Source organism: Platalea leucorodia (genome assembly GCF_965183815.1).
Source record: "Platalea leucorodia genome assembly, chromosome: 5".
NCBI lineage: Eukaryota > Metazoa > Chordata > Aves > Pelecaniformes > Threskiornithidae > Platalea > Platalea leucorodia.
The window spans coordinates 83,341,034-83,413,122 of NC_138827.1; the positions used below are offsets into that span (position 1 = coordinate 83,341,034).

A 72,089-nucleotide genomic window follows, 5' to 3' on the forward strand; every position below is an offset into this window, starting at 1 on the left:
TGTTGCCGTTTATTTTTTTTTTAAATCCCGTAAACAAAATATTGTGAGTGACACACAAAGAGAACACTTCTGCCCAGACAAAAGAATCAAATCAGCCTAAGTACGATCCAACACTTAAAAAACAAACAAACAAACAACCCCAACCTGCCCCTAGCCCAAACCTAAAGTCACTCCCCAAACCCAGTTATTTGGCTTTGCCTGCTGAAAACCAAGCAGCCAACCCACCTGCCTTCCTGGGAGTGTTTCCCTCTCTACTCAGTGGAAATGGTTTTAAATGTCATACTCCAGTTGGGACTCTTTCCATATATTTATATATATGGACAACTCGTGTACGTTCGCTTTCGCAGGAGGGAGGGTTCATATAACCTAGAACAGCCTCTATCACTTTAACGTTTATTCTCAGAATACTGCTATTTATGACACCACTTGTGAGAGTTGTGTGATTCAGTTATCAGCATAACTGAATTCATTTTCTTAAGGTCAGTTGTCTTCTGTGGATATTAGGGTTTGAATAATATTGAAACGGAGCTGGCAGGGGAATTTTCAGCATTTTGGTTTTTGTACATACTCAGAATTCAGTGCTACTACAATTGAATTTTTTTTTTTTTTAATCTCAATGAGAATATCTGGCAATCAAGGGGAGCCAAATTTCATTAGAGGATTTTTGCTGTCCTAGCAATTAATATCTCAGTAGTTTTACAGTGGGTAGAAACGAACCTTTACCAACACTTCTCCTACACCGTTAATTCCCGCCATCCTTTCTCAAAAAAGGCCTTCCAGAACTTAAGACAGGTTTGTAAATGTATTTTTATTATGTTGCAGCAATCAAAATATATATGTACTACTGATTTTTCCCCCAAATATTAAATGAAAACGTAATACACTTTTGCCCACATTGTGTTCTTGAATGCTTTGGAATCTGTAAAGACCCTGACATAAAGAAACTGAAGCAACTGCACAATTAGAGACTGAAAGGTGTTATAGTGCTGCACTTATATTGCAAATGAAGTCAGATGTCTCTGTTTAATCAAATACAGCCTCAACAGTCTCCGTCTTGTGAGTATTAGAAACAATAAACAAATATACACAGAAAGCATCACAAACAGTAAATCGGTTATTTAAATACAACTGTATCCAACATAGCAGCTAAACACTGGACAATGTTTGAGGTCATCAGCACATCCACATGCTCTTCTAAATGACGTTTGGGGTCCTGAAATACAAAGGATGCCATGAGAGAAATGACCGAAACACATCTCTGAAGGATTGCATTTACATCAGGTCTATTTAGGACGATTGTGAGTTAAGGAACACAGGCCAGTAACGCTCCTAAATTTTCCATTCTAACAAGACCTAGGCAAATGACTGAATTTCCATGAATAAGATTGTATTAGTCCATACCGTCACTCAGGTAAGTTGAGGATAGGTTTAGGAAGTAAATTTCTATCCAGCATCTGAAGAGTAACCATGACAGCTGCGAGTTTTAAGGACAACACACAATATGTGGAATTTACTATGGAGCTCACCAAGGCCAATATTTTAATCTTAGTTCTGGAACATTGCAATTTGTTTTCAGATCTTTGTACAAATGTGTGTTCTAATCCTGTAAAGACTCAAGCATGATCTAACACGGTCTTTGAATAGTAAGACCCACAAAAAAATAAAAAAAAAAAAAATGCACAATGCTATGTTCAAATGTTCTGAAAAATTGAATGTTCAGCCTGAGCAGCGTTCTGAAAATACACATCCCCACACACTATTACTCAATTGATGTGGGCATTTGTGGGCATCTGCATAGAACAATAAGATTATTTCTGGTTGAAAACCATACTTCTGCACTTCAGATTCGGAATTGAGATTAAGCAATTAATCTCCAAATGCTGCAAAATTATCAGGCACATTTAAAAAACATCTCTAAGCTTCATTGTAGTATTATTGTAGCATTCTTGTGTGTAAAGAAATTAAAATATGGAAGACAATAATGTGTGGGAATTTTAACTTAAAAAAAAAAATTATTGTCAAAATCTAATGAACCCATCTAAGTTTACATAAAAGTCTACTAGAAAACCCGTGTAAGCTGTCCTTCTTAAATAACTCATTTTCAAATATCATACAGTTCTCCAATATTCTCTCTGTTCCTAGCAAATTATGCAACCTAATAACATAATATCCCTATGGTGAGCAGCTGTTTGTTTACAAAGCTTTTTATGTAAGTTGCATAAAAAGCCCACATGGAAATTACTTAACTGAACCATTTTGTAATTTAAAGAAAACTTAATAATTTTATCAGGAAAAAAATTATTTTATTTTTAAAGAACTGCATCAAAATAGATTTTTTTTTTCACGTATGCGTAATGATTTAAACAACTAGTGAAGCTCAAGTTCTGTTTGAGATGACATCATAACCCTTAAAATACAACCCTTCTTACAGGTTTTGTTTTATATACATATATTTATGTATGTGTAGGTGTGCATAAACTCCATTGTTCTGAATGCTACAGAAATACACGAGTGACTGAACAATAGTGCAGATGTGTTATGACATAGCTGCTAGAAGCTGACACATAAGAGCAATCCAGAATCCTTTAAATTCTTCTACTGCTACTAGCAATACAATAAATACTGGTTCTTTAAGGACACACTGGATATTTTTAAAGCTATTTCTTGTTTCCATTGCCCTTCTTGAATTTGAACACAACCTCTTACAAACTTGTTTTGCTCTCCTCCACACTTCCTCAACCTTTATGTTGAAATCAAATGTAGAAATAGTTTTCTGTCGCATCTTCTACAGAGACATTATATCCTGACATTGCAAAGGGACAGAATGAATTGAGTGGGTGTTTTCAGGTTCAGCTATGGTCCTAAACTGTTTTCCTTCAACAGCAATACAAAGCAACGCAGCTTACTTGCATACGTGTGTATTGGAGCTAAGCACTGACAGTGTGTTCGTGAACTGAGGACAGGGGTGAGCTGGTTCTTTAGCCATTATACTGTATAAACAACACTCCCACCTTTTTTCAAGTATTACTATTTTTTAAAAATCTCCACAGGTTTGGCCTCTCTGACACAGACTTGGATATCTTTATGCTTCTTCTTGGAAAGAAGTTTAAAAAAAAAAAAGAAAATACCAAATCTCAACACTGCTCCTCAGCATGTAATACAAACGCATGTAGAACACGACTTGCAGATATTCTGCTGATTACCTACAGTCAAAAGCCTTATTCCTTACACAACAATCTTCAACAAAAATAAATTCATTATTTGGAGCATTGAGAATATCTTGCACGTAGAACTAAAATCACCTACACACATGTAAAAAAATTAATATTTAGAATGAACGAAGCATATCATTCCACCTCACTCTAATTCATCACACCTCACCTGCTTGCCAACATTTTTTATTGCCAGCTGTTCAGGTGTCATCTTATCTTCTTCTTCAACAGCCTGTGAAAGAAACACAGAAAAGGTCAGTGTTTCAGATTTCATTTACTTTTTCCCCAAGCCACAAGATTCTCAAAATATAATTCTCTTTCTAAAAAAAAAAAAAAAAAAAAAAAAAAAAAAAATCAAACGGCAACACATTTCAGAAAGTCAAAAGGAAAGGTACTTCAGCTTTTCAGCAGACGTGGTTTTAATTACTAAGTGTTAGTGCAAAAGATCAAGGCAAATACTCATGAATGGTTTTATTGTCAGATATTCACAAAACTGTTTTTAAGCAAAAATCTTAAATGAGCGGTATCAATAGTTAAAGATAGTTGAAGATAGCTAAGCTAGTAAAGCAGAACCAAAAATAACATTGCCTACGTTGTTTCAACTACTGGAGGTTTGTTCTCAATAATTTTTTATACTGTTTAAAATCACTTATTTTAATACATTTTTATAATGTTCTGTTGCTTTCAAACACAGTGTCTTTATAAAGTAAATCCACTAACTTAACTAGTGAATGTAATATTGAATTTTGTTTTTAAGGACTTCTGAGAAGTTAAAAAAATAGCACTCGTCAAGAATGACTGACATACTTACTACTCATAGAGTGCTTGTTGAGATACAGTATTTATAAAAAATGTTTCTAAGTGTAAGTCCCAGTATTAAAACAGTACAAATAACTGTGATTCCTCTTTCTTACAACACCAATAATCATTTCTTTATTGAAAAAGAACACTGAATTGGGCTCTAGAATGTGTTCTAAATACTTATTATCTATCTACTGGAATGATACAGATAAATAACCTTTTTTCTGCTATATTGGCCGAGTAGTCCTTGACTGAAGGAATGAAGAATATAATCAACTGCTTATTTTGACCTACAGGAATCTTATACTCTCTTCACTAAGTAAAAATACAAAATTGATGGGATTACTCACATTTCAAAGCAAAACATGTAATGAAACGTTTTCCTAGTTCAGGGCAAAAAGTCAGGTGGCAAAGCCTCAAGAGCTAATAGGCAACTTCACATAGAAATGATACATAGTTGATGAATAAGAAACAGTCTCCACAAGGGCATTAAAGCCACACTTGTGCCTAATTTAACCAAATCCCACAAAGCTCTTTGCTGAAAACAGATTATACAAATCAAATAACCACCACAGTCCAAAAGAGTTCCTGCAACAACTGTTTTGTTCTTACAGTCTAGTCCTTTACAAGTCACTCTCAATAAAGCTTGTGATAATCGACTTCTTACTTCTGAAATTAAGTAATAAATTTCTTCACTTCATAAACACAGCTACAGTTATACTGTCATTATGGGATATTAATACCTTGTTATAATTCTTAGCTAATTCTAACATCTCCTTCACTACTGTTTCATTGAGTTTGCAATGTTCACTGTAGTCCTGAAGTGTCAAACCTTCCATCCAACTCTTCTTATGCAAATTTAGCAACATCTGCAAAACAAAACTTCTTTAGAGCATCCATCGTAAAATACATTCATAATACAATGAAAAACTCTTTGACAAAAAAGCAATTTATAAGAGTATGAATGTAATTAAAAATTATTGAACTTACAACGTTTAAATACAGGAAATACAATAACCAACTACTCTGCTAGAGCAGACAATAGATTTAGCATAAGTTTTTAAAGATCAAACGTCCTGAACCCTAAATATGAAAATGAGGCATGGAAACCAGGGTCGCATTTACTCTGACAGGAATACTTAGGTTTTTCTTTTGCAATTTTGTATTTGTGCTGTAGGTTGAGAACGCACAATTGCATTGTAGGAGAGCTAACAGAAAGGCGGATATTTTAGCTGTCAAATAAGGAATAGTTGAAGCTTCTGGCCTCCGACAAAGTTGAAAAATATTTTAATGCTTGGATTAAATGTATGAAGCAGTTATTTAGGCTTCACTGATTATCCTGAACTGTATGCAAGCGATGGAGTGAACTTCAAAAGCAACCAAAGCATGACTTGTGTGTGTTTGTCCTCCTACAAAGTAAACAGCCCTAAAAACAACATGATAAAGCAATGCAGAGTTTTGATGGTGATAAACTCGGGGACTATTAGAAATACATGAAATATTTTACTTGACATTCTGATGTCATTCTTGAAAGAGTGAAGGAATAGCTACAAAGGCAATTTCCCGATTTTCATGAATAAAGAAAGCGTATTTTGTGGATCTTCTGCACACTTGAGGTCTGTAGGGAAGACCCTTTCAGCAAACAGTTTCAGCTTGCCTTCAATTTGCGAACATTTACTACAGACATCTTTGAGAACCCGTAAGCCCCGTAACTGCTATCACCTGAATAAAACTGCCTGTTTCATCCTATGTACAGCTTCCAAAGAAACCTGGCTTTGGAACATATGAACTGAGTTGAAAGTTTGTGTCATAATTAGTATTAACAAGATCTTAGTTACTGACAGAAGGAGTTGTAGGCAAACTGCATATGGACAGTTTAGCTAGGCTATCTGGATTTTAAAATTATGGTTCGGTGTGATGGGCTCCTCAGCCAATACATGAAGCATGTACTCTTCTTACTACAGATGGAGATAACAGATCACCATCATCACGAGGGGGGTTTGAAATATATATGAAACTGCTTTATGAAAGATGTGTCGGGATAGTTGCTGCCTCATAGATTGAAGTTTCCCTAACTCGGTCAAGATTGTTTTCCTACTTGCAAAGGTAATAACTTATATATGTAAAGCCATTAAAGAAAATACATACTTGGAACTTCAGAAAAGACTGGATTGGCCACACCATTGTATTTGAATGGAAACAATAACCTCCGGAAGCTTCACGGACGTTTCCTGAGAGGGCTGGTTCTGTTGAATCAGTTACTCTTTTCAGTAACAGTGAGGCCTTGAAAGTCTGATACTGTCCTAAAAAGGGTAACGCACTCCACAAGTTCTTTTCAACTCCCTGATTTGCATGCATATTCTGCCATTATTAAAAATTGGGGTTTTTTATTACTTCTAGCCCTCTAAAAGTCAAAGTTAAGTGAGAAAACTATTCTGACTATTTCATCATAAGCTCCAACTCTGAGATCAATTTATAACCCTGACAAGGCCATGAACATACAAAGGCATAACTGAGGACAGAATCTGGCTTTTCAAGAATTAACTTCTGTAGATGATAAATAAGCTTTTTTCTTTTTTCTGTTTGTTTTCCTGGTTGAGACTGTCAAGCTAGATTTTACTTGGAACTGAAGAAGTTTGATACAAAAGTAACTGACAATACTTGTTGTCAGTACCTGTACAGTATTTTTTCTGTTAATGCAGGACATCACTACTTCCTGGTATTCAGTGAAGTCTTGGGGAGCTCCATTCATACCAACTGGAAGCACCTTCTGTCAAAGCGATTATAGCCAATAAAAACGTGAGATTCCTTGGTTATAGAATTCTGTTTTGGAAAATACGGCCTTCTAGCTTCAGGAATTCCAGCCTGTGAAAACCTAAGGCAGCTAGTATGTCTTTCAGCTTCATCACTGAAAACTTGAAACTTTGCACAAACCAAGTGCAGAGAACAGCATGAGGACTTTCCATAAAACATGTAAACAAAAATATTGTCAAACAATTTATATGAATATTAGAATGTGGTTTTGGAAGGTTTCATCATCATGACTACACATCTAAGTGCTTCCTGGAAGAGAAGCCATCTACTCCAGGAGAGTTAAAACAACTACTGAAAGTATCAGCAGTTGAAACCAGAATATTGCCACAAATTTTACATGGTTTGTATAGTGTTCTTTGTCCTCTGAATAAAAGCGTAAACAATTACCTTCTGTTCTAGTTCATTCTTCCTGTAGTTGATGGTGATGGAATAGTAATGTCTGTTTAGTCCATGAATTAGTGCCTGTAAAATTCAGGGAAAAGTTTGCATAAAAATTATCCACCGTTGAAATGAAGAAATATTAGAAGGGAAGAGTCCATTTAAATACAGCCATTTTCAAACATCACTTAAATAAGAGAAAAACCACAAAGAAACAAATACACAGAGACTACAAGTAGGTTTCAAGTAAATATACCTGTCCCTATTTCTCTTTCAGTGTTCGTTAAACTGACAGTTATACATTCTATTTCTAAACCATGGATTTTTTCACACAGTAACAACTATCACAGGAAAAAGCGGTAACTGCCTGCAAACATTTGACCGATACATATGCACAAACATATTTCTCTCAAATCTTTCCTCTCTCAATAAATTCGGTTATCACTTCTATTAAAATATAAGGCCCTTTCTGTGATAAACAGAAGAATGTTGGCTATCTAGTTATTTACAACCACTGCCAACACGCCCAAGTTCATTCTCTAAGGTACAATACAAAGAGAGAGTAGCTGAAGCAGTGATTAAACATGTCAGGTATTGGTTAGACTATGTGCATTGAATTAACCTTGGATATTAAAGCTAATTTTCTTTTTTAACTTTAAATGAAGAAAAGCCTTTCTCACTATAATTATGCCCTTTGCAAGTTTGTCCTTAAACTTATACGTCACAATCTGACCAACTGAGATTAGGTTAAGTGACACCTATATGCACGTATCTTCTATTTTGCTCATGTGCATTATATATTTTTTTTCACATTTATGACTTAAGGGTGAGTCGGATTAATATTTGGGGGGTGGGGGAGGTTAAGAAAATTCTATGATAAATCCTCATCACAACTAAAATTGTCTATTTTTCAAATAAAATTTTACATATGAAGTATACATTTAGAAAGGAGATATGAAAAATCACTCATAAAATATGCAGAATTAGTGGTAAATATTTCTTATGTTTCAATCATTCCACATATTTATGTTTAAATATATTCTTTAGAGCTATACAGAATGAATGTGTATTTGCATCTTATGCAACTTAATATTTCAGCATTCCAAAATTATCTGTATGAAAGCTGAAAATGTTCTCATACATATATTTTAAACAGATTTCTTTTGCAAACACATATACAAAGATACAAAACTACTTGAATGGTTACATTTATGAGAAACAGCAGTTACAGATAACCATTACTTGTGCCACTTATTATAATTAAAATTGTAAAATACAGTTTTTATCATCAATAAAGTAATTTATGGTTGAAGCTATTAGTAATAAGTAGTTTCCACTGCCATTTTCTTATCCCACTCAAAATGACTGCATGAGGTTTTGGGGTCTGTGTTTAAACTCAGTTGTAGGTATTTACGGAGTTTTCTAAAGCTCCTAAAATTTGACAAACATCTTTGTCTTACCCCACTATCTTCTCTCTTTCCTCTCCCCTTCCAAAATCACTCTTTTAAAGAGTGGACAAATGTAAACGGTAAACAACTGTTCCACTTCAAACCTGAACAGTAGTTGTAGTTTAGCCACTGCAACAGGTTAAATTACCCATAAAACACTTGAAAGCAAAGCTTGTTCTTCATGTGTTTTGTTTCAAATGGAAACCTTCATTCCAACAAGCATTACAAATTAGATACACAAACGGCAAGTAAAAAAGCTATTGATAAGGGAACACAAGAAAAAAAACACAAAAAAGGAATGGAGTCAAGCAACGTACTATTCTTATTCCTGAGATATTAAGGAATGTCTTAAAATCGCTGCTTCTAGCCCACATCAAGTCAATATTAAATTTGCTGCGGACCTCAACTGGGTCAGAATTTTATTCACGACCTTAGAATAAAAGCAAAACAACACTGCAAGAGCCCTTGCAGTTTTAAGAACAGAGTATCATTTTAAACTATGATTTTTAGCTTAACAGTGACATTTGCAACAGCTCACTGCCAACTTGCAAAAAACCAACACAAACAAGAAATACCCACTCTAACAGCAGAAACCCAAAACTCCCATGGCCAAAATATGCCATGCTGTAGTGACAGTGATCTTAAAATAATGAAGCTGGACAATACTACGGGGGTTTACAAGGGAGGTCATTACACACGGTCTAGAAAAGCCCTGAAACATGCAAGCATGGGCTTGCCTATATCCGGTCAAGAGTATTAGCTGCTTATTTCGTACTCATTATAGTTTGCAGTTTTTACCAATTCAAAAATCAAAAGTGAAAAACAACCACCTCCTGAAGCAGACACTCTTTAATTGTCTGATTTTTTTGGCTAGCATTTTTATAAATAGTAAAGGGTTTCAATGCATTAGTAATAAAAAACAACTGATCTTTTGAAAAACAGGGGTATGGTGATCTAGTAACTCCCAAAGAACGGCTCTCTTACCGCAGAAGTTTAGCCCTTATTTCAGTTCTACTATGACTACTGTACAGCCTTTTTCTTGGATGTTTATCTAGCAAATATTACTTTCATTGTTCAAGTAACGGATCAAAAGAGCAGGAATTAGGCTTCATGGTTGCAAGTACATATGCCTTTTAGAATGCATAGTAAGGGAAAAAAGTTTTCTGGAGAGAAAAAAGGAAAAAACATTGAGGCAGAAGAAAGACACAGATAAAAGCATTAATCACTCCAGAGGATACTTGTTTCAGGACAGAAGCTATTTCTCAAAATAAAGGTTTGTTTCATTGAAGACCAACATTTTTGTCTTACTAGTGAAAGTCAACTTCAGAAATCAAACTTTGAACATTTACCTTTCACAAATGCTCACAAAGAAATATAAGACAACATACTCAAAAGAAACATTACAGTTGAAGGCAATCAAACATGCTATTTATCCATTGAATCTCCTGCACCACTACTTTTTCAGCAAATTACTGCATGATATAAAAATCGGAGATTAATTATTTAAGACACAATACAAGGTTAAATCGAAATTACGTATTAAGCAAGAACCTATATAAGCATACAGTAGAAAGACAATATTATTAATGAAGAGGAAACTTTGTCCATAATTTGCTTCAGAATAATTTATCTTTAAGAAAGCTGAGATGTTAATAAGCAGGAGTTTTTAAATTGCGGTACTGAAAACAGTACCTATCTTGCATCACATGGCATGACATCAATTGTCACTTTTAAAAGTCTGCATTTCCATAAATCTGTACTTTAACCTTTGCAGTATATACTTACACATGCATTCACACTTAGGTAGGTAATTTACAGCTCAATTTTAAACCCTTCACATATATAACTCCATTGATGAATCATATCAGTTATAAATGAGTGCAGAAAAATGCCATAGAGAGAAAAATAAACAATTTGTGGCTTACTGTTTTTAGGTACCTTTCCCTGAAATTGTTGAATAAATCTTGCAATTTACAGGACTATCAACACTGGGTTTACCTGGATAGATGGCTTGTTTAAGTGACCCAGATTTGAAGTTGTTTGTCTTGGTTCATGTCCCAAGACCATCATATTAGCATTGATCAATCTGAAGGCATCAATAACAACCTGTAAAAACAAGATGTCAAGTCAATTCTTTTTAGAAAATGCAACTAATAGTGCCAAGCAACAGTGGACAAGGCACAACCAACTCTCATCTGTTTTTGGCCTTTATCCAGAAAATCATTTAATTATAATATTAATAAAAAAGAGCCTCCTGCTGGCTATGCTATCAGCACACTACACTACCTTGTATTGTAAGGTGACACCAATTATTACCTTTTCCATGGAGCTGTACATTTTATATACATGATATCATCATATAACATTGAATTTTTATGTACGCTTACTCTAAGCTTCAAAGGTATGCATATGTTTGTCACCTAAATCTTATCCAATCAAAATGAATGACAGAGAGAGACTAAAACTGAAAGTGAGCACAAGCTAAGGGACTGAGTCTAAAGCCCAGTCCTGTCACATCAATTATACTACCACAATACTTGAAATGACAACAAAATTATAGCCAGCAAGGAACTTGCCCCATGTATTCCCTTCTAGTCAGATGCTTTTTACTTCTTGTGACTACGAAAGGGTCTATAAACTGTCTGATGGATTAAAAAGTCCTTGTCAGTGTCATGCTCAGGAGTAAAAAATAGAGTAAAAGAAAACCAAGGTCATTTATGATTTAAAGGTACACGGTAGGTAGTATTCAGTGCTATTTCATTGCAAATAAAGTAAAACCAGCACTGATTTTGATCCTGTCCTGTGCTGAATTTGTCTATGAAAATCTTTGGAAACAGGATTTCATGGCCCCATACAATAAAACCCACACCCCTATCCAACACCCATGTGAGGTGAAACAGAACTGAGGACATACCAACAATACACTCAAACCCACTCTTACTGGCTACTCGCCATTACAGATGCGTAATTGCAAGATAAGATTTCTCATTTAGGCCCCAGTCTTTTAACTGGACCGGTGCACGTACAGCCTCGTACATCCACAGAAACAGTACCAGGCATACTTTGCAGGCACCTTGTCTGCATATGTGTGAAGAGTTATTCTAGTTCATTAAACGAAATAGTTTAAATCTCCTTTTAACAGCTTTCCTACAATCATTTTTATTCTCTTCCTCTCCGTACTATGGGTTGGACAACAACAGATGCAATTATATGGCCGGTTTGATATTTTGAGGAATTAGACCTGAACCAAATCTTTTATGTTGAATAAATAAAAAAATCTACCACTGTCACTGAAAGTCTGCAGAGAAAGCGACACAGTCTCCCACCTTGTTCTAGCATTTTCCTCTCCATTTACACAAATATTATAACTAACTACATATATAATTTATTAGGAGTACAATACAAATATGGAAGTCATTCATGTAGAAATAAAAGTAATTGGCAAGTATTTATAACAAAAAAAAAATCAAAGTGTAAACTGAAAAAGCCTACTAATTTATCACCTGTTGTATTTTCTTTTGAGACCCAACTATTTCAGTCATGTTGAGTGACTCAGTGCCACTAAGGGCTATTGCCTGGACCCTCAGCTGACTGGCCAGATCCAACTGCATATGTCATGTCTTAAAACTGCATGCAGAAAATGTACAAGAAAAATCTTCTTTATTAAAAATGTTAGGTTGTGACCCAATTAAAGTGAGTGAACAGTGACAATTTTTTCTGAACAGTAATAAAGCCAAAACACAATTCAGATTTAACGTGTAGCAGAAGCATGCCATCTGATACTAGTGCTACGAAAAAGGAATTACTTTTAAAAAAACTTAATACTCAAAAAGATGTGAAACAGTTTCTATATATCTAGACATTCTTTGTGGTAACATACAAAATAACTGTATTTTTTCCTTTTTTATCACTATCAGATTTTTCTCTATCTCAAAACACGTGTGACAAGCTTTTGTATATATCTCTCTGTGTTCCATTCTAACCAGATGCTCTAATTTATGAACAGCTGGAAATGCCCAACCATAACAAACAGGCAGTATAAATTAAAAAGTCAAGCAACGCAAAAAAATTCCACACCACAGGTTCTCCAGAGACTAGCTGGATAAGGAGAAAAAAAACCCCAAGCAAGTAAAAATTTACCCTGAGGAGCAAGAAAACATGAACTTGGCAGTATGCTATAATCACAAGGAGCTGCTTTATAAGTTACTAACAGCCATGCTTCTGGATTTGCGTTTAACTGAGAACTTCACTAGACAATGTTGAGCTTATCCAAGAACGAAGGGCATTGTCTAGCATGGATTTGTTTTGGGACCTGAGTTGTGTAAAATAAAAAGAAAACCCAAAATAAAAAAACTGATTAAACTTCATTGTGATAATAAATTCAAAATTTCAGTTGGTGTTCTCAAGGTTATGTTTGGATAAATTTCACATCAAAATATGAGAACTAGCTGCTAAAATATTTCTGAGTGATACTGATTATTACTCTAGCATCTTAATTCTGCCCCAAAGTAATTTTAGTTCTGTTTCAGGTACTACCTGTGTGGGAAAGGACTGCCCACTCTATCTGTCCTCCTGAAGGAATGAAATGCAAGTATTTCCCAAGTAGAACAAATATCAATCTAACAGAAAGTGGTATGAAATATTAAAATCACAAATATTAAGCTTTAAAAAGGGATAAAATTGCAATTTCTACAATCTCAGAGGGGTACAAAAAGTACATGTGTGAATGATATTTCTTGTCTCAGTTGCACTGTGACGACCAATGGTAACTAAATACTTTAACTACACTAAGATTAAAGGAATTTGCTGCTATCACTATAGCAACCATCTTAAAGAAACTAACATGCTCAACAACCTGGAGGCTAAATTTAGACCTAATACGCAATAAAAACATAAATACAACAATAAATCCTACATATTCATTTCTATGAAATGTAATTGCCTTTTTCACAGCGAGCACAAATCAGTCCCATCTTTAGAGGATTATATCAAAATAAATAGACTCATTAATGTCCAGTGTACTAATGAGCAATGGGTGAAGTAGGTGTTAATTATGCCACAGTAAGATTCAAGAAAAAAGCCCCGGTGAGCACTTGGAGGTGTGTACAAGCTGAAGTCTCCCCTCTACGTTTGTGCATTTTGAAGTACAGCATGATGCAATCAGGTGACAGCAACATGGTCACCCCGTATTCTATGATGGAAACTTTAGACACAGTATTTTGAACAAAGAACCTCTAAGGATTAATTAAAAGCAGCACAGAAACCCACTCAGTTACTTAGATTTTTGTTGTAAGCAGTCAGTATTTCTCATCCAAAAAATTTAAGCTTTCATTGTACTTAAATTACCTAATGCAGCGTGCACTGTTTTAGTAAAAACTACAGTTTCCAAGCTTCATGCTAAATTCCCTTTCTGCAAAGACATACAAAAGTTAAACAAAAGTCTATGCCACTGGGATATTTTCCAGAAATATGAAGATAGAATTTTTTTTTTTTTAAATGCACTTCCATAGTGCAACTCTTTCACCACTCTGACCATTTAATTTCCCTAGTACAAGTGTCTTCAGACTTTTCAGAGGTCATTTCAACAGCAGACAGCTTATAACAAAACCATTAGCAGTTTGGCTAGCTTAAGGAAACCTCTTACTTTCCTTTTTTGTTTATTATCACTGCATGAATCTGCAGCATATGAGAGTTTATAATTTCTCAGGCTTGTTAAATTCATGTTAAAGGTCTGTTTTCTTGTTGAATAAATTTTGTTCATATAATGCTGCCTATTTCATATACTGAGTCTTTAATAGCACCTTTGGTCTATGCGCAACTCACAGATCAAAACAGAGGACTAAAATAGGGGTTGATGATGCTATTTACATGTGTGATTCCTGCTGTCTTCTTGTTAGTAGCTTTAATATAATAGAAGACCTTGTCTGTTTTGTAATTAACACATCTTTACTGGAGAGATATTTGGAAGTGATTGCTGTGAATATACTGGTTAGTAAAATAAACACAATCACACACCACTTTCTGTTATCAGACAAATTTGTGAATTGTACACATTATACTCCAGATCAACAAACTGTGATATAACAGCCAAGTAGAAGACACATTTATATAACCCTTTATTTTTCTGAAAATATGTATTCAATCTGACCTTGCAAATATAATTAGCTTGTGGGATGTGTGGATTTCAGTACCATGGATGCTTTACTAATTGCAGCTCTTGGAAATAGATACTAAATATTTGGAAGCTGCCAATACAAAATAAAAACTGCATCTTTTTGTACATCTGTCTTAGCTTCAAAAAGCATAGTAATCTAAAAAACAATAACTATACAGCATTTTTTAAGCATTTCCCTGGGGTCAACAACCCACAGTAGAGCCCACATAATGTATTTTTAGAAAGAAAATTTACAATTATCTTCAGTGTACTTAATAAATTTGAGGATAGCTATAATTAATATGATTCATAGTTATTCACAATTTAAGACAAGCGCCGGACTCCTCAATTGTTAACTAGATAAAAATCTGGCCTTCTATAGTCTGCACAGTTATTAAAAATAATGGCTTGATTAAAATTTAGGATGCTTAGTAGCCAGACTTATTTTAGTCTTCTTCTGAGAGTGTGCATGCCATATACAAATTACCAGTTTTCTAAAACAGTCTTTGTAACTTTGTGGGGTATTTTTTTATCAAAGAAAAAATTTAGAGAATTTCAAGAGTACTTTACACACTTGATTCTATTAAACCCCTCCAATATCAAATCTACAAACAATATTGAAAGAAACAGTTCTGTTTTGCAAGATCCACTATATTTTAATGGTAATCTTCAGTTAGAAGTAAGTCAGCATTTTTTGTTTAAATTAAAAAAACTTCTAACATCAATATTTTTTCCAGTGAAGAATCTATGACATATGGTGACTATCTTTAAAAATGTATTGTGTCCTTGGAATTCAAATAGCGATGTATTGTTTATGCCATCTGTTTATGAACAAACATACCAGTGCTTAAAGACAACTCTGCAAAGGATATAATGTGGTTACGCCAGGTGTGGAAAAAGAAGTAATGTCCCATCTAAAATCTCTTTTATCACCTGCAACTGACCTGTTATCAACTGCTTGCTTTGTTTCTAGATCCTTTAAAAATGAAATGGAACATGTGACCTGAGAAGTGCAGCTCTGGTTTATGACCATCTCGTTATTTATGCTGCCATGCACTGTTAGACAACTACAAGTGAAGAACATCTTCTGTCCCCTGTAAGCCCACAACATAAAAAATTCAAAGAAACCTTACTTTTTATGCCATTTCCAATGAAAAGCACTAAGAACTGAAACTGACTCATGCCAAATGCATATCACTGAATTGCTGTGATTGTGAGTTTGAAGTTTGTAACGTGGAAATTATTTATAAAATGTCAATTTTAGCTCTGGAAAATATATTCCTAGGAGTATGTACATTTTCCTTCTCTGTCCTTAGAGAATTGCTTACTTGTGGTCAAATCCGCAGTACAACTTGAATATCCATACTGGGAGGGGAGAGAACTACAGTATAATACATTTATCTTGACAAGTAAGGGCATGCATCCATAACTCCCAAGTAGCAAAGCCACAAGTTTTAAAGCTATATGCCTTAATGAAGATAAATGGACTATTCTACATCCACCACAGCAAAAGGAAATTAAACATTTAATACTTTTCAACAAAAAGTAATCTTGGAACTTTTTTTGGTTTAAGGAAGGGCATGAACTGAAGTAACCTATGAAAATGGTTGAGTAGGTAAACGCACATCGCTTAATTAAATCACAGCAAGTCCAAAGGATGTTGCATAACAAATTTTAGAACACCAGCATTGATATTAACAGTTTTGGCAGCCCATTAAAAAATTAGGAAGTAAAATATGCAAAATATGTTAGTCCGAATATGTGCAACTACTATAAAAAATGCTGGTTTTCAAACCCAACAGTGGTATACTGGCAGTAATAAAACAGTTCAATACTTTGTAGCTTATGCCTAGGTGTAGAAAAACACATCCTGAACTGAGAACACCAAGTGGCCTACACTGTAGCGCAGATGCAATTCACCTCTTACAAATGCGATTCTTTGGGGAAAAGAGCATCAATCTTTATTGAATCAACAGTAATCAAACCTAGCACAAATGTATCTACTTCTTTATTCTCCAACTCAGACTCCTATCGAAACTAGGTTCTTGCCTACAGCAAATTAGGATGTTTCCGTCTCTGATATGCAGGTTACTGCACCAAATGCTCTGTTCAGTCAACGTTAAGAAATACCACAGTACTGTAAGAGTATCTAAACGTACCAGACATTGTACAAAATGTACAGAAATGTACCCTTGCAATTTCAACCAAAATTACACATTGTAAAGTTATCTTCTTTATTTTAGAATTTTTTCCTTTACATCAGAAAAGTGTGCAAGTCCAGTTCTAATAATGAAAGTTGTTCCAGGTATAAAAGATTCTGACATAAAATTGCAGGTATCACATGTTTTAAAATGTATTTTCTTGTAAAATACTGTCTGTATAATAATTCACAACAAACAGGCATGTCTCCAAAGCAGTAATGACAACATAGTCAATTTACTGGTTTGTTTAGTTGTTTTTAATTAATACTTTCAAGCCATACTCTAATGACTGTTGAATTCACTTGTGTCTAGGGAAGATTTACTAACGTAAAGGTTAAGACAAATGCATGAAGTAGGGAGGGAGAGTTGGGTATATAAAGAAAATCTTGTTAGGTGGCTCCAATCTATTTAAAGTTCTCACAAACTTAATTCTTAATGGGCTATTTTAAATTTCAAAGTTCAGGCATTACACTAGTCTCTCCACACATCTCATTTTAAGGATAGCTTTTTTTTTTTCCTGGCTTCTTAAAAAACAGTCACCATCTCCTCCAATCCCGTGGTTAATTCAAACAAACAAGGGAAAAGGATAGGTTCAAAGGAAAAAGAACAGCCTCTGGTAAAAGGCTGGAGGTCTGAAAACATGCAGTCTTTCAGAAAACTAGTGTAAGACTTACGTTCAGCTGAAGAAAATTCTTGAAGCTAGATGGTAATTCCAACATTCAGAAGAGTAATTGTTAAATCTCTGTCTGCTTTTGGTTTCACTCTTTTAGACTATCAACTAATTACCAAGTTATAAAACCATTCACATACATACTTGTCTTAGTAAGTTGGGAGGATTTGCCACACAAAAACTGTCTCAGAAAAGGAGCTCAGCTGCCTTTCCTCACATATGTCACCAAGCTGAGACAGTGTAGTATATAGAAAATTTAATCTAAACTGAAATGTAAAAGTAGCAGAAGAGATCAACACTATTTGCAAATGGCTATTGTTACGGTCAGCACTCAACAAAATGACCATCTATCACTCTGAAGAGTTAAAAACTGAAATCAGGTATTAACAAAACCATATAGCTCATATACATAACTAATTACATACAGGTTGTCACCTAGATTTAGAAGTACCAATGGGCAAAAAAAGAGGAAGAGGAGTGTTTATGGAAGAGGTCACCAGAATAGGTCATCTAGCAAATGAAAAACAAACCTCTGTTCTACCATATGATCTATTGGTTTCGCGGTGGCATTTTATCCTATGCCTACATAAATTTTGTCCATTTTGAAAAAAATGGATGAAGTCTCATTAGCACAATAAGAACTGAAAACATGCTGGAATACTACAAAATTTCAAAGTATAGTATTTGAGCCACCACACTTTTATGATAGGCGTAGAATGCCATATCATTCTAAACAGAGATTTGAATATTTAAAGATATTATTTTTCTTTGTTAACAGCTCAAAAGGACTTTGCGATCTTCACCTTGATTAAGATGACCTCGGCTTTGGACAGACACAATTTTGCTATGGACCTCCAGTAGCAACTCAGCTAAACTCTCTTCTCCTCAGCTCTTTATTTGTATAAGGATAAACCCAGCATCTTTCTTTCTCTCTCTCTCTCTCTCTCTCTCTCTCCAGAGAATAGCTATTTTAGGACAAATAATACTTTTTTTAAAAAAACCCAACCATACAGAATAACTGTCCCTCTTTGGGACTTCTAGTAGCATGATAAGAATAATTTTTTTTCACACTTTAAAAATGAGTAAAAGAACAAATGATAAAGTTCATCACATTTGTTACTCCTTTTAGAGTAAAATTCTAAAGATCTCATAAATTGAACACAAGAAAGCAATTTACAACTTCCACTGAAAACAAACTGCTTGAACAAAATGGTTTTAGACTACAGCCCACATTCTGGCTACTTTTTGAAGTATTAAACCTTCCAATTCCAGAAGACGTTACTCAGACCACAGAACAAGGTTCTTCAATGATGTATGTGACAGAAGACAGTAAAAAACTGAAATGAGGAGCTGCTGACTGTACACGAGGGAAAAAAAATTGCAAGAATAATAAAGTATTGGAACAGGTTTTCCCATGAGGCTGTTGCATCTCAAGACTCAAGTGGACAAAACCCCAAGCGAGCTGGTCTGAACTCAACGTTGACTCTGTGCTCTGCACAAAGTTGGACTAGATGATCTCCTGAGATCATTTACAACTGGAATTATTTCGATTTATCTGGCTACCCAAAGGTACATGTTTTTTTCTCCTTGTACCCTCTGAATGAGATTACGATAAGGATAAAACACCATAGCAAAAACCTCTTTTGTGAAAGTGGCAGGATATGGTTTAAGCACAAGATTAAGATGCATAGCATACTTGTTTTTATCTGTCAGGAGGTGATTAACATGCAAAGTAGAATTTATAAAAAGTTATCGCAAAGGCAAGTCTTTTCCTCAGCAAACAATTAAAAAAAATATTTTTACCATAAACCAACAGATCTTCCTTACAAATACTTCTGACAGTGCCTTGCTAGGAAAAATTATGCTATAACAGACATGAAATTTTGCTGTATGAATAAAAGGTTTTGCTACATATCCTACTAAACACCAGAAGCACCAGCAAACTTCTCGGACGTATGAAATGGACTTCTGACAATTTTGGATATTTTATCGATCCTTATGCCAGCAATTATTAATCAAGGAAAACCAAGGAACTGCCTCAGAAAAACAAACCATTTTAAATGGTGACTTTTTTCTAATAAAGATTTAAAGTTTAAACTTTAAAACAGTTCAAAAAAGAAAACACCACTTTTGTCTTAATTTAACATATATGAGTGCAACACAGTAAGTTAATGCTTGTGGAGTTAAAGATACTATGTTACAATGGGTTTAATGTAGCTATATTTTCCTTAAGAGGTGAAGAACAGCTGCTAAGTTAAGGCCCAAAAATAAATTTATTTTTAACATTTGGCAAAGGTATATAGTTCTCTGTACAGACATTTCAAAATGTATGTTGGAAATAAATACGAAATGTCAATATTTAGCTTTATTCCAGATCTTTAATGAAATTACACTTCTGTGGAATATTCTAAATACGTATTACAACTTCCATTGCACAGACTGGAAAACTGGAGGGGGTAAAAGAAAGGTTTATTAGTAAGTACAAGATGAAGCAACAGCTAGCCAGGTTGCCCCACTGGCCATATTTCAGCATGTTTACTTTCTGATTTCATTCATAGAAATAATTAAAAAAAAAAAAAAAAGCCAAAACATAAAGCTTTTTCTCTCTGCGTTCCAATAACACTGACCTTCAGTTAAAATTCACTGATCTGTTGTGAGTTTATTTTACAGACAGCTGGAACATTATTAGCTTAAAAATTGCAATATATGGCACACTGTCATGAAAAAGCATACTGCGTGTGCAAGAATATCTATGTAAAGTAATAAGATCAGTATTTAGAATTACTTGTCCTTCATGTGTCCTACTATATTCATGTAATAATATCCCAGTCCTAACATGGTCATTAAAACAGTTGGCATTTAATCCACAGATCTATACGAGGGTGTTATTTTTATATAAATATTCTATATGACTTTTTATTTTTGCTCATTGGGTTTAAGAAGACATAAAATGACTTTTTTTTTTTTTAACTGATGAGAATTATATGTATTCTTATCTTTAAATTGCAATCATACACCCCTGTTCTACTAGGTGTTTGGAACACGTGTATCCCCACGAGGACAGCTAACAAAGAAGTTAACAAGTTTTTGCTTTCTACCAGTGCCAGGGCAAACTGCTTTTTAATGCTTTAGCTAGTCAAGGTGAACCTGAGGCTCCTCATCAGAATTCATTTCAACTTCCTGACACGTGAAAATAACCTCTGCTCCGGTTATTCTTCACCAGCACAACCATGACTGCTTCACTGACTATAAGCCATAGCAATTTATACGGGCACGGGCACGGACCCGCCCTGAGGCAGGTTTAAAATTAGCTAATGTGTTATTTTGAACTTTGTTTTTAAATACATCTAATCTCAGTCAAAACATACCATATTAAAATCTTCTATGCCACATGTTCACTATAATTTTTTTGCCAGACAGTTACGCTAGTGAAAGGTATAATGAGTAATGATCTTGGACTAACATAGCTACATACACGAGCAAAAGCCCACCAGTATAGTGGCTATTACACCAGCAAAATTACCTCTGCAAGCAGTTCTTCTTTTGCTGGCACTGAGAAAAAGTAGGTACTTGCCTGAAACAGGCTTAGCTCAAGTTGTCTAACATACGAAGAGGCACTGGACACCATACTAAGGCAGCCATGCACATGAAGCAGTCAAACCTGACCTAAGAAATCCCCTTGAGCTCTAATATATCTGTTCTTTTCTCAGTTCATCTAAAATCAAAATATATTTTAATATAAGTGATCTTGCCAATCAGGATCATAAAAGTCATACACATTCCATAGCCCAGTCTTGCCCCCAAAATCAAGAAATTAATTAGAAGTGGTATTCATAACTTGGGGGATTCTAAGCTTTTAAGGATGCACTTGCCAGAAACATGACAGATGTAAACTTTTTTTTAATGTGAAACCTGAGAATGTAATTTAATCTGACTGAAGCAGCTAGACATGTACGAAAAACAAACATTACAAGACTTCCAGTGATCTCAAGTACTGGCAGCAATGCCATAAGAAGAGCTATAATTGAGAAATGTTTAGATGGACAAAAATTCAAGAAATGTTTAGATGGACAAAAATTTATTCACATTCAAAATAAATACGCCAAAGATTATTTTCTTGAAGAAAAAAAAGACCCTCAAAGGTGATAACTGTGTCAAACAACAGTGGCAAAAAATTATTTAAAAAAAAAAAACCAAACCATGCACTTAGTGAGCAAGTGTGGTATAATGCTAGTGTGACTTACTGGGAGGCTTTTCTCCTTAACGGATTTAATAGCCAGTGAGGTCTAAATTAATTACTAGTATAGTCCTGAAAATTATATTTTGACAAAATGAAAAGAATCCTATTTCAACATTTCTATTGGAGTGGGGGAAAAAAAAAGCAAAAGGAAAAAGTTCTAGAAAAAATAAGTCGAGAGTAATTAAATATTCTACTGCATCGGGTTTTTTCCCCACAAAAATCACCTAAATTTTCTTCCATTCTTCATGTAATTTAAAAGGGAGCAAAATTGATTCAGATGTCTAATAGCTTCCAAACAACCAGAAGCTATTAATTTTTCAATTGCCTGTTACATAAACAAATTTGCTATAAAAAAATCAGAACTAAAAAAAAACCCAACCAACTGAAAATGCAACTGTAGCTTCAGAATATTCTATTATGAAATTAAGGGAACCCTTAGTGGAATTGTTTGGTAGCTTTAATATGATCTGTCTCACAGGAAATATGATACTACAGCTTTACAGAAGATGAACACTTACTTTTAAAATATTTATAAATTTACATTAATATCATCCATATATACCATGACGCATTTCAATAATTATTCTACAATACAATGGGAGTGCATGCTCAAACAAAACACCTCAGCAGTATTTTAAAGCAGTAAACCACCTAGCCAATTTCTGTACGTTCTGTAGTTTTTCTAATCCACTCTCCCTGTGGTTGAGCAAAATCGAATTGCCTCTCACATTTGCAGACAGCTCTGTGAAGGTGATAATAGAGCTGCTCCCTGCTGTCATGAGGCAGGAAATAGGAAAATGGCATATGGGGCTAGAAAGAAATAAAAAGAGAACTAAACAAGAACAAAAGAGATTTCAACAAAGGACAACTATAACCCAATATGCTTTGCAAGTTAATCTCTTTTCATAATCATTTAACATACTTAATCATTTATCTCCACACTTCTCAAACTCAAATGCTTGATACCAAGTCTTCTGTAAAGTTTTATTGCCCAAAACATTTGGAATAGAAATGATACTAAAAGCCCTCATATGCAACGCCTGTAAATCAATGCCTTCTTAGTATCCACGTTAAGGGGCTGAACCTATTCCAATCTGTTAGTAATTGATCTTAGATTTTGTGGCTAAAATGTAGTATCTGAAACAATGTATACTTGGATTATTAGTTGCAAACATGTTGAGTGACACCTGAACAGCAAAATATTAAGGGAGGATTATGATTGGTTATGTGTACTGACAATATCAAAGACTTCCACCCTGTTTAAAGACTACTGATGTAAGATGCAGAATAAACTAAAAATGATCTTTTCATTTACAATGAGAATTGTTTTTTTATTTTTATTTTTTAATGCAGAATGGGCCTCCAAAAAAATCAAGAACTTAAACATATTTGCAGTGCTTCTATATTAAATCTTACTGAAGTACCTTAAAAAAAAAAAGCAAGCCTACTATACCTTTCCTTTTACACTCTGAATGGGATCCACCACCACAGCAACAGCTCTTTCTGATAAGGCTTCAAAGCTCTGCTGAGTATTGATATCTACACCAGACAGCCAACAGCCAAAGCCAGGGTGACTATGATACCAACCAACTACCATCTCAGGTCTGAAACAAAGAGGACATTGAGATTCTTAAAAATAAAAATACATAACACAAGAAGAAATAGTAATGTGTCAGGGCATAAATTAGGATGAGCTGTGAAAAAAACACCATTAGAAATATTTAAATTACTCACCATAGTATGGTGAAAACATGGACATGAATAAACGCGACAAAAGAGGGCTATCATTAAGGGATGCACATTAGCAGTGGTAGATCATGCTTTCAGTTTTTCACCCTGTTACCACACCTTCCCTGAACCAGTTTTTACCCTTTCAGCACTTGAGTAAATATCTACTCTTTAACTCCTTGGCGTCAAGGGTTGACTTTTCACGGCAGAAAGTCCATTTCAGACATGGACAACGGGAACCAACGGTGGGAAAGGATTAAATATCAATTAAACCAGCAGTAGAACTAGGAACTCAGTCAAAAAGCAATTTGCACTGTTCTGTTCAGCTGCTGAGCCTTTTGCTAACATTAATTTTGAAGTTTTTCCCACAGTAAAAGAATTTGAGCAAGCAGACGACAACTGTTGAGAGGTAGGAGTGAAATAAAAATTGTTTAAATACTAGGATCTTTTACAAAATTATTTTCCCTTTCTTTTCATTAAAATTGCGCATAAATAAGCTACAACTTTGTAATTTTTTATCTTAATTAAAAGAAATTAAAAAAATCAATCTTTTAAGCAGGTACCATCTAGTAACTGCCTATACTAAATTGAGCAGCATTCTAATCTTTCTGTGCAATAATCAAAGCTATAGGTTTAACATGAGTGACAATCTCCCAACAATTGAAATGCATGAGGTGGACTGAATTACATGCTATGCTACTCACCTGATTTCTGGGCCAATTATTTCTTTTTAAACATTATTAATAGCCCCTCGATCACTAGTTTTGCAGAAAGCCAGTTGTTTCTTTAAACGACATGCAGGAAGAACTTGCTACTGTCAGCCCTCTTTAGGGTGACTTACCTTCCCGTCTGTTTCAGCATATCCAACATTTTTGCTTGAAATACAGGATCAACTGCCTCCACACTGACACCCTGATGTAGAAGACAGGTAAAAATCATAGTCGTCGTACATAAAGCAATATTATCTTTTAACCTGTTACTTTCCACAAACAAAAATTTAAACACCATTCACAAGCATCTGTTTAAAAGAGCAACCCGACTACTTCGGAACTGCTTGATAGAACACCCTTAAATGTAAAATACAATTTTGTAAACGTATTTCAATGTGATTTTTAAAATGCTGAAAGAAGATTTTGAATTGCTATTTAAGTCATCTCTACTATGAGTAAACATGATTAAATAGGCATAGGAATTAATCTTCCTCCTCTTTTTGTTTTGCAAACTCTGGCCTGTTTCTCACAAGTTCAGCTAGCTCTACAGGTTTTATTCCAGATAAATATCACATACTGGCTTTTTGTAGATTCTACTTAAACTACACATAGAATAAACTCAGGACAAAAGAATTAAAAAATTTAATTGATGTGCAGCTCTGAGTTACAAAGGGATTCGTGCTTCTTTTAAGAAGAGTATTTCATTCAAGTTACACAAAAAAAGCATAAAAAATTCCAATTATACCCATTTGGCTCATCATCTCTTTAAAATATCTCTTTATAACATGAATATTCTTACTCAAAATTAAAATACATCATTTTTTTCACATCACAAAGATATCATTTAAGAGACATGCCACTGTAAGATCTGTCAAAGAGAGCAAGTTTGAAGTATATGTATAGCACCATCCCAATTAAGGGCATGATACACTTCTAATCAAACGTTTTACATTTTGAATCCTTCCCCTGGCTCATATACTATGAGTTCTTAAGTTATCTATTTATAAATCTTATAAGTGATGTTATACCAATATATTTATACATACATAAAGACATAACATCTCCATATATTAATACACACACTTATGTACTAGTCTTTCCTAAAAAAAACTGTTTTAACTAATTTTTTTTTTTACTGAAACCCTTAAATCCATTAGACATGTTTGAATTATACCTAATAGGTTATACCTTAAGATTGCATAAATGAGGTAAAGCAGGAAAAGCTTTTAAAAATATTTACCATAAGGAAAAAACAAACAAAATTATCAAGGTCTAGCTGCAAAGAACTCACCGTTCCCGACTGTGGCATTGCAAAAACATCAATCACTCTCACAGTGTAATCATCAACAAATTCCCCGAGCATCAGACCCATAACTTCCATAGGGACACCAGCACGACCATGCTTCAACATCTGGAATTAAGACCAAATGACACTGTATGTTTAACAGGAGGTTCAAGTTTGACTTGGGATAGTTCTTTCAGTCTTTGTTGATCTATAGATAATTTGCAACTTGTAGCACTTTTGGAAACTGTAGGGAACTATAAAATAGTAAAAATGAAGCCAACAAAAGAGAAGTAATTAAAATAAATTTCTTACTCTGAGTGTTCCAAACAGTATTAATTTATTTTAAAAATTAGTCTGACCAGCACCTAAGGAGCACAAGTCCATAAATTCTGGAGAGGTGCCAGATGCTCTATCTCCAGCACTATACACAGATGCAGTACACACAGAACACTTACTTTCAGCAGTGCAAGGGAAGAGATATAAACCTGTTCCGCTGTATCGACCGCAGGAGCATCTGTTGGTGGCCCCTATGAAAAGAATAAATAATTTTCTCCATCATTGTTATTCTGCAGCTTCTAAACATTTTCTCTTGTTTTCCATATTACAAAACTTACAGAAAAATGCATGTATAATTGTGACTCTGTGTGTTAGATGCAGTTCTTACAAACAAGACAAAACAAAAAAAGCACACCCAGACCCCAAACACTTCTTTACAGCACCTTCCTTCACTAACCTATTTTGTAATACAAGTCACCTAGCCATCATCCCCTGTCTCCCCTACCCCAAAACAATACCAATCTAAAGAGCAATCTTACCAGAATCGGTCAAATAAAAAACCTGGCAAGTATTGCACTGGGTACAAACCTGTTACAAGACATACAGGCTAAGAGTCAGATAAGTTTCCATTAGTCAGCCTTGCTGCAATGCTAACCTTCGTCAGCTGTAAAATACGGCCAGTTCTCCAATTAACTATGTGTTTCTTACAGTGGTGTGAATGTAAATGCTGCTGGGCTAGCATGATTAACTGGCACCAACACAAACAGCAATTTCCCTTTGCTTCATCAGCTTTCAGCTAAAGAGGACTTGCAGATAAAGGCTGTGGGAGTACTTTGCAGATACACCGGTACAGTGAGAGAAAAAACGGACCTCCGATCCCTAGGTGGAAAAGCTGTGAACAAAATACTTTGCTCTTTGCCTTATGAGTAGTTATTCAAAAATTAGCACAACTGTCCCAGGTGTGAATGATTGGTTGAAACAGGTTCTGTGTACTGTTGAAAATGAAAAACACAGGAGGCAGCAGTTTAAGTGTCCCTTTCTCAAGGAGCAAGAGACATATTGCTCTTATATACAGAATTGCGTATCAGCGTACCTCATTACAGCCAATTAACAGTACATTCATTGCTTTATTACCAAATTGTGCACAACAAATTTCCACTGAAAAGACAAAAGGTTACTTCTGCACCAAGTGATGGAAAATCAGAAGGGCAACAAAGCAACGATGGAGTACAGTAAAAAAAAGAGACTCCACAATAAGTTAAAGGAGGAAAAAAATGGTGCCTTTACACAAACATTTTATAGATTTAGAACTTTGATTCCACATTTATAAGCAAAATTTGGCAAAAAAAGAAAAATTTTGAGTAAATTATTGGTTTTTCAGTTAAAGGGGAAAAATTCAGTACAACATGCATCCACATGACACCAAACAAGAGACACAGTGATCGACACAAGCCATCACCTGCTGAAGATAAAACCAGGAACTTAAGTAATCAGCATATTAAATTCATATAGTAATTGTCCTTTCTGCATACTTTCACTGTTACACACACAGAAAAACATCACCCAGTCTTCAGAATGCTTTAAAGACAGTAAGAAAATTCAGGGTGGTTGTTTTTTTTTTCCCCCAATGTCAATGAATTCCTTCTCTATTAGCTCCAGATCCAATCTTCGTATTTTGAATCCAATCTTTGTATTTTGAAACTCACATACATGCATGGATTTGTGTCAACCACAACTGCTTCCTAGCACCTTCAAACCCTTATTTCCAACTTTGATACTGCTGACCATCACCTCTTGATATTTGGTCTCCCTCACTTCTTATTACTCATTGCTAATCCTTCCGTCACTTTGGCCTTTCCATCAGCAATCTTCCAGCAGGTTTAACTTCTCACCTTCTAAAATATTCTCGCCAAAGGTCCATTTTTAATCAATTCCACCTCTTCATCAAGTATTTCCCTGACTAGCCATAGCCCAACAGTGAGATGCTCCAGTGGAGAACTGTCCCGCTAACACTTACAATGAAAAACTCTATGAGCAGTTCTTCAGAACATTTCACAGAACCAGATGGACAGAGCACCTGAATCGCTTATTCCAAATTTACAACTACATTGTTTGACTGATGAAGCTTCAAATGGCCAATCATTTTCTGATACTGGTACTGTGTTTTTTTTTCTCCATTAACATGTAAGTTTACTTTCTTAACTGTATCTCTCCTGCTTTAAGTCTATTCTAAAGGATCTTCTTTTCACTTAGACATCTTAATACTTCAGAAAGCACAAAGACTCATATTTCCACTTAATCACTGCTAAGAATAAAGCACAGATGAGTTGGGCTTTAATTAAAAAAGACTTATTAGTTTGATGACAACCTCTTTCTTCATATGTAAAGCTCTCATTGCTCTCATAAGCAACTCATTACACCATTCACTATTTTTTAAAATAAAGAACGGCATTGAAAAAAATCTCCCCCAAACTAGCATAAATAGTTCTGTGATTTCTGGAAGGCTAATGTTGATGTTTGATTGAGACTAGCTTCTCCAAAATCAGGAGCTTGCACTGAAGTTTATTCCACAGACTATGGCTCTTGAATAGGCTCTCCTATACGGAATCTCTAACGTCTGTTAAGATGGCAGATCACACCGACACCCTTCCTGCAGCTGAGGCATTAATCTTGTCTCTGTCCCCTACGTAGACACTCATATTCACAACTTGTAAGAGTTTAATTATTCTTCATAACTTTTCCCATTTTAAAATCTGTTTAAAATCAGTCAGTAGATTCAACACTTATAAGGAGGAGACAAACATTATCACGTTTTGTTCCTGTAACATGGCAACTAAATTACCTTTAGTTTAAGCAAAGGCAGGAACTAAAGCAGGGTGATATCCTACTGTGCTAATTCCTAATCTTTCCTTCTTTTATTATTTCTATACTCCTTGGAACTTTCACATGCTTGTTTACCTTGGTGATGGGCCAGAAGAGGGGATATTTAATATACTTTATCAATCCTTTAGGCATTCTATGAGACAAAGTAGCTACCGCTTTCAAAACTTAGGTTAAAGTTCTCCTGCCAGCTGCCGGCACCCATAGCCAACAATTCATTTTCAGCATAGGAAACGTTGCTAATTCATGAAGGAATGCTTCATTGGTGTAAATCAATTTGCTTAGCATCTTTTTTTTTTTAAGTCATAGTATTCACTGTGAATGATTTTGCACACTAAATATGAGTTTAAATATATATATAAAAATAAAAATACTAAGCATTAGGAGATATTAACTGCAAACTCCACCTTTTCCCTTTAAGCACCTGCCTGCGATAGTACGAAATATCAAAGATTAGCTTCCACTCTCACCACGCAGTTCAACCAATTTACTCGAAATCTTCGAAATTAGCTAATGGTAGTATACAATGCAAATATAATGTAGGTTTATTAGTTCTCAGTCTTCTTATAAAATATAGCACATACTAAGCGTTTCCTTGGTCACAGATGCTTCATTTCTGACGACCTCACTATCTCCTTTCAGTCTGCTCTGTTCTCCTTATAGACTGTAATTACTAGCTAAATTATGAGAAAAGGAAACAACTCATTGCACTGTACCAATTATTTGTATTAACCTTCGTGTTAATATTCCTTCCTTTGTTTCGAATATAGATTAGAATGAACTGCTCAAAAGAGTTCTGAAATGATTCTGATGTACCAATTCAGGAATTTTGAGGAAGAGAGGATCCATAGGTCAAAACCTGTCCAGAATCTACCTTCACAACAGATTTAGTTTCCTGTTATTCTTCTACCAAAGAAAAATTGGCACATAAACTACTATAGGCACACACCTGTCTTTCTACAGAAAATTACAGATGCAAAGTTCATCAAATTCTTAACCTAAAATTTTTAAAGATTTAACAGATAAAACCAACAGACTAGATCTTGGGTCTTCCAAGTAGTTTAGTTGGCTTCAGACACCACTATTTGAAAAAACAGACATTTGGAAACTGGAACCAATTTACCTCCATCTCTGACCACATCCTTTCCCATAAATGGCTGATAATCTAACACAGCCTTGGAGTGACAGCCGCAGCTCCTGCGTGCTAGTTACACAGTATGTGGGAGCTAACTATGGGTTACGTGTTTTGAGATTTCTTTGGCCTGTTTCTGCTAGTCTTCCACAGAAGTTTATGCATTTCTTTCATGAAGCAAAGAGGAAGAAAGACTTTATTAGCTAATCTCTACATGGAGGCAAAATATTTTACACTGACCCTCCACAGCATGTGCTATTATCACTGTTCATAAACTTCACTGCCTGCCAACTTTCACAAAAGAGCACCATCCTTATGAAGCAGAGTACCAAATTAAATTAACTGGTGTCAGAAACGCAAACAAGAAAGCATTTCTATCTGCAATGCAAAAGATCTGCTGGTATTTTTGGTTACATTATGGTATTCAAAGAAGGTCAGACAGTTCACCCACTGCACGGAGTTTTGTAAGACAGTCCACCTCACTGCAAAACAGCAAATACTGCCTTCATTCTGCCTGCCCACAGCTTTATTGAATACTTTCTTGGGGAACTGGAGAAAAATGGGATTTGGAATCTGCAAGGAATATTGAACATTCTTTTTCCTAAGCATTCCTGTATAAGCTGGACACAGTCATTATTAAAATTGAAAAACTGTTCGAAAAAATACTGTTATTGTGTTGCTTACTAAAAATGGATGTTTCTTCTGAATCAACTACACATGCTGTCAGTCAGTGAAATGAGCTGCCTGACGGCCAGCCATCTCGTAAAACCCAACCAAACTCTGGGTTTGTTTTTGTTTAGAATGGCAGAATCCCAATTTCAATAATAATTGATAAAATTAAGTTACCGCTATTAAAATACTTTTTTTTTTTCTTAATTTTTTTCAGTAAGACTTGTAACGGAAAAAGAGGCATGTTCAAGTTATGAACAGAAGATTACATTGTAATATTAAATTATGCATGATACTATTTTTGTTTCAAACAGTTAAGGAGATGATCCAATATAAAAAGCAGCCCTTTACTTGGGCAGCCCTTGTTGACGAAGTGTTAAAGGCATTTGCCATTCTAACAGGATAAAAACTAACGCCTTGAAGTGTTATCTACTCAGGCCTTTTAGCAAATTTGTTAACACTTTTAGGTATATTACTCCACCTTTCTCTTAGTGTGAACTGGTATCAATTATTTAGCCAATTTTATTATGTTATTAAAATACCTGCTGATTAAATGTGAACTAAAGTGTCATTTTAGAGCACTGCTCTTTATTTGTACTATTTTACATTTATTCAAATAGGTATAGAAAGTGGATTTGATTAATTACACGAGAAACTGAGAAATATTCCACAAATGGAGACACTTTCTATTGTTTAAATGGATCTTAAACACTGCTCTGGTGTCATGCTAATAGCACAAAAGATGGTTTTGAAATACATTATAGCTGTTTCAACAAAGAAACTCAGTTTTGCAGGGGCAACTGTAATAAAAAAAGGCAATGAACTAAAGTGCTGTAGAGCAAATCTTAGCTTTATTGCACCAAACAACGTATTTCTGTGTAAAATATAAGAACTGCTATAATCATTACTACTTTTTTATTTTTGCAACTGGAACAATTTAAACGTGAACATAGGACACACAAGCAAACACTGACCACTATAGTGTTTATTTCTTTCCCAGTAAGGTAAGAAAGAACCTTTTAATAGTTTAATTTTCTGAGTATTAAACAACTAGTGTGAAAAACAAGCTGCATGTAAACTATTTCTACTGCCTCTGCTTCAATGACTAGCTGAGGCAACCTGTTATAGGAGGTGTTAATTGGCAATAGGAGTACAAGTCAGAAGCATGTTCCCCATCGTCCTAACCCAGCAAGGCTAGGTCATTAAAGTGGAAATGAATTCTTTCATGCCGACTTAACCCTTTCAGTACATATTTTCAGCTGTTATATCTAAAGACAATTGAGAAAGATTAACTAAAAAAAAAAACAAGACAGAAAAAACTTGGATTACTTTTGAATTTTAAAAAGTATTCACCCCCCACTTTTTCTTCACTTCCCTTCTCTACCTCCTCCAAAACAAGTGTTTCAGATAATTATGACATTTATTATGCAGGTAGGGGGAAGAAGGGCAACTGGAGTATAAATGCAATGACAATCATTGTAAAATAACGATTTATCATGTTAAAGGACGGGTGGAAAGATGAGGCACTTAAAGTGAGCTTAAAACTACTGTTTTGTGGAAGTAAATCCACATGGTATATATGGTGGGCATATAGCTTGGTACGAGGGGAAAAAACATTACAGAATACTACCTGCAGAGAGGACGCAAACTTGAGCAAGCGCGCAGGGGAGGCAGAGGTATTAGTGATAATAAAAAGACCTTAAAAGTTCACCAGAGTACCACTGCTCTCCTCTACTTACCCTTTGTCAGCAAGTGGTATAAACTGATGATATGGTGACATAAAGAATAAAAGATTTCTTAGATCAGCATAGTGCTTTTTACACATTCCTAAGCCTAAAAATCTAAACAAAATTGTGACTGTGGAACAATTTTTCCTGCACTAAGACTATACACTTACAGAAAATACCAACTTGTATTCCATCAGTGGATGTGGCGAAGGGAGTAAGCCATATTCCCGGATCTCAATGGTTCTAGCAACATTGTCATGACAAGCACCAGAAGCCATGTATTGCATTTTCCACAGCACAGGAAGTTAACATGATCAGTCATGACAGAGAAAATGATCCAGTTCATTAAAAAAATTGAAAAAATCATAAAGTTCATAAAAAGGGAAAAATACATTACTTCGCACTGTGAATCACACACTAATTAGTAGCAATTTGAAATTTTATTGCAGTTTTCAAGCTAGTACACACACAATTTTACAGTTAGTTCCACATCAACAGGATTATATTTTGAAGCTAGCATTATGTCTAAACAGTTTGTATGTTTAGGCCCATTTTTATACCAATTATAATCAAGCATACATAACAGACCACAAAATAACATAAGTCTCAACAAACAGCCTAGATTTCTGAAAGGATCACATTGTCTTGTTACACCATATGTCAGATGAAATAAAAATTGTAGTAATATGTTTAGTCTCATAGACAGTCTCATAGACTCCAAAATGGAGTAGGGATACTAGGGAAATATTATGGCATCAATTGCTACTTTAAATTAAAAATATCTGCAAAAAAAAAAAAACAACCTTAACAGGCTAGACAAAAAAAACTGCCTCAGTATGTTTTACAAAATCCTGTCTCCTAAAAAAAGGTTTATCCAGGTTCACATTTACAACAGAGTTCCATAAACAGCAATATAGATGGACTTGAAATATATAACGTTTCCCATCTCCCCTCCTCTTCAAAAATCAAAATTACAGAACACAGAACTTTGTATAGCTTTGAGCAGTTGGTTAAATGGGTTGGGATCACCGGTTTGCAAACACCTCTTCAGTGCAGAGCCAAAACTTTACTACTTACGTTTTCTGTTTGTTTGGGATTTTTGTTTCTGTGGTTTTTGTTTGTTTGTTTTTAAATTAAGCAGAACTTCAAACAAAAATAATGCCTAGTTCACCAGGACACTCCACAGAGAACCTGGCCAGAATTTTACTTAAAGAAAGAAAAAAGAAAGAAAGGAAGCCACCAAAGTTTAGCTTATGTTTTTCTTCTGTCTGTCTACCAGTAATCTCTCTTGCACTAACAATTTCATGGAAGAAGTATAGTAATCCACCAACATGGGCACATGCAGGATTTCCCATATACCTGTAGAATGTAATATGTTTTGCTCATCTAATTGCCCCAAATTGTCAAAATTTTAAAAGGTCTTTTACAAAAAACAGCACTTCTATTTTCCAACACTACCATTGAAAATATTCTCAAAGACTGAGGCTTAAAGCTTACCGAGAAAAAAAATTATTTACCAAGATTTGGCATGAAATGATGCTAGTTGAATTTATTTTGAGGTCAGATAAGCTTAATTTTACTACAAAGAAAGTTATTCTACTTAGTCTTATTATTATTAGAAATAAATATTTATTACCTAATATTAACATGTGTTCATGATATAAAGTTATTTACATATATCATCTTGATGCCATCTGCAATAGTCAGACTTTCTGCAATGTTCCCAACACAACTGTTGCATGAATTGGCCGCTTAAGTGTAATCTTTCCTGGTTCTAGTGTTTCTGCTCTCTTTACTCCATACAATCTACAAATTCATTGAGACATGCAAAAAAGCAAGGGAAGGTATGCTGTATCACTGCAGTTAATATTCCTTATTATCAAGCATAAGGACAATTTGGACCCGATGACCTTTAAAGGTCCCTTCCAACCCAAACCATTCTACGACAATGTTACGGTTAGCAAAAAGCCGTAAGATGATCAGGGACACAGAACAAATCCTCAGTAATGTTGTACACTTTTTTGAAAAGAACTACTATTTTTCACAACCTCAAGCTATCGGGAAAAAAAATAAAAGCCAGAAAACACAAAGGTCAGTTTCACTCCAGAATAAAACCAGGACTAACCTGTTATCTATTCCTGTCACCGTTACAGAAGGTATTGGGATTTAGAAATGAGAGCCTCAAGGCAGATAATGAGTCAGCATTTGTAGATTTTGTCTGCCTCCAGAAGTCTTACTCTAATACAGATTTTTAATTGCCTTATTCTAGACACAGTTCTGCCAAGAAGGCAAGGTAGCCCTCAGCAGGTGCTGTCTGAGGTCACCCTAAAGTACATTTTGTGCAGCAGAGCAGTTAAAAGGGATTTACTCAATACGTAAAAGAACGCACCGGGTTTTATATGCCTACAGGCTCTCTGTCGTGAAGAGCTGGTCCTCTGGACACAAGCAGGCAAACTAGGAGATTGAGTGGCAATATGTAGGAAGGTTAGTTGTTTGTAACACTTTAAAAAAAAAAACACCAAACAAAACACCACACACACCACTATTAATACAAGAAGACAACTTCAAACTTCCAAGAAAAACTGAAGAGGACTCCTCTACACTGCAGGAAGAAAACAGAAGCCCTTGTTCAAAGGTGCTGCATAGTAGCATTGCAACTTAATATTCAATAGCATGGAATTTCAGAAAGAAGAAACAATTTCTGAAAGAAATAAATTAAATCGATCACTGTAAGGGGGCTGTCTCCTGCTTACAGAAAGGAACGTTACAAGTGAACAGGTGTAATGCAAAAGGCACAAAGATGTCTGCTCTTGTTTAGTCTTTTTTCCCCCGTTCTTTCTCATTATGGCTACACTCATTTCCTTGTCCAAGCTCCTTTGTCTCTTCTGGGGAAAGTCGGCTGGACTACACTGGCAATTAAATTGAGGAGAGAGAGAGAAGCTAATTGCCTAATTATTAGACATAAGGAAGTTTAAGATCTGAGGCCAAGAGGAGGCAGCTAAAAATGGTCTCCAGAGTTTACAGGAAAATAGTAGATCAGAGAAAACTGATAATGCTCAGGCACAACCCACTAGCTTTGTTATTTTTAGTTTTATGTTTGTTTGTGATTAGTATGTAAGGTATGACTATAGTGCAGCCCATCATACTTTAAGGCAGCTTTTATGACACAAAGTGGGCACTGTGTTGTAAGTACAATCATATGCCTGTCCCTAAACCAATACTGGCATGTTTCTCTCTCCCTCTCCCATTAGCACTTTTGGATGTAAATCACATTACAATCACTCAACCGTGTTTCAGATGTAGGAAAACTATATCCAGCCTTTAGCACTCCCCAAGAATTTTCAAATAAGCCTACACTACCCATGGAGCTATCACCATCTCCAGTGTAAGCAGACCCAGGACACACTGGTACCCTAAATTTGATATGAAGCTTTTGGCTGAACAGCCCTGTATTAAAACACTAATCAATGCAGTAAAATACTCATCCCAGTCAACGAAAGTAAACCAGCACAGTTTACTATATCTGAGGTGGTTTTTCTCCTTCAAACAAAATCATATATATTGGAGATATAAACTGACGCTGAGACTTTCTACAAGAGATAACACAGGCAATCAACTAAGTCTTTTGAACTTTTTATGGAAGTTGATGTTGGATGTTTTTAATGGATGAAAAATGTTTGTCACCGAGAAAATTCTTCTACTCTTTAAATGGGTTGATAGCTTCTAGGGAAAAAACATAGAACTGGAATAACCAACTGTCCTGGTTTCAGCTGGGATAGAGTTAATTTTCTTCTTAGTAGCTGGCATAGTGCTGTGTTTTAGATTTAGTGGGAGAATAATGTTGATAACACACTGATGTATTGGTTGTTGCTGAGTAGAGTTTACACCAGTCAAGGACTTTTCAGCTTCCCCTGCTCTGCCAGGTGCACAAGAAGCTGGGAGGGAGCACAGCCAGGACAGCTATACCAGACTGGCCAAAGGGCTATTCCATACCATATGATGTCATGCCCAGTATATAAACTGGGGGAAGAAGAAGGAAGGGGGGGATGTTCAGAGCTATTGCATTTGTCTTCCCAAGTAACTGTTACGCATGATGGAGCTCTGCTTTCCTGGGGATGGCTGAACACCTGCCTGCCGATGGGGAGCAGTGAATGAATTCCTTGCTTTGCTTTGCTTGTGCGCACAGCTTTTGCTTTCCCTATTAAACTGTCTTTATCTCAACCCATGAGTTTTCTCCCTTTAACTCTTCTGATTCTCTCCCCCATCCCACTGGGAGGGAGTGAGCGAGCGGCTGTGTGGTGCTTAGCTGCTGGCTGGGCTAAACCACGACACCCACCCAAACTGCGCACCGTCTCCTCTACTGGGAGGTATATTGGAATTCTAGAAATACTAATATTCTTAGTACTTGAGAACTTTGCTGCAAAATATCTTGGAAGCAATGGCACAGAAATTAAGCACAATTTTAAGAGCTATAATTCAGATTTATTCCCCCAGCAGAGTAATCTCAAAAGCAGTATCCCAGGAGACACAGGAAAGAAAGAGTCGTGCAGGTGCAAGAGATACCAAGATACCAAAACACTCCATACCTTTCCAAAGGAAAAAGCACTTCATTACATTAAAGACAACACATTTGCACCCTTCAAACTAAAACCCAATCTGTTTCAAGAATCAATTAACCAAAAAAAATTTCAATAAGATGCTAAGGTCTTGGGGGTTTTTTCTGGTTGTTTTTTCTTTTTTTTCTTTTTTTTTTTGGGGGGGGGTGTGAATCGGGGGGTTTGTTTGGGTTTGTTTTGGTTTTGAGTTTTTTGTTGTCATGGTGGGGGTTTTTTTTGTTTCTTTTTTTTTTTTTTAACATAGGGAATCTTAGGATGCAGATTAGCCAGTTAGAACATGTCATTTACTTCAAGAGACACATCAGCTTAATGAAGTAACTCAGAGAAACTTACATTTAATTGTTAATTGGGAATGATCTACACTGAGTCTGACCCTCCTTTGCCTGCCAGATCACCAACTCTTATTCTGAAGCCCTGCAGAATACAGAGCCAGTAGTGCTCTTTTCTAATAACCATCCTGGCTAGATCAGCAGATGAAACAGAACTTTAGATCAGTGGCAGGTCTCCCAAGTTCCCACGGTGCCATGGATTTACTAAATGGGATCAGCATGTTCTAAAAAGCCATGATAATATGAGGGAGAAAGGTTCCACAGCACCAAGCAGTGCAATGCTTGAAACCTCATAATCAAAGTGACAGTTTTCAAGTGCCATTTACAATGCCCTAATCTGGAAACATCCCAGCTAACCCATCTGATCAACTATTTCACAGATGGAAGCACTTGATGGCTAATTGGCAAGTCCATTATTCAAATAAAATAGCTATCTGCACTTCTATTTTCTATATTCCAAGTCAAGGTGTAAACACTGCTCATAAGACACAGGTCACTTTTCTGTCTCTCCTTACCTTCCCATTTGGAATTTTTCCCCTCCCCTCTGCCATCAAATATGTTAATTCAGAAATACAGAATCAGTTTTACTTTCCATTTATTGCACTAGAACAGTTGTCTGCACCAACAGAGCAATGTAAATGAATATTTTCAAAAATCCATCAAGTAATGAAAAATTATTTCAATGGCATTTTTAAAAAGTGTCATTAATTATTTCACTGCTTCCTATCACATCTGGATTCAGAAAAATAGACAGCATGTGTTAGCACGGACAAGAACTTGTATAGCTTGGATTATTGTTCTGAAAGCATTGGGGAGAGCACTCTGCTAAAAATGCACTTAATTTGTGCACACTTTTAAACAGTATCCAGTAGGATTGCCTAAGAGAGGCATATGTGGAACTGATTTCACTAGCAAACAATAGTTCAGCATACAAAATGAAGAGGAGTGTTGCTCCAAATTCCTGCCTGCTACATAAGTAGAATGCTTTTACGTACCCCACAAAGCCTGTTAATTTGTCTGCAGCAAATGTACAATGCAAAGTGGAGTATTAAATCACTAGTGAAATTCTGTGGTAGGCAGTATTCCAGGGGGATGAACAGGGAGAGACGGAAAAGAATGAAGGAGGAAAAGGAAGATAACAACTAAAAAAATCCAACATGACAAGGGGCAGGAGGAGGAAGAGAGGAGACCATACGAGAGAATGAAAACAATGGCACTGCCAAAATCTGAACTCTCATGAACTACAGAAGGGAAATTAAAGTAATAAGCATTTTGTTTGGGACATCACAACACTTTCAAACTTTAACTGTTCCCCCACATCTTTTTTTAAAATACTTCAGTCACTCATTCTTCTTATGCGTATATCGTGAGAGCAGAAATTCAAATGCCTACAATACCAGACTTGTAAGACAAACAATTCCTGCGTGAAGCAGTGTTGCAAAGAAGGTCTTATTTATGCAATCAAGTTCAAAACTAAACACAGGTATCTTCCCATACAAAGAACACAAAGTTAATGACCAAGTTCACTGCCAGAAAATAATGTGGATGGCGTACATCATGCTAAAAGCTATCAGATTCTCTTTCCTCTTCTCTTGTCCACCTGCTGCCCTATGAAGACAGTCCTTTGTCCATCTAAGACTACAAGAGAGGAAATGGCTCAAAATTTCCAAGCCACTGGGGGGAAAATTTAGTGTTGAACTATCACTTTAAGATCACTTCCTTAAAGATTTGCTTATTAGCAATACAAAGACAGGCTTAGGGTCAATGGAATTTAGCACCGACCACCTCTGTACAATTCAACATTGAAGGCCAATCAGCCACTCAATTGCATGCTGAAGGAGCAAGTAGTAAGAAAAGAGACCATGAACTCACTGAAAGTAGTTTTTCAAGTGGAATACAAGACATCAAAAGACTTGAAAGTTTTAAAAACATGAATCCAAAGAGCACCTGGGACAACATATTTGAGTTTGGAAATGAAGAAAAACAAACAAACATAAAAACCCAAAGATAATAATCAGAAGAGGTGGTTTTACCAAGGGGAAAGAGCTGAGTAACTGCTGTTGAAGAAGGTAAGGCAAGTCATTGAGAAAGAATTCCTCGGCAGACATCAAACAGAAACTGTGTAGACCAAGCATTTGCTGTTACTTGAACATTAGTTACAAAGCAAATCAAACAGACTGTTAGTAGACCTTATGTGATTGCAGTCCTCTTGCTAAGCAAACCTCTAGCTACAAGGAAAAAAAAAATCCCCAAATTGTGTTATAAAATTACTTTGAAAATGCTTCTCTTTCTACAAGACTATATACACAGATGATTCTTATGTTAGCAAGAATGACTCACTCAACAGATGTTTTTACTATGTTCAACCTTAAAAGCAAAGCCTCCAAAGACAGAACAACAGTGACACAGCAATAAGAAAAACAAAAAGCTTTGTACAGTTGTTTAAAACACTCTAGTGCAAACAAATGGTAATAATTTTGTTTACTTTCTAGCAGGACAAAGAAATACCTGACTTCTCTCTTCCACCTCAAAACCATCTGATTCACTCTGGATTATCTCAGTCTCAATTATCAATCAATCAATATTCAGAACAGAAGTGATCTTTGAAAGTCCACTGAAACACCATATTTTAAGGCCATAAAATTATTTTTTGAAAAGCCTTCCTGCTGATTCAATAAACCAAAAGACTACAAAAGTAGTCAGGATATCCAGTGCAAGCAGCAACTTGCATAAAGAGCAATTCAGTTTTCTGCTTTTTTTTTAATCCAACACATACTCATCAATTCATTTAAGAGACAATTCCATATTTAAACAAACACAGAGCAGCTTTGCAGGCCAAAGCTGCCAGAGGAGTTCAGCGAGCTTCTTCTGAATGTTATGTTCTATTGTCTGCCACAGTTTTCTAGCAAGCTTTAAGTTAAAGCTGAGGAATTCAGAAAGCAGCAGACAGAGTTAACTGTAAATTTGAAAAACAGCTTTGATATGCGTCAAGTTCAGAGAGGACTAAGAAGTGAAAGCTTGAGTGATTAGACTGCGCAGATGTTAAAAAAATGAAGAGTCATGAAGCAGGCTGGCAGCTCAGAGGAACAAGAGAAATAACTGTTTAAGAAAGTGAAACTAAAAATAACTGAGGGCTGCTTGAAGATTCACTAAGAGAGTGTGAATAGAATTTTAGCTATAAAAAGGAAAAAAATTATGCACCAAAAGTTACAGCTTATTTGGCAAAACACCGAGAGGCTGTAAATCAGCTTAGAATATTTCACCAAATGCTTCAGTATTAAATCATTCCTTTCCTAGTTATACTGGACACAAACACACTACACACAATGAAAAGAAGCTGTGGCTTTAGCAATTTCCGTCATCCCAGAAGCAAACTCACACACGCATCATGAAGCCTAAGACAAACAGAACTGATTACTCCCAAAGAACAAGAGTCTGGATTCTTGATTTAGAACAGAGCCCTGGAGGCAGATGCAGAAAGCAGAGAAAGGCCAACTACTGCAGCCAGCCAAGACTATGAAGGAAATTACACTGGAGCCCTTTCCTTAAGGAAATAATTCTTCCTACAAGCCTCAGACAAAGAAGTTCCTAATCATTTTTTTTTCCTGTATCCACAGTAGTCAGCACAATGTAATAAGATCAGCTTGGTTTTATTTTTGAAGACTGCTGGCCACACCCGTTGGCCAAGGAAAAAAGCATCAAGACTTGCTTTAGCAGTAGGAGAAGCCATTTAACACATATAGGTCTCCCACTGGAACAGGACAGCTGCCAGGGAGGCCTCTTTGCTGTGAGTAGAGTTACAGAAGTCAGGACAACAGCGAACAAGAGAAGACACAGTAACACACACACATATAGCTGGCTACAACTACCTGCAAGTGATAAATTCAACTCAAATTATCTCCTGAAATTTACATACACTTCAGTATCTTATAATGCCCATCACAATGTGATCCAAGGACTGAAATATATCATTTACGAAGGAGCAAGTGGGTAAGTTCAGCCATTTAGAACAATCTTCATGTTCTGAAAAATCTGTATTATTGGAAATTGTTTTTTTAATTTTATTCTGTGTTTCCAATGCTTTTCAATCCAAACTTTAAAATGTTCAGACACCAAATGAACAGTTTAAAAACATTCTGTAAACTCAGTGCCAACACAAGAGTTCATACTGACAAAAAAACCCCAGTCAGGCTGTAACAATGATTTGCATACATTTATATAGCATCTCTAGAGTCAGATATTATTACTGTGAACTCTTTTTTTTTTTACGCTGTTTTTAAATATAATAAAAGGAATATTCCACAATTGATTAATATTAAAGAGAGGATAATGACAAGCTATATACTAACCTGTCCCAGCCCAGGCATACCTCCTCCAAGTCGCAGAAGTCTATCCATATTTCTAGAAAAACAGAAACAAAGGAAAAATGTTCCCAAGCTCTGAAGTGTTTACTAAATTGCTATCTATTAATTCACCTTCAGTCACTCAGTATGTCAAAAATATTGGTGGTAATTACAACACAACATCAGACTTCCTGTTAATTAACACCACATATTAATTCAAGAAGCTGTCTTCCATGCTAATTAACAGACCTTGTTTTATTGCTTTGGTTTTGGGTTATCCCCATTTCTGAAGTCAAGCACTCTTGTCAAACTTTTCAAAACTTTCCTATCATTCAATTAATTGGGGGATTTTTGTTGCTTAAGAACAGCACCTACATCCAGGAAGTGCCTAAAACTTATTAGATATACAATCAAGTTTACTCCAATTTGTTCAGAAAGCATCAATAAAAATGTGAAAGTAAGGATTTTAGCATCCTCATTAGTAAGTTCTGTGCTAATTAACTTACAGCTTGTCAGTTATCATCAAAACTACATGTGAAAGACACTGAGCAGATTATGAATCTCTGAATTAGCATCAAAAGCTTTTTTTTAATGAACTCATTATACTAAAAGAAATACTGTAAAGTAAACATTTAATGTGTATATAGTTAGAACACTAGTGACAGTACAGTCATTTAATACGTTTCCAGTGTTGCATGTGCCATTGCTTTAGTGCAAGATTATTCCAATCAATGCAACTAACTTGTTACTTAAAAAAAAGGCAACAAAAAAAGAACAAAAAAAAAGCCTTTTCTATTTTGCAACTTTCAAAGGAGTGATCTCCAGGAATATGAATTGTTAAGGTGCTCAACTAAAAAAAAAAATTACACTGATGTTTATTTCTCTGCCGTTTATTCACTTTCTATTGTTGAAAAGCAATCTACTATTTAATTGTGGATATCTAAGTAAGGGTTCTGTCCCAGCTGTAACAGATCTTTATCTTGCTTACTTGGCCTTTTCAACTTCTTAGCTTTATACAACAAAACTCTGTTATAAAATAATAAAAAACTACTGAATATTACTTTTTAAACAGCTGCTTTCCGCAAATCAAGCCATTTCCAAGGCTTATAGAAATTAGTAAATTTTACTGGCTTATTTTATTTGTGAAATAGAAGATATAAAGTAAAGCATCAGAAACTATGATCTTAATTATACAAGTTTTAGTACAACACATCAAAGCCTGTTCAGGTAACATAAGAGCAGTTGAGAACAGCAAGTAATGACATTTCCAAAATACATTCATCCTCTAAATGAATATTACATTACACATAAAAGAATTATATACATTATTTCAACAGACTGCATTAACAAGACCAATTCAAGAACCTTCTTTTAAAATTAATTATGCAAAAGAACTTTGAATTTATAATGAAAAATAAATTTGCTTTGTATATAAAAATAAAAGTCTTTATGAAGGAGAATGTCATCTCATTATTCCTTCTGAAATTTGCTAATATTTTTATTGGCTAGATACTAAAATGCTTTATTTCAGTTTAAGTTCAAAACAAATATTTTAAGCTTCTTGTTAACACACAAGGAGGCAGCATTTGAACCTACCACTAGAGAAGATTACCTAACTCCTACTTTAATCATGCATGGAATTTCACCCATTTCAAACAACAATATTTAAAACACATGGATCAATAACACTTGCTAGTGCGTCAAACTAGGAAAGTGAAATTAGCAAATAAAGCAAGCTACTAGCTTCATTTGATTCACTCCCTTGATTTTGTAAAACATGCAAACCCAACAACTGCAGCCTCAACTAACAGTAAGTACTTTCTTAAAGCTACCTTGGCACTACACGAATTAAAAAGGAGTTTATTAAAGGGTCAACGGTTATGCTTTTCTTTTCAGACAGTCATTGAAACCAAGCTTCTTTATTGCAGGCACAAGCTGCACACAAAGTGTATATACTTTTCTATCCTGAACTACAATAAATTCCAAATCAAGTTGTAGGATTTCCATGGAAAGGTTAAGTTGCTGTTTAAAGCTATTATGTAAGCACATGGTAAATGGCTTCAATAAAACAGTCACGAGTACAAATTAACGCCAACTACATTTCATTTTACCCCTCCGTGGTAGAGACTCCTCCATTGAAACCCACAATGATTCATCTTTCATGACACTAATGAGGGCTGAAGAGTAACTGAGAAGTAGATTTAAATTACTAAACTTATGATTTTAATCAATCATGGTTGTACATTTAAGAAACTCTTAGTCTCTGCAACTAGTAACATAAAAAACTGGTCTTTCCTACAACTACAGTAACTTCCATAAGGTGATGAGGTATATTACCTAGGTAGATTTAAGAAACAATATTGAATAACAAATCTTATACCTATTTACATTTCACTTTAGCAAGTGAAAAGCAATAATTATTTCTAGTTCATTAATATTTTATTTACTTAATTTATTCCAGTTTCGAACACAACAGAATAGTACATCATTTATAGAAGCATATTTTGCTGAATTAAAGTTGGATTAGACTACTTATACAAACTGATTATTTATCAGCATAACTTTCCAGGTTTTGGAACAACAAAATCTCATTGTCTTACAGAACTGGAGGGATGTAACATTTCCCACTAATTATCACAGACTAGCCACTGAACTGAAGATGTTCGGATTCTCAAGACAGTAGCACAGGTAGAAAATCTCCACAAACCAGTTCTAGACCCACTGCAAATTATTTCACTATCTCCGCGGCTTGACTCAGGTTAGAGTTTTGGCAACTAATATTTTACTTTCTTGTTTGTAACTGAAGGTGTTTCAGTAGGTTATAGTATATTTAGACCTAAACATATTTGTTTATTCTGTATAAATATCTGAAGAATTTAGGTTAGCGATCCAAATTAAAACCAATTTTCATTTTTGTTAATCCACTGTGCCCAAATATTAGTTCAGCCATAAATTCTGTTTATGAAATAATGCTTTCATAAACCTTAAAACAGCTTGAGCAAAATTCTTAGACCTTAATTAAGATAACTTTAGCATTTGCAAATAAAGCAAATATGCATTTCTAACCTGGTGCTCAGCAAGAGGTGACCGCAGAACAAACTCAGCAGCAGCTCCCACTTTTTGACTATAAAGATGACGCCAGTAGGTCTCTTTCCTATAGAAGGAAATAGAAAGGAAGGGCAGAAAACCAGTAAAATTTAGAAACAGTAGCACATGTAAAAAGAAACGTTACATTGATGACCTACAAAAGGATAAAGCACCATTGAAGAATAACTCAAAGAATGCATTTTTTTTTTTGCTTGTACCATATAATCCCTGGAAGCGGTACATGCCAAGTCTTGCCCAAGTATCCATAACACTGAAAGAAGCTTCCAAGTTTCTCAAAATTACATGGAAGAGTAAAGTATTTTAATAACTCATTTAAGCAATTTAAAGTTAATCAATAATTTAAAATGCTGTTAGAAATGGAAACTACGGTCCTTTATTACTATTTTAGAAAAATCTTTCCATAGCTAAGATGACCTAAGCACAGAGGTAGAGAGCAGCCTGCAGGTATGGATGGCTTTCTTGTTAATTTCTGCAAGAGCAGTTGGTGTGACTGGGGAAGTCACAGAGGCCTTTCGGTTCGCCTGAATTCAGGTTGAGACAGGCTGCTTTGCATTCAGTTTAGGGGGTATAAATCATGTTATCCTCCTCGCAGAGAACGCTGCCCGCTAATTGCATCCACTCAATCATTTGTAGTGCAGTGTTTTAAAACAGATCTGTGGCCATGATTTGATAGACGTTTTTTTCAATGTCAATGTTAACATAAGGAGCAGTGGGGAAGCTGCTGCTGCTGCTTACCAACTTGATGCTGCCTTCTCAGTACTGCCAGGACAGCCATTTGTGCAGCCTTGCAGTAAACTGATAGGCTAACAAAAATGTTGTTTTTAACCCTGTTCGCTTCTCTGAGAGGATTCACACTGCATCCCAGAAACAGTTGTCTTGGCATAACAGAAAAAGAGGTCTTGGAAGAGCTGATTGCTTCTAACACTAATCCAGACTCCAAAAGACATTTATGTCAAATCATTCTTTAAGCTAAAGCTGCCCAAAGAATGTCTGGGGGTTGGGGTAGTTTTTTTGTTTTGGTTTGGTTTTTTGTTTGTTTGTTTGGGGTTTTTTTGTTGTTGTTATTGGGTTTTTTCCAGTAACTGAGGTAATTTAACAGAGACCATTCTGAACCTTATCTCAAAGAAGTACAAGAGCAAAGGAAGATGTGTTAATCTTCCTGGAAAGTTAGAGGAGAAAGAAAAAGTCAGAGTTTCTCCATGCTGACAGGCTGGGGTAGAATTCCACTAACAAGTCAAAAGAAAGGCTGCTACATTTCTGCCAGCTTCACACAAGGAAATGATCCAGGTGAGATCAGATGAGGCAGGATCACAACAGCCAGCAGTGACATTAGCACAAGCTGCAACAGAACTGCAACCAGTTCAGAAGTGGGCTTCAGAGTTACAACCCAATTCACTTTTAGCCAGCTGGCCACCCAGAGGTCTTGTATTCCCTTCCCCATTTCGTACGAGGATATTAAAGAAAGATCTCTGTGAGCTTGATTGGTTCCCTGGGAGAGGCACACAACATGGTAAGCTATAGTTGAGATTTTTTCCCCATTCTGCTGCAAAGTGCAAAAGGCTAGTTTTGATTACACACTTACCTGTTCTTTTTTCCCCTATATAGACACACACATATACACTTACAGATATTTATAAAAAACACAGAAAAGTAAACAAACACTTCACAGTAAATCTCGCCTCCTTTCCTTCCAAAGTCAGCAAAAGGTGTTTTGATAATACTTCCTTCTGTTTGCAAGGAAGAGTTAACGGCCTCTGTTTAAAGTGAAACTTTAAGGAAGTGGGTACACCTATGAAATAGTTCCATATCAGAAAATTGCCAAAGGCCAGTTATAATCATAATAAACTTGCATTTTGGTGCACTGCAGGATTTGGATGACATGCATTCATCATTGAGATCAATGTGGTCAATGATGGCTGAAAAAAAAGTTAAGCAGCTTCTCTGCTTGTGCATGTCCATGATTGAAACATCTCATCTAAAAAATCTTGGTCATACAATGGTACTTAAAAAACTCAAACCTCCATTATTGCAATTTTCTTTTAACTGTCCTGGCCTCAAAAGGGAATTCTGTTGTTATTAATAATGCAGTGGAAGTATACACAGAGCATCTCAAAACTGATCTGAAAACAGAATTTTTTTTTTTAAAAAACCATATCTAATATTTGTTCATAATACCAGTTAGGTAACTGTAATAATGGGCAAGAGTTGTCCGTTTGGAGAGCTCTGGTTCACCACTCAGTTGTTGGTTACTACTTTCAAGTCACTTAAATGTTGACTTAAATGTTGACTTTTAATAATGAAAACGCTTTTCCTTAAGTAACTTAGGCATGAAATAATATAAATGCATTATGCACAAATGTATATATACATATAAGTATAAACAAATAGCTACTGTGCTTATATTTGGCATGTTTCAACAAGTATTTTGAAATGGACCTGAAACAGTCTTAAATTACTGTATCTCTTTGCATGAGACACACAAGTTTCACACTACAGTATACTATTTTTAGCTAGCATTAACACTGCATGATGCGATCCCTCAACAAAAGAGGGTTCTCCTGGGTTGACAACTTTTGAGTTAGAAAAAAAAAATATCAAAATTAGCTTCAATATACATGGAAGAGAAAATACTGGCTACTAAACTGCCCTATCAGTGGAGAGAGTATCAGGCTAGACTCAGGTGACAGCAATTTACTCCACACTTTGCAATTTGTACACTGACTTCATGCAAATCATTTCATCTTTGCTAACTCAGTTTCTCCACCTGAGACTACATACTAAGCTTTGTATAAGCACTTCCAAATCTCCTGTTGAGAAGTTCCACATAGCAGACAGATTAACAATTTGTATTAACAGCAACTAAAAAAGTGGTTTAAGGTTTTTTGCTGCAACGATAACAATTTCAGCTTCACTAGGAATGATAAACAGCTACAAAGGTAGATCAGTTGAGGAATTGCATCTTGCAGAGAAACATCATTTCACTGATAAAAGAACAAAAACTAACTGCAGGTAAAGTCACCAAACACTGAATGAAAGAAACCTGACTCAGAATAGAGACTTCACATGTGACAATGGGGGCGGGAACGGGGGAGTCTTATCTTCCTATATATTTTGTATGAAAAGGGGGGGGGGGGGGGGGGGGGGAACCAAACCATCAATTCTCAGTAATCTGTTCATTAAAGCTAAAGATTAACCATGCCATGAATGAATACAGTCCCAGTAGTGCAAGTCCAGAGCTACATGACTATTTTGCTTCCATAATGTGCTCAGCTCTGTAAACCTGATGCTCCTGGGCCATATAGACCTGAATCTCAATAGACCTGAGCTGGACTATAAGGTAGGCAGGTTAGCTTCTTGGACTCTGCTTTCTGATTTCCAGAAGCACAGCAAACCTAGTTCTCCTACATTCGTTGGTGAGCTGGAGTTACTGAAGTAACCCAGACCCAAGCAGACTACTCTAAAGCTACTTAAGTACATCCACACCAAACTTACAGGTCAGGTCAGATTTATTAACAAATCAGACCACCACAGAAACCCATAAAATTAATTTTAATTTTATGCTATACATAAAGTAATGAGCTTCTCTGAAATCTGCGGTGGCGGGGGTAGACATACAGGTGTTGTGGAACTGTCCCCCGCCACCAACTCCAGCAAGTACGCATAACACCCGTTTTCTGTTATTCAAGGTATCCTAACTACCTGTCTTTTCCCATCATCCTAGATGTTAGGAGATAATTGGAGCTACTATTAGTATGTACTCCATAATGCCTGTCAAGATTTAATCACTTCCAAGAAAGTTTACAAACTAATTTATATTTTGGTATTATTTAATGTTAATTTTGAAGTATGCTCTAACTTCTCATTTTCTTAACCATAGATATCAAATGAATATTCCTGATGTGGCACGTTATAACAGCTAATGGATCACAAATTTCCCATTAAGCTATGGGCACAACCTAGTTGCTCAAAGTCGCACTAAGTGATTCAGAAGCAATTCATTCGCAAGCCAATTTCTGGATTTCTTCACAAACACAAATTTTGTTTCCATAAAACAAGCTCACAAACAGTGCTCTTCTCAGCAGACTCTTCTTCCAAGTGTACTCCCTATATCCGAGGCATACAGTACTCCTTGGACTCACAGGGGCTGAAAGCTTTAAGATTAATACAAACCTGTCAGACTTTTCAGCTTGCCTAGTACCTTTTCAGCAATATACAGCTTTCAAATACATTTGCATAAAACCTTTTAAAAAAAGTCAATCTCAATCCTTGTTGTTTTTCTGGTTTTCTACAGTGCACCGGAAGCAAGTACAACTTTAAGAGATGACATCAGCACACAGTCAGATTTGTCAACTGTTTACAAGTATGCAATTACATCACATAAATTTGTTCTGAAAATGACACTTAAGTCTGCTGCATACTAGAAAAAGCACTGTTAATTTTGGTTATTGCTCCTTTTCTACCTAATTCTGCTTCCTCTTTCCTGACAGGGATTAAAGATTTCTTCTCCTTCGCGCACCCCAGCCGGCGCTTTGCCCTCGCTTCCCCCTCCCTCCGCGCCTCCAGCCGGGCGCTGCTGGGGACGGTCGCAACGCTTCGCTCCAGCAGCAGCAGCGTTTCAGCCCGTCACGTCCCTCTGACGGGAGACGGGCCGCTGCTGCCCGCAGAAGGAGCCCTCCCTGCCTCCCTGCCGCTCTCGGCCCCCCGAGGCACCCGCCAGCGGCCCGTGCGAAACCCGACGGCTGCTCTCGGCCAGGAAGGCGGCAGGGCCGCCCCGGGCCCGTGAGGCGCCGAGGCCCAGGCGGCCCGCTCCAGCGGCGGGGCCCCCCCGGCGCCGCTCCCCAGGGCCCGGCCGCCTCCTGCCGCCTCGCTCCGCCCGCCTACAGCCACGCCGCCCCGGCACCGCCGCTGCCCGAAAGCGCCCAAACTTTCTTCGGGCGCAACCGGCACAAACGGGAGCAGGCACCGCCGACCCCACGGGGCCCAGCGCGCTCCCCGCCCGGGCCCGTGCCCCCCGGGGAGAAAACCGCCCCCCGGGGCTACCGGAGCCGCCCCGTCCCCACCACCCGCTCCCCTGCCCGGCGCTCGGGCCCGCTCGCCGCGGGCCCCGCTCCCGCCGCCGCCACGCAGAGGCCGCCCCACGCCGCAGCGCGGCCGCCACGGGCGGCGGCGCCGGGCCCCCGGGGATCCCTGTGACTCGGGCGCCCGTCCCGCCGGGCACTCACCTCCGCCCGGACCCCTCCCCGGCCGCGCCGCCTCGGCCCGGGCCGCCGTGAATCAGCCGGATTTCATTCAAACCGAGTCCGCCCAGGCCTCCGCAAGGACTTCCCGGTTCAAAGGGCACGCGGCGGGGGCTTCCGGTCCCGCCGCCCGGGAAGGGGGGGCTGGGAGCCATGGCAACGCGGCCCGCCTGGCAACGGCGCGTGCTGCCGCTGCGTCCGCGCTTGGCGCTCGCGCCCGGGAACAGCTGCGGCCGTTTAACCGTCCTCTGCCGCGGCCGTTAAACCGTCCGCCTTCCTCTGGGGGACGGAGCAAGAGAGGAGGCCTCTTTCGGGTGTTGTGGGGGCGCGTAGGCCGCAGGTAGCCGCGGCGGACCCCGGCACTGCCGTGCAGGCCCGCGCCAGGGACGGCGAGACTAGAGGGCGAGTTGTGGCCGGCCTGGGCCTGAGGCCACTGAGAGCCTGGCAGCAGTAGTGAGAAGGGGCCTGAGAAGCCCCTGAGGCAGCGGGATGCTACGGTCATACCCGCGTTGTCCATTGTGCTTGCTGTGTACTAACAGATCTGTAGCTGTCACGGTTACTTGGAGCTTTTGGGAGCAGAGACCTTCAGAGGGCAGTGGTCTCTAAGTGACACTGAGTGGAAAATGGCACATGCTGAACTGAAGCACTTCAAACTGCTCTGCTGTAAAGCACTGTGGGTTAACTTTGTAGCTCAGAATCAAATTGCAGCCAAATGGCACCTGCGCTCAAATTTAACAGACAATAGGATGACAGAAGAACCAATGAATGCGTCATCAAATCAATAAAAGAAAGATTACTGTAATAGGAACAGTACCACATGTACTCCTCGCAAAACAGTATTACAGAAAATAAGAGGATTTAGAGAGGAGTGATAGGAATGGTCATATGTATAAAACCAGCGTAAGCAGAAATGGAAGAGAGTGAGAATTTTTGCCATACAAAGACGGCAAATAGGAGATAATCAGATAAAAGCATGCATGACGATGAATGATGCAGAGAAGCAAACTGGAATTTCTACTATCCTTATGTTAAAACAGGAGCACAAACTCTAGTAAATTAAAAGAGGAAAATATAAGGCAGAGGAAATACTTTTTCAGACAATATGTGAATATGTTGTGGAACTCAATGCCTCAGGAACTTATTATGGCTACAACAGTACAATTTTTTAGAAGTTTGTTTATAACTAGTTACTGAAATATTACAAATATTTTATAAAGTATTGGACAATTTAAGAACCTCTCAAAGCAATTTATTAGGACTATGCATAAAGTTTCTGCCATGAATGACCAAGAAGAGCATTACGGTTTGTTTTTGAAAGCTCCTTGAAGGATTGAGAATGTAATATTAGAAGATGGTCAGTATTTTCTGCTCACAGACAATCACATGGAAGCAGGTTAAAAGGTACTGTGTTATAAATTATACTGAAATAACCTCATACAGATATAGTCACCCCTTCCATGACACTTAAGCAGACTCAGAAGTCTTAGGGTTTTATACTGTGATGTGTAAAACGAATCAAAAGAAAGTGAATTACCATGATACCTGCTACTCTGCTTATTAAGAGGGGCAATCTTTTTGAAAAACAATATTTCTGTAATTGTTTCTTCCATCCCTTTTCAGATCTTTACAAGGCTGAGGGAATCAGAAGAGTTAAAATTTCCAAAAGATTCTTAAAAAGCTAAAGGCTTAAAATGTTTATATTGTGGGTCAGTCATTTCTTTTTCATGTTACTAATGCAAAACCTATTAGTGCAGTTTATTGCTGCACCCACAGCCAAATTATTCAGGAAAAAGAGTAAAGACGTCTGTGTGTGTATGTTTATCTATGTATATTTGTCTCATACAAAAGAAAGCTTGCACCCTGCTTCAAACAGGCGTTTACGTTCTTTCCTGTTTTAACCTGGCAAAACTTAGCTCCTACAGTCTTGAGACTGTATTTTGACACTTTTGCATATTTTAATGTTCTCAAAAGTCTTTAAAATAATTACGTGGTCAAAGGTTCTTTTTTTTTTTTTTGAGGTTACATTAATGAGGTAAAGTATTAATTCAGTGAACTGAAATGCATTATATATTTTCGTGATATGTACCAGGTATTTGAGAACAATCCTTTTATTCCTCCATGTTCACTACAATTCTGATACCTTAATGAGAAATACTCATTATATTTCGATTCTCACTCTGCAGTCATGTGTCTTTAAGGAACTCTGCACTTCTGAAAAAACAAAAAACCAAAAATATTTATAAATAGTGAGCATTCCTCTGGGTTAATGTGTATAATAAGGAAAAGCAAGGTAGATAGATCTTTGTAATTTACCTATACCCACTGACTGAAATGAGCTATGTCATTTCAAACCATGTGAAGATTTGGCCCTTCTCCTTTGAAATACAAAGTGAAACAGACTTTCATTGTTATTCCTAATTACATTTCAAGTCACAGTATTGACTTTTTTAATATATACATTTATTGAAATTTTATAAATAAATATAGTTACAGAAGAAGAAAAAAGGAGAAAATAGGAGAAATATTTACATTAGAAAGTATAGTGAATTAATTGGATATATAGAGGCAGTATCATAGTTGGTACGTATGACAGATGGTATTTTATATTTTGATAGAAAAAAGATATATTCTTAATCGTATATGTCAAAGAAAAGAGACCATATGTTGTTAAACACTTCCAAATTGTCATTTAATCTGAAGGGCACTCTCTTGCATGCTACTGAATCCCTCATTGTTTTGGTCTAACCGGCACTAATCCATAGACGATTTTTATTTATTGTTTTGCTGTAATGCAGTGCTGAATGAAAATGTTCAAGATTTGTTCCCTTTTTTATTACTTGGATGGCTGTCGTAAGTGATAAAAACTTCTTTTGATTGGACCCTTACATTCTTCCAGTTTTCCCCATGCTAACCTGTCCTTGCTTGTAGTAAAGCGATCAACAAGGATCAGACTTGCTAAGAGATCACACCATTTTTTCCTAACTCCTGGCTTATCCGGTATATGATTTTCCCCCAAGTCTGTTTGTGATTGTGTTAAAGCAGTAATATTCCTGCAGCTCTATAATTAATGAGTTTAATTTTACAGAGCTGAGTGACGAAATGTAGAATGACGTTCTATGTAGAGTGACGTTCTATGTAGAACACGAGGAATACACTAAGAGATTGACCACAATTTTCTTGCAAATGATAGATATAGACGAACAGAATGCTGTTTGTGCTAGGACAGGAGGAAGTCTCCAGGGCTTTGTTATAATATTAAAAATATCAAAAAAAACAACGGAAGATGCAATTTTAGAAAGCCTGTGGTTAGAATACACGATGCACTGTGGATTGGACAAAACATTATAGAGTTGTGCTCAATTATATTTTCTATGTTTAAGCATGTAGAACAGAGCATAGGGAGTGAATATACTTTGGGGAGTACAAGATCTGATGTCATCCTTGTGAGGGGATAATAGAGTCAGAAGCAGCACACTATTGATTTTGTTGTGGGTTTGTTTGGTGTTTTTTTTTTTTTTTCTTATAACTATGGTAGTCAAATGCTGAAAAAGTAATAGAGGAATAGTAGTTTCTTAAACTGCAGCCTTTTACCCTGGGAATGGACTGTCGCTCTGTCTTGGCAAACCTGTATATGGGAAAATGGTTTCTTCTGTCATACTTGGCAAGCACTCAAAACAGTTAGAAGTGCTTACGATGACCTCTGTGACATCCCCAACAGCTTGTAAAATGCCTGATCAACTCTGTGCTGCATACAGACTAATAACAGGTCTTGTCACAGACAATGAATAAAATTTTACAAGATTAGTTAAAGATAGTATATAAGATTGAGATTACTTTTTTTAGTCTTCTCAACAATTCTACAATCAGCTGCAGAAGGCTGTTAGAGGTTTGAAAGAGGCTTCATTAATCATGAAGCATATGATTATTGAAAACCTGCAAACAAAACTATTTTCATCTCTTCCAGAACATAGACCTGCCCATTAAAGTATGACAAGTATAAACCCAGATTCGTTTGGGTGAGAAGAATGGTAACAATGTATTTGGATATAATCCATCCCAGTTTAGAAGGGAGAGAGTATTAAGAAAGCAAACATTCACTACAATGAGCCATAATACCCACCCCCCAACTGAGCCAAAAGATCTTATTTATATTGAAAGTTTCAGTATTTGCCAGCCAATACAAGTTTCATATACAGCCCTAAAGGAAACTGGACTTTTGTCTTTTTATGTCTATTTAGAGTGATGGCTGAGTTGTGAGAACTATCTACAAACCATCTGGAGAATATAAGGCCAAGAAAAAATCAGTCTTGCTGGAAATGCTTGTGTTGGGGGTGTCTATGGAAAATTTTTATGAGGAAACAGAGAAGTGGGTTTGTGTCCCTGGCAATTGCAAAGGTGCTACTCTGTGAGAGACAGATTATTTAAATAACTGTGTAGAAGACTGTAAATTGAAGACTGTAAATTAAGAGAAAGGTGGTATGTAAAGTGGACATACTGTGGATTTTTTCTGGATTACCGTGGGATGGAACGATGTTCCACCTAATCCTTATTTTTTTCTTCATTCAGTGGGAGTTTTTCCCCTTATTTGTGACACAATAAAAATAAATTTTACACTTCCTTTAGTACTTAAGATATTCCTGTTGTTGGACTGCAACATTCCTTTACAAAAGTGCTGTGTAACTGGTATAATGCTTTTCATCAATATCAGGTAGTGAGAGCCAAGAAATAAAGACAATTTCAATCACTTCTGTGTCTGTTAGGAAGTAGTACAGAGTGGTAGGAACAAATCTGTAGGGCTAAACAGGCAACCACACTATATTTCTTACAGCATTTTTTACTTCGGATAGCTCTAATTGAGTCCCATAGAGTGAATGCCCATTTGCATTCACAGTGTATTAAGCATGTTCCTGGTCTGCAGTTTTTCATATGAAAGAATCCACTTCCAGTGCTCGCAGGCAGCTTCATGCGGCAAACCAAAGCACCAAAGTGCACCAAAACAGAGAGTTTTACTTTAAAGGCACACTCGGGATCCAAACTTAATCATTCATGTAGATGCACGATATGTGTCATCATTTTTTTGTGGCAAGAATTAACGCACAGTATGGAAAGAAAACATGGCAGAAAGCTTCAGAAGAGTGAAATAAAATTGAAGAAGGTGAAGTTCTCCACATTGCTACACATGGCATGCCCAAAGCACTGGGTATATACAATATGTTCTATGGAGAGCCTGAGGGACCTGTAAACTGCTAGATAAAACCCATTCAGTGAATATTTTGATCCTCACAAGAATGTCACTTGGGAAAGGCACATTTTTTGCAAGAAACCAGCTGCCAGATGAGACCATTGACCATTGTTAAGATCTTTAAAATAAAGCCAAGTAATGTGAATTGGAGCAGTTAACAGATGGATGAATTACTTGTGATATAAGTGATAACCAAGTCAAAGCAAGGTGAGAAAAGGACTTGACATTGCAAAGAACAGCGGATATTTGCAGGGCTAGTAAAGACTGCTTCCCAAATAAAAGTGTTAGCTAGTGGTGAAAGAACTGGAGTGTATCTAATTAAAAATGCATACCAAAGCATAAAGAGAGAATACAAGGGTAAACAAATGGCAGAGACCAGACTTGTTTTCAATAGATGTAAAATCAATCACAACATGGTGAAAAGGTCCCACACAAGAGGTTCAGTGTCCTGTATACAATGAAAGCAGCCATTTTGCAGAAAATAGATTGCTTTCAACTCAACTTGTAAAGATATGCTAAAGAAAAGCTATCCACGATTGTGCTGCTGGAGTACATGATGATGGTGACAACAGGGAAAGTAATTATAATGAATTATTAAAGGGACGGTTGGGATGATACTATTCTATAAAAACAGATTTTCTGCTCAGCCAGGATTTTTTCCTTTGAAATTGCCTCACAAACAGGGATGAAATTTGTAGATTTTGGAAATTCTCTGATGACAAAAAAGTGATGAAGAATTGCTACATAACTTCATTCCAGAATGCTCTCCATAAATGAATCAAATCTGTGGAGATTACATTACTCTAATTATCACAGTGATATAGCAGAGAATAAGGTGTTTGCAGTCTTGGTACCTCTACAGAACAAGGTTCTGTTCATCATTTGTGATCTACGCTGGAAGTGAAAGAACCTGTACTTTCTATTTAAATAGAAACTGGAGCTAAATACAAAATAATGTATCTGACTTACACATGAAATTTGTGACTTCCACATCGTCTTCCTCTTCAGAGTTATGCAAGCTATTGATCAGATCATGTTGATTCTTCTCTTTAGGATGGTTTCAGTTCTTGCAGTCCACCAAGATACACCCCATGATATTTTTCCCCTTCATTGCCCTGACTCTTTCTTCCATGTCCTCCTTAGTAGAATTTTCTGCTATGCTTATAAACCTTAAAGCATGATGGATCCTTATTGTGTTCAGAAATTTTCTGAGATAATAAAAATTATAAACAGCTAGTTAGATAAACTTAGATATTTCTCCTTCTCAGTTGGTTTAGAAAACAGCTATTTTATTGACTAAACGTATACCTCATACTTCAGTCAGTTCAGCTTTCTGTAATATGAGGCACTGGTAGAAGGAAAAGGAAAATAAAATATAATTGTTTCTTGACTATACACAATTTGTAGAGTTGTGATCATGTCTTGTTCTCTGTGTTATCGCAGTAAAAATACTAGAAGTATGTAGAAAAGGTTGTTTCATTCTTGTAGTACCTGAATTGTCAGAAATATGATTTTTCAGGATTTTATTCTACTGAATAGGCAAGCTTCTTACAAACATTGATAGAAATGTAATTTGGATAGGCAGAGTACTTGCAATTGGCAATAAACTATTCAGGTTAGGCAAGATCCTTATTTTAGTTATATTGGCTATGTGCCATAAATAAATACACTAGCAATTTATCTCATCTCACTAGCTATCTTGATTCAGTTGATTAAAGGCTATAAACTGACTTTAATTATATGTTGTAACAGTTGGTATTTGGAGACCTAAATATTTGGGACCATGTGGTGGCAGTTTGAATCTCCATTGTAGAAATGATCTGAAGAAACTCTTAATACTGCCCAGATTTCTAATTTCAGCCTTTTTTTTTTTTAAATTCATATGCCTCCCTCTTCATTTAGGGAGTCCTGGTTCTTTTAGCTTGAACTACTAAACACTTTTTTTTTTCCTATCTTATTCCAGATCCAGAGTTCAGTCCAAGCACCAATTGGACCTAAGCCTTTTCTCTGCAAAGGTAGGATTTGGAAAATGTGATCCATTTCAGATATTTTTTGCTAAGGTAATCAAACAGTAAGACATTTTTATCCCTTGCAGAGAAGGTAGATGCAAATATTACACTTGCACATACTATTTCTTATAAAAAAAATCTGCATATTTGTCTTTTGAGTTCCTGAGAACTGATGAGGCAACTCTCAGTATCAGGTACTTAAGGCATCATTGATCTGTTCTGTGAATAGTTTATGTTTAAATTAAATTCAATTAAACTAAATTAAATTAAAATTAATTAAATTTAAGCTTTATTTTATGATTTTATTTCAGATTTAGTTACTCTGCTAAAATGAGTAAATAGGACTCCCTTGTTTATTCTTGCTGTTGAAGTGTTAGTCGTCACAGCATTGTCTGAATGATTATATTTTGTTTCACTGATAAAAATAAGTCTAAATCCAGATAAGCAGAATATCACACAGATAAGCAGAATGTTTGAGGCAAAAGTAAATACAAAAGCTTGTTGTAATTAAATAAAGATATTGAAACCAGATCATGAAAAATGGATATTCATTAAGTTTTTAAAAATATTGTGTTACTGGTATCTAAGTTGCTGGGTTGTTAAAATGTGATACAATACACAATCTATAATTGTGGTTTGGAGTCTTTTTAAGGCAATGGGTTTGAACTAATATAGTAGAGAAACATCTTAACTTGTGTTGAGACCGCAGATTTTTCTATCTATCTACCTGATTAAACCAATGTAACTGGTTTAATAGCCCAGACAACTTCCTGCACAGATGTAAATGGCCAGTTATTGAAGTCCAAGAAAAGACTTCAGTATCTGCTACCTAGTTTTGTTAATATTCAAACTTTGTTGATACTAGCCCAAACCTTAAAGTCTGCTTTGGCTCCTGTTTTATTTCAACAAACTATTTATGTCGGTATATGGCAGTAGTTTTCAATTTCTTTTGACTAGTGAAGCCATAAAAAAATACAGTGGTCTCCTTTAGATACGTCATGCGTGTTGATTATACTGACATATGTAAACTTGGTTTTCTTAATCACCTTTCACAGATTGCTTTAGAAGCAGAGTTTGAGGACTAAGAATTAGTCCACAGACACTTTTTTTCCATAGTCCACAAATCACAAAGTTAACATCAGTGCTTTAAAAATGCTTTAGAGTCTTTGAGTAGTTTTCATATATAGGTCATGAAATTACAATGTTTAAAATATCTGAAATATAGTATGATGATTCATATGGCATGTGTGCAGTAGGGAATTTTGGGTGGAATAAATGGAATTGTTAGTCTCAAGAATCTTTTTCTTACAGTAATTATACTCCCTAGAAACTACCTCATGGCATCAGAGCCTTATAATAGTAGTTTTGTGGATTTTAGGAGCTTGGGGTTTTTGACAAGTGTTTGTATACTTAAAACTCCCACTGCGTTGGCCTTTCTGTAGTACCCTTCTCAGCATTTGTCCAACAAGCTAACATAATTATTTACTCCTTTCAGCTTAGCTTTATGTTCAGTATTGGGAAGAAGTTTCCCTTCTCCACAAAACTCAGGTATAGAAAATAATTAAATGGCATATTTCCAAGTTACCTTAAAAAAAAGTTTAAGCAACAGCGATAATCTCATCTAGCTAACAATTACCTTTTGTATTCAACATCCTTCACTTGCTGTTTTCAGCAACTGTGGATAGCCTCTAAAAAAATCATCAATCCTTTGTCGCATATTTCTTTATGAGCACAGATGCTTACAACTTCTATTGAGTGACTGTAAATAACATCATTTTTAATTAGAAATGCGCTGATTTAAAACTGCCTGCTCATCTTAGCTCCATCTTTCAGGTAACTGGAGCTGCTAATTACTTTCAAAAACCCAGGTCAAATGGTCACTCTCTGAATTCATTAACCACTCAGCAAAATATGTCTCTTTCTCTAAAAAAAAAAAAAAAACTTTACAAATATTTTTAAAGGTCAAATTTTGTGCTCTACTTTACCCGTTGACTTTGTTCTTGGTAATAGATCGAGGATTTTCTAATAGTAGTAATACACAAATATTCTTTAAATGAGTGGTAGGTAAACTAGCTCTCTTCTTTTGTAATGGAAGACAGCAAAATGTATTCTTAATGGTGTACATAAACAGTAACCTTAAGGATCTCCATCCCACTGAAAAACTTTCAAAACCAGTTCATTCAGATTTTCTCCATACAATCTTTTTTGGTTTTGTTTCTCAAGTAAGTAACAGAAAAATAATCCCCAGTAGCGATCAACACATGTAGACCACTAAATAATCTGTTCAAATAATCATCAAAATTGGGTATAGAGCCCAGGTCTTTTAAACCATGTCTTCTGACCCTCTGCATGGGGCACAATTTTTAAAGAAATGTTTTCTAGTTTTAATTTTTGAGAAAACAATTTGAAGCTATTGTAACTTTTTATCTTTATGGATGTTGTCCAGTCTAGATCTGTACTTTTGTGTGACTGATATTGTTATACACACGAATACTTAGGTAACAAAGAATTTTGTGAATGCAAACCACCCTTACTGTCTTGAAACATAAGAATAGGCTGCCCTCTATGTGAAAAGTGATCATGCTTCTAATTACTTGAAAATACCTTTGATATTGCAGTTAGTTTTCAAACAACCATTAGACTTAAAGTTGGTGAGCTATTTACAATATTAACATGGTGTAGGCCTTTTAATTTTATGGTACTTCTTTCAGCTCTTCTTCATTTCCTGAACATTTGTTAAATTTCCTTCACTGCTTACCAGTAAAATTCTAGCTAGTTTTGATGCTTCCCTTGTTATTTAAAATTGGCTTCAGATATACTTGACTGATGTGGATGATATTCATGTCATGAATGAAGTCGAGTAAGGTCTTTTTTGCTCTACTTATGTGTTGTTATAATTATGTGCTGTTATAATGTAGGTAAGTCTTGTTCCTTGTTGCTCCTAGCATTATGTTTCACTATGCAAATAGAAAAACCCCTTAAATAATATCAAGTCATTCTTTTTACAGAGGAAGGAGCTATCGCTTATATATTTTAAATGAAGTTGTATTTTTAAGGAGGAAGAATCCACTCTGCCTAAATTTGGGCGTACAGATCTATTGTCTCTTGAGGTCTTTGTCATATTGCCAGTTGAATAAACAGAGTGCTTTTTTTGTAGAAGCAGCTAAAAGTGCTAAATATGCTGTTTCATAAAGCTTGCTAAAGAATGATGGTTTTATTTTATTTTACATTGACTGATGCCAGTAGGAGGGGAAGGCATGTATTATTATGTAGTATTGCCCACAATTTTATTTCATGTTTGCATGGAGTATATATTTGTATTTCTTTAGAAAAAATGGTTAAGATAGATCTTCAAACACAAGAGAATACTGTGAATAATGCTGTCTTTCCCTTTTAAGAGTTACAAACATGTTCTATGTGACTCAAGCCATCCTGCCATAAACTGTTTTACAATGCCCAAGGAATAAGACCAGTATTTGGTCTTATTGGTCTATATTTGGTCAATATTGGTCTTTGAAGCTCAGAAATTCCAGAGTGGCATTATCAGCTCTGTTGGCAGTCCTCTTATTTTAAACCAGAATCTTTAAGAACAGCATATAGTAAAGGTCCTGACTACAAATGGTCATCAGAATTCTAGGGTATTTTGTGTAATAGCTGAATGCTAAATTCTCCTTTAGTTAATTCTTCATCTAATTCGTGATATTGCAGTCAATGGGAATGCTATTCCTAGTATCAACTACCGGCAAGAAGATCTTTTTGGATACATTTTCCTTTTCCTACATTAAACTCCTGGAGATAATGGCTATTGAACAGCTGTGCCTCAGTATAGACAAAACCATTCCTCTATAGTGCAGTATGTAAAAAAATGAAGAACTTTATCTTTGATTTGGATGAAAAAAAAGTTAGATCACAAGATCACTAGTATTTATTACCATTGATATTAAATACCTATGTTAGCTGCATGCGTTTGTTCTGCAAATGTTGGTGGAAAATAAGGCCATGCATATTCCTACAACAAAGCTGTTCATTGTATAATTTAGTTTTCAGCTGAGTCTGAACTTACTGCAGGTGAAAATATGATGATCCAGATCTGTCAGCACTGATATACATGTAGGTGGTTCCATTATTATAATTTGTGAAATGCTCACAAGCTGTCTTTGTGAGGGTGCTTATATAGAGTAATGTATTAAAAAGAAGCAAGATGTTCTACCTTATGATGGCATTGCAGTTGTGCAATTTGTGTAAAGTGATCAAATGTTTCTAAAATACACATGAAAAGTTTTGAAGAGGAAAATAGAGCGTTATTATTGTATGATTTTGTGTGTAAGGTCATACTACATACTTTAAGAAAGAATTTCCTACTTTTAATGTGACATATATGTTTCAATCAAATGGAACTGATAAGTATTTATAAACCAGATGCTCTTTTCATGAGCTGTGAGTTACTGTAAGAATAACACTGTTGTTCTATGGAACACTGGTATTAGTTGCAGAACTGTCCCTCTTACTTGAATAAGGAGTCGTTGAGTTAATGCCAATAGAATTTCTGGACTTTTTTCATTGTTTTGTGAAGACCACTCTGCTTTTTTCAATATTTTCTTAAATTGTACTTTCAACTGTTGTTTAAATTTGCAGTGATGAGCATGTATAGTATGTGTAATAGGTGTTAGAACCAGTCTGCAACTCTGATTAAAATAAGTGATTGAAAAAAATAAAATACCTTACTTCAAATATCTACTTTTGATAAGCTTATTAAAAAAAAACTTTAAATTATAATATGATAATATAACTGGACATAATCCGGTACTTTATAAGCTGAATTTCAGTCTTCTCCCCTCCTCCCCTCCATGTTCAGAACAGTAGAAAAACGATGCTTATATTAAGAGGTTTTATTAAGACTGGCTGATATACTTAGAAAAAAACAGTTAAGGTTTTGGACTCATGGTCTTTTCATAGAGTCATTCTGCTTCACTTACTTCCAGTGTAGGAAAAAGAAAAAAATTATTTCTGAAATGACACCGATTTAACCTTACGCTCTTGTAACGGTATGGTTATGCCATTTCAGAGCTCTGCTTGGGATGTTTGGTTCACATATGAATCCATGTTTGAGCTTGAATAAGGAAAATGGCCAGCTCCGTGATCCAGTAAATTCTTTATGAAAACAGAATGAGCTGTAGTCACCTAAAATGAGCTAATCCTGTGAATGCTTAACCATATTTCCTACTTCAGTCACATGATTACAGACACCTTTTGATGAATAGAGCATTCCTAATCTGTAAAAAATTGCTCGATGGGCGCCTAAACAAGCAGGGTATTCCTCATTATGTGAAATTAAGGGCAAAGTATATTTTGTCTATCCCTGAAAACGAAATTCCTGCACTGAAGTGTAGTCGACTATGTAAAAAATGAAGTGTTGAAAAATAGCTTTCCATTGTGTAGCCCTTTTTATCTACCTGAAATGTGAATATTGGAACCACCAAATTTTCATACAAATAGCAGCTCTGCTTTTCTCCTCTTTAGTTCTGGCCAGTGTGCCATTTTTGAAATATTCAAACAAAGAAACCACAAACCGCTAGTCACACCACAATACCAGCTTGTGTTTACATTTTCAGCTCTCCAGATCATGATCCTATTGAGTGCACATAGAGCGAGTGCGTGTACACGCGCCCATCCACCATCAGGAGAAACGAAACTGTAAACACAAGCTGGTATTTTGGTGGGGGCACACTAATATGGCGGTTGGTGGGGTCGGAAGGTGGAGGGTGAATTATGGATCCAGAATTTCCGTGTCTTTTTCTCTTTAAGTCAGGCTGCTTGCACAGTAGCTGCTTTTCAAACTGAAATGTTTAGTTGTTTTAAAAGAGTAGGGCCTAGTTTCATTAATTTTAAACTATGTATTCAAACTTGAAAGAAGATGGATGAAAGCACTAATACTTGACATACTTAAACTAGGCAATGAATGATAAACTATATTATAAACTATATTACATGGAGTTCTGCTTGTATGAGTGGAGGGTGGGCAAGAATGATCTCATAGTTTTTACCACTTATGGAATTCTTTGCTGAACTATCTAGCGAATCATCTTGCTTAAAATTAAACTAAACACTAAAGAAATCATTAAAAATAATATGGTGAGAGAAAAGTGACTGTCTTTACATTTGGAGAATCTAAGATATATATTTGAATATAAACTCTTAAGGTATAGGGCACTTGATAAGTAGACTGAAGAGATGAAATGAATTTAATTAGATATCTCATAAATATATCATAAAGAACTTCTTTATGTTATCTATTGCTTAATTTAAATATGCCTGCAAGTCTCTATTCTTTTTTAATCAATGAAATAATATTATTTAGCTAAAGCTAGAGTGCCTGAACAAAGCTTTTATCTGGAGAAGACTTGGGTTTTGCTGCTTACAGATCAGCTGTTGCCATTAATCTTTATGGAAATCTCATATTTGCAGCTATCTGAAGTTGATAAGTCTTCCTTAGTGGCCATTTGTAGCCATTTTATCCTGCCTTCTCCAAGAAGAAGGAGGAGTATTGCTGAAAGAAGAGGTATATTGCTATTTTGAGAGAACAGAACACTGGAATGCATGATCAAGCCATGGCTTTAAGGAACAGAACAGAGGCATGAACAAAAGGAGGAAGGAAAATAGTCTCCCTCTAAAATCTAACTAGTCTGATAGCTTCTCCTAGGGTGAGAGCAGCATGTCCTAATTTTCAGTCCTGCTGTCATATTAGCATCTTGTGTGAACAACAGCATTTCCGAGCGCACTCCTCTAAATGCTATATGTTGTTCTTAGTTCCATAGTAGACATTTTAAAGTACTGTGAAATAAATCAGATTATAGATACTAAAATAGCTACTTTATAAATTAATTAAAAAATAAATAACCTTAAAAATAATAAAATGCAGACATAATCTTTTTTTCTCAGATACTGTAAATGCATTTTATTAATTGCAAGTTTGATTACTTAGCACACAATGCCCGTATTTATCTGACCCTTTTTAAAAAAAATTTATGTGTTAGAGGGAGCACAGAACTAAAAAAAAAAAAAAAAAAAAAGCTTCATTGTGAACAGTCTACACTTTATGGAAATTACATAACATCTTAGTACATGTCTGGTTAAATAGAGTGAAGAAGGCTGTTTACCTGCACTGAAAGGACTTGTGAAATTTGATATGTATATATTTTAAGCATTTGGAATTACTAACTGGAAGAGACTAAATATAATAATTGCTTATGCTTGTAGTTATTGTGATCCTTTTGGAACAATAATATTCAGAAGACTGTAATTCAGCCACAAGATCTGAAGAGATACCACAAAGCTTTAAAAAAAATCAAGATCAGGCTGCTTAATGCAATTAAGTAAGTCTGAAACCAAGATATTTTCATCTGCACCTTTAGATAGTTCATAGAATATCAGAGAGAGATTAGAGAAAGCGCCAAAAAGGGATACATTTTCCTTCTTACTGCTGTCACATTTGTGCTATTAAATCACTGATATTTTTTACAGGTAAGCTTGAAGTTATTTGTGTGAAAAATCATGTTTTGATTTGATTTAATGGAAGCTGAGATTCTCAGTGTAATCCATCACACAATATTGGGAAATTTTCAGTAAAATCATGAGAGTTAGCAAACTGCTGAAAGCTTAGTGAACTAAAGCTGTAGTAGAATGAGTTGGTAGTTGGTGGGAGGTCCCATCTCACACTCTCATCTAAACAAATGATTGATAATCTTTTGTTTTAGCAAGTTCCTTGTCTGTCTTTTTTTTTTTTTTTTTTTTTTTTAAATTTAGATCCCCTTTCTTTCACGCTGATAGGCAACAAGATGTGTCCCATTTTAGGGTGACTTCTATCCATCTAGACTTGCTACTTGTTTCTGTGGACCTTTCGTCTCACTCTGATCTCTATTCCTGGCCAAGGAACCCATCCAACAGCAAGAAAGAACTAATCTTTCAAAGACCTACCTAACCTTAAGATAAAAAGTTTCTTCTCTGGTAGGGCAGAGCAATACAGATCCACCAGGCCACCCATCAGTACTGCAAAGAGATGTAGTTGTAAGAGACCTGCTTATTGATTTTCCCAGACCTTAAGAGAAAATTAGTTAGCAAGAAGTGATGAATGCGAATCTTGCTAATGTTTCTGCCATATGCCTGTTTTCTACTGGTAGCATTTTTACTACATTTTACTCTAAAATGTTGTGTTTCTATGAAATCTTGTCCATCCAATCCATAATCTTCTGATTTATGGCTTCATAATTTTTTCTTACAGAATTCTTACAGAATTATTATGGTGTCATAGGAATGAACATTAGAAAAACCAGTGAAAATAGTATAGCTGCAGTAGTAACTATAGCTGTGTAGCTATTAGTAATATAAAGCTACAGCCCTGTTTTTTAATATAAATACCTTCTTTAATACAAAGCAGAAGAAAATGAAATTGGGAAGATTGTATTTCTGAATGCCACGGCTGAGGGAATTGGCAGAGATCTGTCACGCTTTCATTCCAATTTAAAATGCACCAAAGATTAAAAAAACTAATAGTAAACTAGTAAGAAGAAAATTCCTGGAGCTGGAATGTGATTGAATGCTTGGTATGAATAGGAACCATGTAGCCAAATCCCACCTGTACACACTTTTGCCATCTGCCAACACACTGCTATGACAATTTTGCTTGATTTATTAGTAGACATAATTATTAGCATAGTTTTTAACTGTCAAACTGTGGATCGTCTTTCATATTTACTATGTATATATTCCATATGTTTTAATGGAGTACATACAAGAAAACTGTTTTGAAGTTGTATCTCTTTAAATAATTTCAGATTTTATATTCAAATTTAGATGTAGTACTGAAAATATTCACAAAGTATATAGATAGTATATAGTAAATAGTTTCATAATGTATAAATGGATTTTAACAGCATAGCACCTGGTAGAGGATTACTTTCAGAATTATTTAACTGGAAAATTTCTTCCATGAGAGCTTTTTTATTCTTTTAAAAGGCTTTTACTGACATTTCAAAATAATGTGATATTACTGATATTGCTGACTAAGCAAAGTATATTTGCATAGAGTAAACAGTAAAACACTTTAAAAAATGCACTGCATTACATTTACAATTAAATGTTTTTAAAATATTCTTTGAAGGGTCAGATTAAATCTTGCGTAGGTAAAACTCAGTTCAGCATCAAGTATAATCAACTGGTAGACTCACATGTGGTATGCCGAGTGGCTGAAAATACATTAGATGAAGTAAGTTACTATTACTATTACTATCACTGTAATTGATGTGCTTCTTGTTTTTTTTTTCTTGGGGGAGGAGTATGGAATTACTTGCCTTATGTTTGTTTTGAGGAAGTTCCTTCAGAATTAGATCTTATTTACAGTAAATCCAAGGCTGTGGTTCCACTGAAGCTGAAGCCAATCTAAATGTTGATTGCTACAAACCCTACTTTTGGCCATATGTTACCACTGCTTTCCCTTGAGCTCTCTTTGCTGTGCTCTTCTCCAGCATTTTCACTGGCACCTTCATTCATCTGACTTTAAACTGAATCTCTTGTAGCTCAATGGCCTGCTACTAACCCAGAGAAGTATATTTTATGAGATTAGTTTTCTGTCTCTTTGGCTTCCCTATGGGGGCAGATCAATACCTATGCCAGGGAGGCATGCAACTGGGTTCGGGAACAAAAAGGAAGCAGGATAATCTCTTTTCATAGGGGCTTGTTTTCAGACCAGCCTAGCTGTATTGTTAGGCTGCACCCTGAATAGTATTCTGCCATGAAACCACTCACCTCTGTGGGAAGGCGACAGGGGGACAGCGTCATCCAAACGCTACTGCTGATGCAAGGGAGTAGGCAGAAACACTTGGCAGAAAGCACACTAGCAGCTCTGATGTAGAGCCGTTCAAAGTGTCATGAAACTGCATTTTTATTGAAAATATATTAACAAAATATACTAATATAATTGGATAGTTGGCTATGTGTTGCTTAGGAATTGTCAGAATAGGTTAGCTTTTAATTTAAAACAATGTCATGTTTATATATAAACAGAAATAGTGTAGTAATGGGTTAAATGTGTTGTTTTAGGATGGCACATCAGAACAGTTTGAAATTAGTCTTGTAACATTATTCAGTTATTAAATTACTGTACAATAATTGTTGTATAATTATTATAATTAATGTTTTATAAATATTTAAGAATGGGAATCTGACCCTTATTTCTTTCACGTCCGTGGAAGTTCTGTTTCTCAGTGCAGGATTAGACGTAATCTCAAATTCCCTAAAACTCATGAGTGACAGCATCTTACTACAAAATTGATCACTCGGATATGTGTTATAGCAGTAGATCCCAGCAGATTTTAAGCATTTAGATCTGTCTGTGTCAAGGCTTTCTTCTTGTGTAAGAATGTCCTTTATTGCATTAATTGTTCCAAGACTACGAGTACTTCTAAAGTGATACACAGAGCCTTTTTAAAATATAATAAATAAAGACTTATTTCCAAAGTATTTACAAAAAGAAACTCTAGTAGCTTAAATTGTGTCATATTAGATGTGCAGTATTGCATCATTTTCATTATCTTGAAGCGTTTTATCTAAATAGTATTAATGAGGTTAATATCCATAAGAAGACAGATTTAGAATCTCATTGCTAAAACTGGTCAAATAATTCATAATGAATTATTCACCTTGTTTTTTTCATGAACTCTTGGTGAACAGATTGTGATTTTCTCAGAAGGATTAATTATTCAAAGTTATTCACCAAAAAACTTAATAATTCTTGGGCTCAGTTTCTTGGTGAGCAATATATTGTGAACATCTGACCAGCCTCGGTGTTGCAGATCATACAAAAGTGGGATTTTTCCTATTGTGACCTTTCCCGATCAGTTCAGATCTCCCTGAGATGAAATGTTTATAAGACTTTTTCTCATACCATCTAGGGAACTGTCCCTTTAAATCTGACAGAGGCATACAGTAGCAGTCCTAAAACTAATACAATATTGTCTCTGCCTTTCAATTACTAAATATTGTATGCTGTATTATGCCTTTACCTAGTTTTCCATTTGTTACTCTTCAAGAGATGATTCATTGTCGGTTATGTATGGATGATACGGGTTTATATATTGAATTATGCATTCAAAATTTTCTTAGAATTATTGCTGAAAATGTTCTGTATAATTAAATAATATTTTAAATTGCTTCACCAAGTGAATGAATTTTAATATGTTTTAAGATTATCTGATTTGTGTAATATTCAGAACAAGATTTTTTTTCTGTAGTAATTTATATCCATAGGCACATGGCTTTCTCCAGCTCTCAAATATGGAAGTTATCAGTCTCCACTGTCATCTCTTCACTTTCTGCAAAAACGCCTCCAGTGGAACGGCTATGGTTGCTGGAATAGCCATGGATTAGCCAGGGTTATTAAGGTTTTTGCAAATATTGTCTAGAAATGTTGGTTCAGTCACAGTTTATGCCACTTTCCTGTATAGTTCTTCCTTTCTTTCTCGAGAAAAATCCAATTCTGAAGTTGTGTCTCTCTCACTGAGGAGCAACTCTGTCTTCCAAGGAGGCAATATTCTAAAGAATCTTCTTGTGGCTCTTCTTTTCCTGAATTCTCCCTTCTGTTTATTTTTAACTTTCATAAGCAATTTGGTCTACAATGTTCAAATCATGTCCTTCAAATGCAAAGATATACCGTCACCTTTTAATGTTGGAAGACTCCATATCACTAAAATGGTTAAATACTGTAAGGAAAATAAAAGGAAGAAAACAAAGCCTTTTGCGTTGTTCTCATAAATCAAATGGAAATAACCAACATAGATAGCCTACTGGCACTGTGACTCTTCTATTACCATCACATTTAACTGACTTGCTTCCTTCTTCAACCTTTGCTATTCACAGCTTCTCTTTAGTAATGTCAGGAGAATGTACTTGTAAAAGTACATCCAATTATCTTCTACCCCAATGCACTGCTGTCAAAGTTGAAGGACTGCTTTCTTCAACACAGAAATTGGTACTGGATTGGTGGACAAATTTCTGAAATCCACTGTGAGTGATCTGTTATTCTTATCTGTTGTCTCAGGACCATGGAGAAGAGTGCAATAATGAAGTATTAGAATACTCAAAGTGTCAAGCTGTTCAATTAACATTAAAATGGATTTATTATAGTTCTGTTTCCTGTGCCGCCCTATATCCTTTTCTTGTCTCTACTCTCATCCCCTCAGTATCCCAAGTAATCCTTAGATTACCTCTGTATCTTAAAACCTCCAAGGCATCCTCTATTCCTTTAATGGGACATCCCCAGAATATTTCTGGCTTTTCCCATAACCTCTAGTTTTGAGTTCTGGCCTGCCAGCTGGGTAAGAGACATCACATGGTGAGACTGGTCCAGGAGCTCATGTAGGTTTTTTGGTCAACCAACTGCTGCCAAATAGAGCAAATAATGGTTGGCTTCCTTGTGCCTTTTCCCTAGTATTAACAGGCTTATTCTTATTCATAACAATTTTTAAAAAGATCAGTATCTTTATATATATTTATCAGTCAAACTTGGTTGAACTTTGCCAACAGATTTAAAAATTATTAGGAAATAGGCCATAAACCCCTAAAACCCCTTTTTTCCTTATCTTCTCTGAAGACCAGAGTTTAAAAACACAACACCACATTATCTCCTAAAGTGGGATAAATGAAAACATAACAGTACTCAGTAAAAAAAAAAAAAAAAAAAAAAAAAAAAAGTATACTGTTTGCACAATTGTATGTATACCTATATCTGATGCAAAGGTTCTTAGATAACAATTATATGGAAACCATACCCAAAGTTGGGAGAGAGATTATGTTCTACAACTCCAGATGTCACAGAACTCTCCAAGCAGCGCGTGCAGTTACATCGCAACGCATGTTTTCCCATACAGTTTTAATGAAGTGAACTGAGGTTGAAGGCCCAAACCCTGTTCTCCTTAATCATGAAAATAATCCCATTATTTTTGTTCTGAATTTCCTGGATACAGTTGATTTACATGAAACTGTAAACATCAGAATTATTTTTATTAGGTTGTGCCTTACATTGTTTGAGATTATGTCTTCAGTATTATCTAAGCCTATTCTTTAAACTTAACTGATTAGGAGATTTATGTCATCATTAGAACAGAAGAAGCAAAAGACTTGTGTGAATGCAAAATATTTTATTTATATACATACGCATACATATATTCACGAGAAAGCTTGAAGGCCATTCTTTGTCCAAATTAAAACTTGAAAAACAAATTCTTTAATGGGAGAAATTGTCAGAATGTATGATATTTTATATAAACATTGGCATACAGATGTGGGTAAATAATACGAAACTTTAAAACGTACTTAAACTACGGCCCTTTTAAAGAATGGTTATGTTCTATGTGTTTATGAGAACCTGGAAAAAATAAAAGAGTGGATCAAAAAAGGTGTTGAAGAACTGTTTGCAATGTGGAAAAAGGCATCACAAATAATAATCCAGACAAGCACGGAGATGGGGAACTCAGCTGAATGTAAATACCGCTTGTTGAGCACCCTGCGAGCAGGTTTTCCTCTGTGTGTGTCCGGTCGAATTGGTATTTGAGTCAAGCCAGTCCTCCTTTTGCTGTAGTCGACTGTAGGTGAGGATTCCTATCATTCCGCCTTTGGGACCCTAGTATTTCAAGAAAAATTGTGCCTCTCAAAGATCTGACTTTTTAAGGATCTGTGAGGATAAATGCGTATATATTCCAGTTCCAGCTGAGAGCCAGAACGTATGGATCTGTTTATACCCCCACTTTTCTCTAACTTGTGTGCTGTATTGATTTGATGACGGAACAGAATGGTGCAGGACTATATTCTGAATCTAAGTATATTTTCTTTGCCCGACTGAATTATGGGGTGCTCTTTAGAAAGCCGCCGTTGGACTTGGGTGGGGAAAGCCTGTTTTGAAGACAGAGGGGAGGGGGCGGTCAGATTTAAGGCCGTTGCGTGGCTGAGGAAGTCGTAATGCAGAAAGCCCCTTGGCTGGTGTGGCGGCAGCCGCCGTTCCGGACGCGGGGCCGGGCCGCCCGCCCTGCCTGCCCGCCGCCGCGGCGGGAGGCGGCTCCGCGCCGAGCTGCTGCGCGCCGCCGGCGGGATCGAGCGGCGGCGGAGGGTGACACCTCGCTGCTCGTCTGCATCACGTTCCGAAACAGCCTCCGTTTGCAACCGAAATGCAGCCGAAGCCTAGGAACACAAAGGTGTTTCAACTAAGCGTGCAATTACTGAGTAATAAAATGGGAAAGGGGTAGCGCGGCAGCGGACGTGACAGCGGAAAAAGAGGGGAGAAGCGGAGGCGGCCCGAGGCAGGCTCCCGCCGCGCGGCAGGCTGCAGCGCGAGCGGCGCCGCGCGAGTCCCTTCCTGAGGCACCTGCCCCCGGAGAGGAGCGAACTTCGGGCCTGCCTCCCTGGAGAATCCGCTTTTCCTTCCCAATCCTAGGCACGCTGAGATCTTTATTCGTGAAAAGAAGACTATTAAGAATTCACAGATTATCGAAAACATTAGCTAATCACCCCACGCCTGTCCTAGAAGAGACAGACAGACATCGGGGAAAGCGCTGGGGACGGGCTGGTGTGAAATGCAGCAGCCTTGCAAAGCCTTTCCAGCTCCAGCCTGCTATTACAAGAAAAGGATCATGTGAGGATCCTTTGAAAGGCAATGTTCTGGCTAAAGCAAGCAACTGCATTAATTGGGAGTCTTGTATTCATACATGCTGGGCTAAATAAAGCAAGCTGGTTTGCTGCAGCAGGCTGGGGAAAATATATAAAACTAATCCTTTCAATCACTCTGTCGTTGATTAGAGTATCCATAACAAATGCACAGTCCTAAGAGTTCCATGC

General features: G+C 36.2%; 1 protein-coding gene across 2 annotated transcripts; it reads right to left on the reverse strand.

Annotated features, from left to right (window-relative positions):
- Positions 1-788: 788 nt before the first annotated feature.
- PSMD14 (proteasome 26S subunit, non-ATPase 14) lies at positions 789-50,030 on the reverse strand. Of its 2 annotated transcripts, XM_082311540.1 has the most exons (12): positions 49,944-50,030; positions 44,680-44,767; positions 41,620-41,671; positions 26,097-26,168; positions 25,648-25,767; positions 24,488-24,558; positions 23,372-23,522; positions 10,652-10,759; positions 7,215-7,289; positions 4,757-4,882; positions 3,382-3,444; positions 789-1,213 (listed from the first exon to the last, which is right to left on the reverse strand). In XM_082311540.1, the coding sequence occupies exons 3-12, from the start codon at positions 41,665-41,667 to the stop codon at positions 1,115-1,117; spliced, it is 933 nt and encodes a 310-aa protein (XP_082167666.1). In that variant the 5' UTR covers positions 41,668-41,671; positions 44,680-44,767; positions 49,944-50,030; the 3' UTR covers positions 789-1,114. The 2 variants fall into 2 exon arrangements, with proteins under 2 accessions (XP_082167666.1, XP_082167667.1); XM_082311541.1 differs by lacking the exons at positions 41,620-41,671; positions 44,680-44,767; positions 49,944-50,030 and adding an exon at positions 34,715-34,781.
- Between the last annotated feature and the right edge of the window lie 22,059 nt (positions 50,031-72,089).

Coding starts and splice junctions, on each gene's coding strand:
- PSMD14 (XM_082311540.1), bottom strand. CDS start 41,667: ATGGATAGACTTCTGCGACTTGGAGGAGGTATGCCTGGGCTGGGACAG. Junction 3,445..4,756: donor TAGCTAAGAATTATAACAAG/GTATTAATATCC, acceptor TTTCTTTCACAG/GCTGTTGAAGAAGAAGATAA. Junction 1,214..3,381: donor TAAAAAATGTTGGCAAGCAG/GTGAGGTGTGAT, acceptor TTTGTATTTCAG/GACCCCAAACGTCATTTAGA.